The sequence below is a fragment of the Cupressus sempervirens genome, chromosome 10 (genome assembly GCF_028749045.1).
Source record: "Cupressus sempervirens isolate cs-2001-9-10 chromosome 10, ASM2874904v1, whole genome shotgun sequence".
NCBI lineage: Eukaryota > Viridiplantae > Streptophyta > Pinopsida > Cupressales > Cupressaceae > Cupressus > Cupressus sempervirens.
In genome coordinates, this window is record NC_143127.1 from 915,000,426 (window position 1) to 915,072,514 (window position 72,089).

At 34.5% G+C, this 72,089-nt stretch overlaps 1 pseudogene; it reads right to left on the reverse strand.

The window, feature by feature from the left end:
- Positions 1-28,418: 28,418 nt before the first annotated feature.
- Positions 28,419-37,541, reverse strand: LOC149536974 (cold-responsive protein kinase 1-like; annotated as a pseudogene).
- Positions 37,542-72,089: the final 34,548 nt, after the last annotated feature.

A 72,089-nucleotide genomic window follows, 5' to 3' on the forward strand; every position in this document is an offset into this window, starting at 1 on the left:
AAGGCACTGATTAGTTATAGGATCACTGGTTCTTATTGTTGCATATTTGGTGTTGTGCTGATATAGTCAACATTATTAATCAAATTATTTTCTCTTTCATGTTGAAGATCTGAAAAAGATGCTTGCACTCAACTTATGAATTTCATTATCTTGCATTTATCTACCATAGATCTATGCTATTTCATGAGCTAATAGGAGAAATAAAGGCTAAATCTGCATATTAGATTCAAGAATATGTTTTGTACTGGTACCATATAATTGAATCTGAGGTCCACCTGCCTAGGTTTTGTAGAGTCTAAAGTAGAGGAAGGTTCTAGCCTTATAATTGGCCTGGTGTCTAAAATGCCATGTTGAAGATGGGAGTTAGCTACCCCTAGATGTGTCTTTTTCTCATTAGCGTACTTTGAAGCCTGTAGCATTTCAAAAGACACAAAAAAATGGTGACTCTATTGGGGAATCTATGAAGAAATTCATTGTTAGAAGTATGGGAATCATTGGTATAAATAGCATTTTTAGAATCTGTATGATTGAAAAACCTTCAAAATTTGATAAGATTCAATACAGTAAGAAGAATTTACTACAACAACAATTTCATGAAGTGTTTTCCATTTCTTTGTTGAAGATTCATGTTCCCCAGTTAAGTTTAATCCATTTGCAACAGTATCTTTCAAGGTTGAATGTAAATTGTGTTGCTACTAAGCTTTACTTTTTTTATCAATTTAGCCAGTTTGGTTTTCAAACTACTGCTATAATTTCAGAGTCAAAATTGTGTAAAGGTGGTTTCCCTCTTTTAAGTGTTTAAAGATTTGTAAGTTCTATCAGTTGAAAGTTTAGTACAAATCTATCATAATTTGAATTATGATTTAAATCTTTCTCACAATTGTGAGTGGCATCTGTCTAAAGGATCTCTTAACAATGTTGATTGGTTAGATATAATTGTTTCTAGGACATTCTAGTTGAATTGTGCAAATCTAGAAGTTATGTTAAATTTTAAGCAAGAAGAGAGAATATATGGATTCTTGACTAATGAGTTTTAAAGTGTTTATTGATCTATTGTCATCAGAAATTTGAATGTATGAATGAATCACAACAGTAATTTCATTTGGTTCTCCTCAAGGAGGTGGCGGCTCGATAGGGATTTGATCAGTCATGTGAAGAATTGAAATCAGTACATATGCTAGTCAACAGATCAATGTTTTTATGCAGTAACACTAAAGGTATTTTCCACTTTCATGTCATTTCATTTCCATGAAAGTAAGTTCCACAAAAGTTTTTCCATCAAGTAGTTTTTCCAACACTAAATAGGAGATTGGCTTGGTACATTTCAACATAGTTTGTGAGAGATAGATTCAGCAAAAGTATTTTTACATTCTAAAGTATGTTTGAATATCTGAATTGGTAGAAAGAAATTTTGATCTGCTACAAGTAATGAATTCTGAAAGTAACTATGGTGAATGAGTTTTAAACTTGTTAGAAATGTCAAATTTCCCTTCACTTGATACGCAACCAGTAAGTGAGAATTATAGATCTATTTCTACCAAATGATATATGCCATTAAATTTCAATGGCATTCATGCTTTCCCAAACTGTATGCCATATAACCTCAAAACCTAAATTTAGAGGGAACCATGAAAATTCAGCCAGTCATCATGTTCAAATGTCTCGTGACTTGGTTGGTGATTTTGAAATTGCTCATGAAGAAATTCATTTGAAGTTGTTTGTGCAAACTTTAGAAGATGATGCTAGGGATTGGTTTTCATTTTTACCAACATGTTCTATTTCATCTTCGGATGAATTACTTTCAGCCTTCATAAGTAGTGCAGGGAAAGAGTAAGCATCTCTGATTATTTTTGATAAGTTCTTGAAAATCCAAATCAGGAATGGTGAGTTTGTTCCTGAATTTAATATTAGATTTGCAAAGATTCTAAATGAGATTCCTAAAAGTTATAAGCCAGATGATCAAGTGTGTCTAGTTGTTTATCTTGATGCATTTGATAAAATGATGACCTAACTATTAAGAGATAAAGAACCTAAGACTTTTCAACAAGCATTCCTAACAACAATGGAGATTGAAAACAACATAAAGTATGGAATAACTACAAGTCACTTCTTTAAAATGTTTGCTCGCAAGATGAGGTGCAAAGGAAAAATCTATGTCAAAAGGAGTGTTTAATTTTAGATCAAAAAATAGGTACCCCTGTTGTTGTAAGTAATCTCATTGAAAATTCAAAAGTAAGAACATGTGAACAGGAAGTCTCTTTGTTGCAAAAAGGAGCTGAGTTTGTTCTTGTTGAATATAAGACACATGCTTCTGATATTACAATAGTAGATGATAGAGTTGATTCCTTTCACAAAGTATACGTGCAAGATATAAATCTAGTTATTCATTCTTCTATTGATGATTTGCATTATGATGAAAACATAACTAGTCATGAAGAGGAAAGATATTCACCTCAGTATGAGGATGAAGAAGTTTAGAGTCATGTTTCAAGTGATGAAGATGAAGTTGATTCGATGTATTTGTATTATGAAGAAGCATCATGTGAAGACAATGATGAGACTAGTTGCTCAAGTCAAGAAAAGGATAGCGATAGCACATATTCGTCTTCATATAAATCAAATGCAAACTAGGAAGAAAAAAGAAATGGTTTAAGTGATTACTCTTATGTGAGTAAAGGTATAAGTTCTTTTCTTAAATCTAAAAGTGAATTTCTAGTTCAGAGTTATGTAACTCAGCTTGAGGTTGAAAGTGGTGAAAAGGAGTTGTCTACACAATGTGAAGAGAAAGAGACTATCTATAAGGATTGATTACCTAATTGTGTAGATGAATGTCTTGAAGATATATGTAGTAGTAATCAGAAATACATAATTGATTATGAGATTAATGCATCAACACCTATTGATAAGATTAAAGATAATTGGTTTGCAAGACATTTGAATCACCTTCATGAAGACAATGCAACCAATATTGATCTATTTTCTACATGCTTCATTGATGGAGTAGAAAGTGAGTCTTTATATAGTTCTGATTTTTCTTCACATGCTAAAAGTTTCGATGAAGATGAAATGGGTAATGGTTTCAAGGTTTTCACTAATGATTTATATGATGAAGATCCTGATGACGATCAACCTATATTTTGTCAAGATGTTCAAAGAGGATCATTACATGGAATTATCAACTCGTTGTTTGAAGAAGACATGAAAGTTTCAGAATTAGTTAAGAATGAGGTTAATGGAGATACATTATCCTACTATTTTAAGAGGTCAAATTGTTCTTCTTCCAAGTGTGATGGTGAAGATGATGATGTTGCATCTCATAATATGGATAACGAGGTGTTTGACAAAGTTGTTGAAAATCAGCAAGCACCTTGTAATGAGTTTTATGATGGATATTCTAATATGATGTCTAATACTTTTGTTGATATAAAAAACCGTTTGAGGATTCTAGATTAGCTATAAATTATGACATTGATGACATGTGTGAGTACAACTCTGATTGCTCATTTGAGTACCATCTGGTTATGCACAAGGATATACAATTTGAAGGTATGTATGATCCTTTTCCCCAAGTTGAGTATGATGCCTTCATATTGAGAACCAATAGCATGCATGATTCATTTAATGAAGAGGAGTTTCAGTTTGAGTTTGATATGTGTGAGCATGCTGATCAGAACTTTCATAATGAGCAAATGGTTGAAGATGAATCTAGCTTTTATATGCATTGTGAAAGCCAAGGTTTGGGTTCAATTTTTCTATGTGGTGTGTTTCAAGATGTTAATCTGATTGGCAAGATTGATATGAATAATTTCAATTTACCTCATGTACATTTAGATGAAATTAGATTTATGACAGAGTTAAAAGTTTTTGTTGAAGTTCAGTGGCCCAGGGTCATTGTGTATACATAGTTCAATCCTTGCCATGCCTACAAGGGACATGCACCCCCAAACAAAGCCGTTGTTGGGACTCAAAATGGAAGCCCCGATTTTGAGTACCATTGAATTTTTAGGCCCTACAAACATTTTTGATGCATATGTACCTGGCTATCCATTTGAAGCCTAAGAGGTGTTTAATGTTTCTAACACCTTACATTTAGTGCATCTATGTGTTCCATGATGATAAATTGACATTCCAAGCCATTTTGTGAAGTCCCATTTTGAGCAATTGTTAATTCTACATTTTTGTTGAAGTGTCAAACAATGATAGGAGATTGTGTTTGCAATTGAATATCTCACAACCAGTAACGTTTCATGATTCATCACTTTGGGAATATCTAGTGTCCATACCAAAGATCCTATGTTTTAGATTTTGAGTTGTTTCAAATCCATTTGACTAGGTTTTGAATCCCTCAAAGTTAGTCATTTATTATTGTCATGCTGATGTGAATTGTATTGAATTCTGGGAAGCCCTGTTTGACTTGCTATAATTTTGACCCAGTTGACCAAAATGATTAAATTCTTTTTGTGTTGAATTCTAGAGGTCAAAGACTTGCTATGTTTCAATTTTGAGCTCATGAAAAACCTATTTGATTAGTTTTCAAACACGATTCCAAATGTAATTTCTAACTTTTTACTAGTGTCAAGAAGTGTGGATTTTTCAGAACCCCTATTCGTGATGTTATATCTCTAAATCTATGATAGGTGAGATGAAAAAATTTTTAATATTGTGTTGTACTCTAAAAATACTTCAAGTGTATCAATTTTCAAATCTTGACGAATCTGTTTGCACACTTTCCCAAGTCCATTCCATTCGCAAAAATTGCTCATCTGTCAAGTGGTTCTAGTCTGCAAATTTGAGTAGCCTACTTTGACCATTCACAAAATGTGTCCTATTATTCATAATGAACCTAAATTTCAGATTCATACTCTCCCCATGATAGTAAACCAACTCCCCAATTTTTGTTCCCCCAAGTGTCTGTTTAGCCAATTTTCAAAGCCAAGTCCAAACACAATTTATTTTTTCTAACATGTTTTCTTGTAGGAAGTTCTGGGAGGGAAACTTTGATAGTCAATATCTTTTGACTAACAATTTTTCATGAGATGAGATTTGACAAGGTAAGAGATTATGGAACAAAGAATTAGTGTGTTAGTTCCTAGAGCCAGGTTATCTATTTGGATCAAGTTTTAAGGCCAGTCAAAGGACCTTCTAGCACTAAAATGATAGTTGGAAATAAAGGGCAAAATTGAGTTTTTAAGGATATTTCAATGCTTGATTTTGATTTGAGTTAGTCTGAAGATATTGGTGGATCAATTCTGAGAATTCAATTCTTTGCAAATGAAAAAAAAATTAGCTGAGCCTGTTTTGCGGGCCCAACTAAATTCATTAGATTGCCAAGACTATGTTTGAGATTGATATGTTGCAAATTTTGGGTCAGGAGATTTCTGAACTCCTCAAGAAATGCATAAAGGGAATTTTGTGTACAACTCATTGATGTGTGCCTGTTGCAATGCAAAAAATTGGCAAAAGGCACTATAGTTATATGAAGAAATCAAGAAAGAAAGATTTGTTCTGATAGTTTCTACATATAATTTACTTATTACATCTATGTGTGATGCTAGTAAATTGCACAAATGTGTTGAAATTCTTGAGAAAATGAAACAAGCTCAAGTCATACCTAATTCCATCAACTACACCATCCTTTTAGTTGCATCTCATAAGGAGGCTGAACTAGAATCAAATACATAATTAATGGTATTCTTTAGTGCTTTGATAGATATTGTTGGACATGTTGGTGGTATAAATTTTGGTTTTAAAATTTTGATTGATGCAAAAAAAAAAAAGGAATGCCATGGGAATGGTCAAATGTGCCAAACGAGAAGCCATAGAGTTAGAAGTTTAAAATTTGTAAGAACTTCTTCAATAGAAAAAGACCATGTGAGAGTAGGAAGCATGTAAAAGGGAAGGTAGTGGCACATGAGCAGGAAGGAGATCAAGGTGTGGCATGTAAAAAGAAGAGGATGACACATAAAAATAGAGCACTCTCTCATGCAAAGGAGAAGATTTGAAGTAGAGGCACCATTTTTCAATGTAGGGGATCCATTTAGAATAAAGCCACATGCTTAAGGAGCAATCCACTAGTGATAGAGAAAACAGAGCACAAGTCTTGGGTGGCATAGGATTTCTTGCTGCAAGACGCTTTAATTTGGTTAATAAGATGGCTGAGTCAAGAAGTGGCTTAAAGAGTGGATTATAATGAATGAGTTCAGTGGATATGGGTATGCTCTAGAAGGCCCCATGTGAGAAAGCTTTTGATGAAAATAAAATATTTAAATCAACATTTCAAAATAAAACTAGAAAGGAAGCTAATGAAGAAAAAGAAGAGCAACTTATGACATATGAGGGCAAGCAGCGAGTGGTCAAAGTCAAAAGATTGAGCATCAACGACGAAAGCACATAGTCAAAGGATGGAAGCCCATGGTATGGGCAGAAAAGGGAAAAGTGGTAGGGAGATTAAGGATTGGGAAGAGTAGCTGCATCCAAAGGGCATTTTACATGCTAGGGTCTATAGCAATGTAGAGGATGATCTCTAAAAGACAACCACAATGATTCTATGAAGTTATGACAAGAGCTTGTGTGCTGCACAGAAGCTATTTAGACATCTCTTTGTCTACATAAGCCACCAAAAGTAGAGGTCACTCACACATCAGGGTAGATATATGGAGAAAACAGTTAAAGATTTTTATCCCACATTACATATGTTGGGATCTTTTAAATGTATAAATGATAAAGCACACAATAACCAAGTGTCTTAAAGATACAAGGCTTTTGAAGCCTTAGCCATGTGCAGGGGTCCCAACTGGAGGAAAGAACCAATAAATTTTGACGAAGTGCAATGATGTGGAAGTCACTAAAAAAGTTGAAATATGGCAAGGCGCTATGCCACCACCAAAAAACAAAGAGGTTTCTGGTCGTGACATAGCGACTTGCTGAAAATACTTGAAATCTAGCAAGAAGGTTATGGGTCCTGTCAAGTGATGTGTCGGTGTCAACAAGTAACAAAAGGACAAGTAGTAGCCAGAGAAAAAATTAGAGGAATACACATGGTAGCCAGGCAATCCATGTAGTGGTGAGATGATGATGTTAGTGATGATTGGACCAACCACAAGGTGCCACGTGGTATAGATTTTGAGGAAGGTTGTGACATGGTGAATTGAGATTGAAACTCATAGGATGGTGACATTTGGCACATCCAACGATGGTTTCCATGTCTCCAAGACAAAGATGCATGACAGTTAACATAACGACATGGCAACCCATTAAAAAGTTGACATATGATAGTGGGTTGGCAGTGAGACAGATGAGTTAGGAGCTAACATGTGGTACCCAGTTGGAGGGGTTCAATGACTATGCATGAAACAAGCCAATCTAGTGCTAACACATGGTGAGGGTGGTAAAACCAAGTTTGACCCAGATGGAATATGAGAGGCAAATTTTCAAAAAATTTCAAGGATTAATTTTTAAATATTTTTCCAAACAAGTACATAGGTCAAATTTTAAAATCAAATTTGAATTATTACATAGTTCAAACCTTTGTAAAGGTTAAATATTTGAGTTGCAATCTTGAAATATATAAGTGGAAGCCTATTTTTTAAAGGGGCATAACTAGGGAAATTTTTATCGAAAATATGGACTTCAATATGCTGTTGAAATCAAGAGGAAATGAATTTTTTGAATATGAAGTCAGATTTTGCATAGATATCTATCGGTTTGCTCTATAAGTAGAGTTGTAATTTTTGGGGAATTCTCAACAGAATAGGTGGTTCTCACCATTAAGCATCAAAATTGATTAGGAGGTAGATATAAAAGCTTGTTGAAGCCTTAATGTGGAATTTTTTTTTTTGAAAAGATTATATTGCATTCTAGAGGCCATTTAACTAATATTTGTCATTGTCTTGATTTGAGATCTAGCATCAAAAGTAATTATTTTTCCATCAAGTTTTTGAATCACTTTATGATTTTGGGAGGAAAAATCATCAAGGATTTGATATCCAGTCACAGAGAGATATTAGAGAGATTCTTTTCACTTCTTGAATTAGTTTTTCAAGTGGACATATGTCAAATGCAGAATAGATTCAAGAATTCTTTCCTCTATATCAGTCTCTTTCTCATTGTAACGGTTCTATTTTTTTCACTCTGAGACCATTGTTGGTTGGAAATATTCATTCTTTCTGTAAGACAAGTTTGTTGGATCTAGAACTGTGTTTCCACCCACATTCTTTAGCATATTTTCTATTGTATGAATAGTAGTAGAAAGATAATACAACTAGTTTTGATATGTTAGGTGTTTTTATGTTTTGATTTCATGCATTTGCATATATTGTTTCAAGGAAATGAATACATATGAGCAAGCATTTCTTTAGTTTTAGTCTGATTCTTAACTCCTATCTCAGTAATTTATAGTCTTATGTGATCTAAGGACAAGGAACTGAGACCCATTTGCATCCCCTTAAGGTTGTATGTCTGATATATTTTTCTATTGGAACAAAGGACCAAGTAAACACTTTGATGTGTTTGACAAGGTTGATAGTTACTTGAGAAGGATATTTCATGGGAATAAGGTCTTGATGAACACCGATGCCTGATTCACAAAGTTATAGGATATATTTGATGTTTGGGTGTATGAAATATGTCCTCGATATCACAAATGTATGTATCATATTCATGAAATCACCTAATAGATAAGGCATTGATTAGTTACAAGATCAGTAGTTCATATTGCTGCATATTTGGAGTTGTATTGATATAATCAACATTATTAATCAAATGCTTTTCCCTTTCATGTTGAAGATCTAAAAAGGATGCCCTCACTTAGCTTATGAATTTCATTATCTTGCATTTAGCTGCCACAGATCTATGTCATTTTATAAGCTAATAGGATCTAAATAAGGGCTAAATCTTCTTATTATATTCAATAATATGTTTTGTACTGGTACCATATAATTAAATTTGAGCTCCACCTGCCTAGATTTTGTAGAGCCTAAAGTAGAAGAAGGGTCTAGCCTTATAGTTGGCCTGGTGTCTAAAATGACATGTTGAAGATGGGAGTTAGCTACCCCTTGACGTGTCTTGTTCTCATTAGGGTAATTTGAAACCTTTAGCATTTAAAAACACCAGCACCAAGGAAATCTAAAATTGGATAAGAGAATGATAGAGGCAATCTTGTGTTGGCCCCCACCTAGATTTAGTACTAAGGTCAAAAGTATTCATGGCCTAGCACAATTTTGTAGGAAATTTCTATGGAAGTTCAATGAGATTTTTGCACCTATGAATGATACTATAAAGGAGGCATTAAGAACAAATTCAAATGGACCAAAGTTGTAGATCATAGATTTGAAAGGTTTAATAAGGAGGTGGCAACCCAACCAATATTGGTCTTGCCATGTTTTGAGAAACCATTTGTGGTAGAGTGTGATGCTAGTAACATATTAGTAGGAATAGGATTAAGCCAAGAGAGTAGGTCTATGGCATTTTTCAATGAGATTCTTAATGAATCCAATACAAGGTATTCAATATATGATTTAGAATTCTATGTACTTGTCCAAGCCCTTAAGAAATGGAGGCATTACCTCTTTCCTAAGGAGTTTATTGTCTTCATTGAAAACCAGCTAGTAAGATTTATCAATTCACAAGAGAATCTTATCTTAAGACACATAAAATGGATGGAGTTCTTGTAATCCTACACCTTTACTATCAAACACAAGAAGGGAAATACCAACAAGGTGGTAGATGCTTTGAGCAGAAGGTTACTAACTTTTCAAGAGATCAAGGTGTAGAGTGTTGGGCTTGAAGGATTCGTGGACATGTATGATGAGGATACTAATTTCTTAGATGCATACAATGTATGTACAAAACTTGAAAATCATTTTCATAGTTAGTTTTCTAAATATACTTCTCAAAAGGGCTTGTTGTTTAAGGGTCAGAAATTGTGCAACCAAGGGGATCCATGAGAGAAAATCTCATTTAGGAATATAACAATGGAATCATGAGTGGGCATTTTGGCCTCAACAAGACTCTAGACCTATTGGAAAGGTTTTGCTACTGGCCCAAGATGCAAATAGATGTGAGGAGGCATATAGAACAATGCAGTACATGTTAGAAGGAAAAGGGTACCTTAGGAAATGAAGAAATTTACCAGCCACTACCCATCCCTAATACACCTAGGGAATATATTAGCATGGATTTCATAGTGGATTTACCTAGGAAAAAGATAGGATTAGATAGTGTGTTTGTGGTAGTTGATAGGTTTAGCAAGATGAGCCATTTCATCCCATGTGAAACAAAACACCATGCTAGCCATATAGCTAATCTATTCTTCAAAGAGGTGGTTAGAATTCATGGGTTACCAATGAGCATTGTGGTTAATAGAGATGTCAAGTTTATGGGGCATTTTTGGAAGACCCTATGGAGAAAATTGGGTAAACACTTGGCTCATGGTTCTTCATACCTTCCCCAAATTGATAAGAAGAAAAAAGGTCACTAATAGGGTCCTAGGTAACCTCTTAATGTGTATTACCAAAGAGTATGGTTAGAGTTGGGAACAAGTAATACCTCAGTCATAGTTTTCCTATAATGATAGCAAGAACTGAACAAATGGATTGAGTCCTTTCCAAATAATATATGGGTCACACCCAAGAGACGTAATATCATTGAGACACATACAAACATATGCCACCATCAATGGGAATGCTGATGATTTTGTTAAGTCTATGAAGAAGATACATGATTAGGTTAAGAGGACCTTGACAGAAGCAAACTAGAAGTTGAAGGAAAAGAAGGATAAAGACAAGAGAGACTTATGATTTCAAATAGGAAATTTATTCATGGTCTACTTGAAAAATTCTAGGATACACAAGGGCATCTAAAGAAAGCTAAAAATAAAGAGAATTAGGCCATTCAAAGTGCTAGAGAAATATGGGTCCAATGCTTACAAAGTTGACCTACCAAGAGGCATGTCCATCTCTTTTGTTTTCAATGTTAAAGACTTGATACCTTACAAGGGTCAAGATATTGATGAAGAGAAGTATCAAACAAATCTAAGAAAGGATATATTAGACTTGCAGGTACTTGAGAAGAAGCAACCACAACTGGAGAAGATATTGGATTCTAGGGTGAAGAAGAGCACAAGGAACAAAGTCCACAAAGAACATTTGGTGAAATGGAAGGATACCACTAAAGCTTAGGCAACTTGGATTGCTAAGAGTTATTTCAATAAGTATGTCATCACCAAAGAGTTCCTCTTGTTGGAAATAATTAAGACTAGCTATGTTACTGAGAGGGGAGGGGTGAATCAGTAACCTCAAAAACTTTAAATCAATTCAATACTTGATCCATACATCATTCATTCATCTACTCTACTGTATGCATGAGAAAGATAAACATTTACAACACATGAACATAGAATTTTGGTGACCCAAAAACCTTCCAAATAGAAAGTAAAACTAGGGTGGGGATGATACCCACAAAACTTTGTTACTACAATATGAAGTTAGCCTGTTAGGGCATAAATTGATCACTTATGATGATCTGCCCTGTTAAGAGCAATTTGGATTGCTAGATCCACCTTGTTAGATGATTTACAAACATAGAATGAAGTATGCACTCTATTAGGAGATTTATACTAATACTATTAAGTCTACCTTGTTAAAGGATTTACAAAACTGATTCAACTATTAGGATAAAACAATGGATCTACTTACAACTTGATTGTTGATTAGATCCTTGAAGTATAGATCACCTCTTGTGATTGATGAATCTTTACTGCTACTTGTAGACCTTTCTGAATACTCTACTCTGCTACTAGTTCACTTTTATTACATGTCCATTCCTTAAAAACATATTCATTATTTTTTGCAAATGATATAATACATTACATATATACCATTCCAATAATTATAATTTCAAGGTCGGCCAAAATACAAGTGAACAAAATATTACTGAGTCAGCCAAATAGTAGAAAACTTGGGTTCTTCAAGCTGACTTGGTGACCTTCTGATACTCGGCATCCACTACATTAATCGGCATTGTCATGCACTCAATATAAGTAGAAGCTCAATCCATACTAACCACACAATGTAGCTTGTAACTCGTTAACCATTGGAGACTCGGTAGATATAGTGTCACTTAGTAAAAACTAAATCCTTCATTTACCTCAATAAACACTAGCTTCTATCATACAAACTGATGACTCGGTAGACACTATGAAGCTTGATGAACATTGTAGACTTGGTAGATACTACTAGATTGCACATTCATTTGGTAGCTTTAGGAATGCTCGGTGTGAACTACTTAAGTAATGAACCTACAAGGTAACCATTGAATGCTCGGTATACACTGTAGACTAAGTGATGAACTTGATAATCATTCATAGTTGAATAAGTGTTGTCACTAATGACAAATAAAATATAATACCAACAATCTCCCCCTTAAGCATTAGTGACAAAAGAAAAACTTATGAGCCAAACATTGTGTACGCTAACAAACTGGATTTGATTTTTCAAAATTGATCTTTGTAAACCTATTGTATATAAGTTTCTTACATGTCTTAACATATCTCCACCATACATATCGCATGGTATACACATAGCTTATCACTATACATATATCAATATATTCTCTCTTATTTTCTCCATTGTTTCTTACTCACAATAATCTCCCCCTTTTTGACAATAATGCCAAAGGTAACCATACTTATACAGAGAGACAAAAATGTGAGAAAAAATTAGAATGTACCTTAAGAATATGAACCAATGTCTTATCCTAGTTCTCTTGCAAAATTTTGCATGTGGAGAGAGCCACTTGAACTTCTGCAAAAAGTTCAATCATATGATCTTTTATAGAAAAATTGTTATCATGGATCAATGTTTTTGAATAAGCAATGTGCTTCAACATTATGTCCATGATAGGAAGGATCATGTTCTGGATGTCTAATAGTCTCTCAATATTTCTACCTACATGTCTGACAGAAATATGATCTTTATGTGATGTGTGGAGCTTGAACTGGGGTCAAGATGCAACTTTTGAGCACCGACCTTCAGATCTTTATCAATTTTATTCAATTTTTTCTTTATTTCTTTTGTGTACTCAGTAACATCACATAGCTCGACAAACAAGGATGTTACATTTGTAAAAGAATTTTCAAGATTTCTCAAAATTGAAGATAGTTCAACCTACTTTATTGCAATGTGCTCAAGCACTTTATTATTAAATTTCTTCTCTACCTTTTCTATAAGCTTCTCTTGACCAAAAGTGTCCTCATTGAACTTTTGTACGACCTCTTCTAATTGTAAAAAAATGTGTTCAGATGAATCCACATCAACACCTATTGCATCAATAATTATATTTTTAGCACTTATAATTATAGTGAATTCTTTATCTCTCTCATCTCTAAGTTGTTTCTTCCTTGCTCTTTGCTCCAAACGTTGACTGACCAGTCTCATTTCATCAATGGTGGCAATATCCAAATCTATCTTAGGTATAATAATTTCCTTGTCCAAGTCTATATCCTCATCAATTGCCTTGCCAATAACCATAAGTTTTAGTGGAGTTTTTGGTTTTACTTCAGTGCTTACAATAGTTGATGAAGTTGGACTAGTAGAAAAAACTTGAATTGAGCTAACTGGAGGAAAACTAAGAGAGGTGCTAAGTGTATCCAAAATTGATGTGCTTCTCAAAAATGAAGTATCAATAGGTAATGTACCAACTAGAATATTTACAATCGATGTACTAACTAGAACAAAACAATATGCAATTGAAGCTATGGATGAAAAAAGTGTAGAATAGACTAGCAAACTTATTGTACAAGCTATAATAAATGACATAGGAGCTGATAAAGAGGGTTGTAGCTCGGTAGATGAAGTGCTTGAAGAGACTTGTAGCTAGGAGATGACATGTGATGATTGAGCTATTGATGTGGCAATTGTGCTCATAGTCTCACTTGCATCAGCTATCTCCATAGTAGATGTAACAGTCTTTGGTGGAGAGTGAGGAAGGGATGCAATAACTTTTGCTATAATTTTTACTGGATCTTCTTCATCTTTTTCTTCCTCAAGTGCTTCTTCCTCCTTGTCTTCTTCCTCTTTTTCTTCCATTAGTGCATGCAGCTCTCCTGGTGTAACTATGATAGATGGAGTGTTATCAAAATCATCATTTTCACTGCTATCATCATCCTTCATTTCAACAGGATCATTACTGGGCTTTTGCAGATGATAGCTGTTCTTCCACATGTTTGTTTCATCTCCTACAACATGCTCAATGCCCTTAATTAAAATCAAACATGTGTGAAATCTAATCATCATTTTACCTTCATTGTTCTTCATTGCTACCTTTATTCCTACTTCAGTAAGACTCGATAGAAGATTTTTCAAGGATTGCTCATATAAGTCCTTGGCCGTTTGGGTGGCTGACTCCCACCTTGGTTGCAATCTCACCAACAGCTCTTTCGAGATTTGAGGGGAAAGCTGGTCTAGGGAGTATTTCCATTTTCCCATCTTGTTAAGTACCAATTCCTCAATCTACATTTTCTCTACATCAATCCTTGTTTCAAATTTCAATGCCTTGAAATTTGTTATGTCAACTCCCTCTTCCAATTTTTTCAATCTTTCTTGGAAGGTTAGTTGGGGCTTGCTGAATACTACTTCACCTTTATTCTTACCTTTTTCTCACCTTGTGAAAATAGTTGTGGAGGCTTTGGGTGGCTTGGTAATGATTACCTTGCCCTTCTTTTTGACTGGCTCTACCTCCTTCTCTGATTCTTCCTCTATATCTTCTGGTTCATGCTCCTCTTCTTCATCCTCACCTTTTCCTTCAGTAATCATTAGGGGCTCAGTAGCAGTCTTTATCTATGCAACCTTTCTCTTGCCTTTACTAATTGCTCGAGGAAGTTTGATTTCAAGCTCAATTTTGGCTCTTGCCTCATCATATGTTCCAAAAATTGGTTGCTTTGGATCTACTAGCTCATTGACTAGTGCTTCAACAATATCCCTGGTTTCATCAATATTCACCTCATAAGGAAGAGGTTTCACCCATGCAACTCAGGGCCTAACTGCCTGAATGTATACTTTATCACAATCAACCATAAAGCATACATCATCTTTGTAGTCTTCAACCAATTTTGGTGGAATTCAAAACCTATTATTCATCCTTTCCTTGAAATCTTCAAAATAATTATGCATGATGCTATCAAATTTTATACCCATTTCTACTACAAACTCATTTATCTAATATAGAATAGGAATATCTTTTCTGCACACAACAGTTCCTTTGGATGGAAAGACTTTTTGTACATAGAAGAAAAGACATGTCAAAAAAGAACCAAATTTTAAAGGGTTGTTCTTTGAAGTCCTAATGCTGTCTATATTCTTGTTCAGTTGTATTAACAATAATTTTGACAAATCAAATCCCATATTTTTCTTTACAACCTTGAATGCCAAATCCATAGCCTCACAAGGCACACAGTTCAAATGACTAGAGCTATAAATATTGTGAGCAATGATGTGAATGCCAAACCTTAATTAAACATTAGAAACAGTGCTAACCTTCAAACCTCTATCATCCCATTTAGCTAGGGTTTTCTTCTGAAGTTCGTCTCGACCTAGGGTTTTTGTAGTTTTTGCTTTACTTAGCATGGGGAGACCAATAATCCTATGAATCATTTTCTTGGTGATTAATATTGGCTTCTCTAACCATAGTTGACCATTGTGCACACAATTGAGGATGTACCTAATCCACTAAATCTGAAAACTTCTTGGCATATGCGAGATATGGGTTAATCCTTTGGTCTCTAGATGCTTATGCTCGAGTTTTAAAGAGCCATCAACACTCATTTCTCCTAGGGCATTGTCCATTTCCAGGTTTCTAATCTCTTGAATAGAACATATGAAATGAATACAAATATCATTGATAAGAAGTACCTTTGGTGGAGTTTGTGATTGAGCTCCATTGGGGTCGAGTGATTCTGCAATTGCTGGAACTAGCTTGAAATTTGGTGCCTTCCACTCCACACCTTTAATTAGCATTTATGAACCTCTTTTTTACCTTGGTGTTGCTACTAATCCTGGATGCCATTGATGCTTGGTAAAAGATAGAAAAATAAATAAAAATCTCCGAACAAGTCCTTTACTAGAATGTTGCCTAAAATCTCCTGGAATTTGCTTGAGTGCACCTGAAAAATTCTTAGCTCTAAAATTGTAGTGAAGAATGAAATCAAATTTTGCCTTTTTGACAAATTTTTTCATTAATGCTTGGTACGAAGGTAGCTGAGATGACATAGTCCTTGACAAGCTGTCATTCATTCACTTGCTCGGTAGAAGCTTGCAACTCGGTGATTGAACAAAAATTTAGTTACTGCCGACCTAGCTTAGTTGAGTCTGAGACTAACTTTACTCAGTATGACCCAATTTCTTGTGACCCTTTGTTTTTGAAATACTGATTAGATCTTTTGCTTTCTTTCATTTGGAACTACTCTAGATATAGTTTGATGATACAGTTCTAGATCCTCCTTTATGAATCTAATTGGAAATGGTGGAGTCACCCACTTCTTGAGTGACTTAGCCATCATTTGAACTGTCTGCTCAGTAGATTTAGGAATCCACTATTGTCTCATCCATTTTTGAATGTTATCAACTTTAGCTTTCTTTCCATCTTTAATTCTTCCTATATTCATGCAATTCTTGGCTATATAACTAAGTTTAGTACATGTGTACCATCTTATTGTTGTATCTCTTTTTCTCAAGTGATACCTTGAGCAGTCTTTGCCAATGTGTCCATATTCTCCACAATAATGACATCTACACCAGGTATTTTAATCCCATCCAAAGATTGCCTTAACAAGTTATTAAACTTGACTGAATGATTTTGATCTACATTGGAATGCCTTGTGACCATGCTTCTTGCATTTGTGACATTTGCCTTCAAATTTTGGTTTTTCCTTGCATTCATTTGCTTTGTGACCATGTTGATTGCAGTTGTAGCATTTTCCATTGAATTTTGCTTTTTCATTGCTCCAACATTTTTTTGATGTATGAACTAACTTACCATAGTGATTGCAAGTAGGTTTTTGATTCCTTTGAGCACCTTGTTTGGAATATTCACCTTCTTCATTATATCCAAGTCTTGCTTTACCCTTTTGTCTATGAAGATTATGCTCATTTTGTTGTTTTAATTGATTCATATCTTCTCGCGACTTCATCATTCTCTCATTGATTTGTTTTTCAGCATTTAGGTCATTTCCCAAACTTTCACTGATTTGTTTTTGAGTGTTTAAATCAATCCTTAGGCTTTCATTTTTAGATCTCAGATTCATGATTTGTTCATTTACATTGGATAGTTGACTAATAAGACTTTGATTTTCATTGATCCTTTCATTTATCTCATTTTCAAATTTGTTTCTTTGTTCCAAGATTTCACATAGCTTGATTGATTGGATTTCTTGTTCTCTTTTAAGTTTTCTTACTTCTTCCTATAGAGAGCCATTCTTTGTTAGGAGTTCCTTGATTGCCTTATTTACTTCATTTGAGTTGCTTGATGGTAAAAGGTCTTCAATCTTTTCTTCAACATACTGATGGTCATTCATTTGTCTTGTAAGTTCCTTCAGGGATTTAGAAAGATACTCCTTTTCTTCTTTGAGTTGAGCCATGGCCATTTTCAGATCTAGCTTTTCATTTTCAATTACTTTATCAAGTCTAAATATCTCTATTTTTCCTTTAGATCTTTACTCAAGCTATCAAACTTTGTCCTGAGAACCAGAATTCTCTAATACCAATTGTTGGAAATAATAAAGGCTAGCTATGTTACTAAGAGGGGAGGGGTGAATCACTAACATCAAAAACTTTAAATCAATTCAATACTTGATACATACATCATTCATTCATCTACTCTACTATATGCATGAGAAAGATAAACATTTACAACACATGAACACAGAATTTTGGTGACCTAGAAACCTTCCAAATAGAAAGTAAAACTGGGGTGGGGATGATACCCACAAAACTTCATTATTGCAATATTAAGTTAGCCTATTAGGGCTTACATTGATCACTAATGATGATCTTCCCTATTAAGAGCAATTTGGATTACTAGATCCACCTTGTTAGAGGATTTATAAACATACAATGAAGTATGCACTATGTTAAGAGATTTATACTAAGACTGTTAAGTCTACCTTGTTAAAGGATTTACAAAACTAATTTGCGTATTAGGATGAAACAGTGGATCTACTTACAACTTGATTGCTGATTAGATCCTTGAAGTATAGATCACCTCTTGTGACTGATGAATCTTTACTGCTCCTTGTAGACCTTGTTGAATACTTTGCTCTATTGCTGATTTGCTTTTATTACATGTCCATTCCTTAAAAACATATTCATTATTTTTTACAAATGATATAATACATTACATATATACCATTCCAATAATTACAATTGCAAGGTCAGCCAAAACACAAGTGACCAAAATATTACTAAGTCGGCCAAACAGTAGAAAACTTGGGTTCTTCAAGCTGACTTGGTGACCTTCTGATACACGGTATCCACTACATTACTCGGCATCATCATGCACTTCGTAGAAGTAGAAGCTCAGTCCATACTAACCACACAAAGTAGCTTGGAACTTGGTAACCATTGGAGACTTGGTAGATATAGTGTCACTCAGTAAAAATTGAATCCTTCGTTTACCTTGATTTCACTCGGTAAACACTACACTCCCATCACTCAGTAAACACTGGCTTCCATCATACAAACTGATGACTTGGTAGAAACTATGAATCTTGGTGAAAAATATAGACTTAGTAGATATTGTCGGATTTCACATTCATTTGGTAGCTTCAGGAATGCTTGGTGTGAACTGCTTAAGTGATGAACCTACAAGGTAACCACTGAATGCTCGGTATGCATTGTAGACTGAGTGATGAACTCGGCAATCTTTCATAGTTAAATAAGTGTTGTTACTAGTGACAAATACAATATAATGCCAATACCTCTCACCACAGATACCTTAGTTTCTTCTTGTAGAGGGAGTATAGTGCAGGAGCACCTTGGAGTAAGGAAAAACCCTTACACAACTTGGAATGCTTGGTGTGAACTGCTTAAGTGATAAACCTACAAGGTAACCACTGAATGCTCGGTATGCATTGTAGACCAAGTGATGAACTTGGTAATATTTCATAGTCGAATAAGTGTTGTTACTAGTGACAAATACAATATAATGCCAATACCTCTCACCACAGATACCTTAGTTTCTTCTTGTAGGGGGAGTATAGTGCAGGAGCACCTTGTGGTAAGGAAAAACCCTTACACAACTTTGGCTTGTGAATAGTCTAGCCAACCATTTAGAGAATAATAATAAGTATAAATTCCCAAGGTATGTTAAGGAGGTATGATTAAGTAGAAGTGAGAGTTAAACCATGTTTCTAGAAATTAGGTCTTGCTAAGCCTAAAAATGCTCTAAAGGGAAAAATATGGAAAAATGCCTAAAATAGGGCTAGAATTTTTTAAGAAGGGTCCTTAGATGTTTTAAGATCATATCATAGTGGTTGAAAGCAAACTAGGCCTAGAATGCAAAATTGACAAAAGTTGTCATAATTGCTCATTGAAAACTTTACAATTTTTGCACTTTTCTAGGAAAAGGCAAGATGGGTGCTTGTAACTCAACCTAAGATTCTGAGTAGTTAGAGGGAGTCTATACAAGAATCTTCCAACTCATTCCAAGGGTTGGTTGTGTGGATGTATGGACAATTGAAGAGATAATAAGAAGTTGCTGATGGGAAACACAATTTTGGAGTCAAAGGTTGATTTATTGGATTAATTTTCTTGCTATTTTGAATGAAATATTTTATTGGTTGTGTGTAGGAACTCTGTAGCATTTTCTGTGAGCATTTTGAATCCATTTTAACAAGTTTGGAAAACTATTAGTTTTGGGCTTCCCACTGATTGGTTTTGAATAGACAATGTGAAAATGACCAAAGCTTGAGTCCCCATGGTTAAAATCCTATGGCCTTTGGGAATCAAGTAATGGTATGAATATACTATGTAAATAACCATTTTGGAGTTTTTGGGGGTCATTTGGCCATTTTTGTAAGCGATCCCTAGGCAAGGAAATTAAAGCTTGGTAAGGTGCAGGAATGCTCACAAGAGAGTTTTAGATGGAATAGAAGATTGGCACATGCCAATCTTGGTTGGGAAATGGTAGTCTAATGTGTCTAGTATTAAAGAACTAGAGGACGAGAGTATGGAGTGAATATTTTCTTGTGTTAGAAGCATAATTGCTATCATTACCCTTGAAACCCTTACAAGTAGGGTTTTCTTAAAATGTACTATATGGAGACCATGGAGACCTAAGACCTAGAAACTCCTTAAGCCTAGGTCAATTGGAAAAAAAGTCTAGAAGGCATCAATAGGCCTTGTTAAGATATTTTTCTAGATATTGAAGGTTCCTTGTTTCTAGGAGGGCTAATAGGGGCCCTTAGGGCAACAAAGGAAAACATAGCAATATTGGATTGTGCATGTGTTAGACATATAAAAATGATGCAGAATGGCTTGGAATGAACCAAGAACCTCGTAACAGAGTTTCAAACTTTTTTTTACTTTTCTCATAGAAATTGGTGGACTTTTGGCTTGGTAGGCCAAGAAGTCCATAGTTTGGATTTTTGGGGTTAGGGAGTGAAACTTGTGAGTTTCTTGGAGAAAGAGGATTAGGAGAGTGTATACTATGTAAGAGTTAGAGAAGAGACCCTAAGAAGGATACAAAGTAGCCCTAGTAGAGAAAAAAGGCTATAAGTGAAGAAGCTCCCATCATTTTCATTGTTGTTGGTTTGTCTTGTTCCCATACAACATTTCCTATGCCATGAAAATTCTTCTAAATATAAAAGAATGTATAAAAGATTAGGTGACCAAACTTATACATTTAATTCTTCTCCTTTCTTATTGATGATAGGTTTTATGCTAGTTGTATCATTTGTAGCTTGAAAAGATCAGACTCATGATCATTCATCACAATCTTCCATGCTTGGTCCACAACCATACTCATCACATTATTTAGTATGCTAGATTGATAGAATTTGTGAGCAATGAATATCACTAAAAATTCTGTTAAGTGGATTAGAAATTATTGTAATGCAAAAACCATGTCCATTCCACTCAACTCCTATATTAGCCTACTCTTCTCCTTGGCTCAAGCATCGCATGGTTCTCTTCCTATCTAGGGTTGGATAGCTAGTAACCATATGCATCATTATCTTTGTAATTGCTACAAGTCCATCCTATAGCAAGTAATTCATATCATCAATTCTTCTCAATATAAATTTGATCCATTCTATTATGAAATTTCTTGGAAATTCTAGGGCTTGAGTTAACCCTTTCCTTTCAAAAAATTTAAACTCATCCTTCAAGGTTCCTTCATCACACAACTTCTCATAATATTCTCTAATTTCATAGTCTCCTACTACAATTTTGCACATGTAGAAACTTATTACATCATGAATCTTGATGACTTTAGGAGGTCTCGAGGATAGAATACCTTCTAATTCTCATTTAAAATAAATTTTTGGAACAACCCAAAATTTAGGTTGAGGACAAGCATCACTCATCACTAATTGAACTTTACTAACCTTTTGATTTATTCCAATAATTGATGAAGCTACCATAATAATAACTAGAGTTTGATGTATTTCCTTCTTTGGATGCTTGACACTTGATCACACTATTGTTCAATCCTTTTTATCAATACACTTTTTGAAATCTTTGATAGTTGTTTGAATTCACTTTACTACTTGATCGCTTAATCACTCTTAGCTCTTCAAAAATTTGTATGCAAGGTATAAAATAATATATTTATAATCTATTATATACCTCATCTTTTGATCGATAGATTTTCCATAAATACTTGTGTAATTCATTGAGTGGAATCCAGCTAGCATAACAAATTAGTCTCTTCCATAGCCTTTGGTCTCTATTAGAATGCTTGGTCTATGTTGCAATTCTCATTCAACAAAGATAGTAAATTGATACTTGAATACCTTTTACAAAATTTTTCTCTTACATCTTATACATGTATATGTGAACTTTTGGCATATATTTATGTAAGGAACTAATGTATGATGTATCATTTAGGTATTCAGGTCCATAGATACCTCTTTTTCTCAGTTAGAGATGACATGATCACCTTTTGCAATGGATTGAGTCATCTTTGCTCCATTAACTCCACTATTTCCATCAGTTGATTTCCTTTTCCATTTTTGGTTTATTTCATTCCTCACTTTCTCAATATCCACTTTTCCTTTATCTTTTTCCTTTGTCTAATTGTCTAAATGTACTTGAGTTATGAAATTCTTTCTTTGATGTCCAAACTTGTGACATTTGGAGCATGCATTGTTAGGTGGATAATTATTCTTTATCTGACTTAGCTAGTAGGGTTTTGTCTATGATCTACATTCAAATTCCCTATGCCCATATTTATGATAGTTGTAGAAGTATCCTTCAAATCTAGGTGTAGTAGTTGTATTCCTCAATTTTGACCTACATTCATGTACTTGATGTTCTTATTTCTTGCATTAAAAATAATAACTAATAAACTTAGGGTTAGAATTTTGCATACCATATTTTCTTTGAAAGATATTTATAGTATGACTAATTTTTCCATAGTGATAGAAAGTTGGTTTTTCTTTTGAGATTACATTCCTCATTTCTCCATTCTTGAATGAATTTTCTTTTTTAGTGCATGAATGTCTTCACGCATTAGAACACCTTGATGACTACATAAGTTTTTTAAAATATTTCATTTCTTTCTTTGGTTCATTGAATTTCTACATAGATTCCTTCTCATTATGATACTTTAGGTTTGTAATATTCATATCTTTGTGATTTAGTATCTAAATTGCAGCCAATAGTTGATTCATTAGACCTATTTGTGTATTTTTGATCTTATGTAGATCTAATGTACTTTCTTCTACTCTAGTTTCTGTTATTCTCTTGTAATCTATTTCCATAGTTCTACCTTCTTCAACTTTCTTTCTTTTTTCACTCACTTCACATAGTCTCACTAATTGGATTTCATGTTCTCTTTTTAGTAACCTTATCTCTTCATTAAAGAATTTTTTCTTTTCAAGTAGTCCAACAAATGCTTTTTCATTATGATTTATTGGTTCAAATAGTCCTTCAATTTAAACTTCTTCGTAAGAGAATTTCTTTATCTAAGTGGAAATTTCTTTTCTCCTTTTTAGGGAACCCTTCAAATATTTTCTTGTCAATGCTAGTTTTTGCAGTGTGAAATGGATGTTGATCACTTGATTGTCAATAGTCTTGTCAAGTTTGAAAGCTTCTAACTTCCAAGACCATGGATGTTGATCACCTGATTGTGAATAGTCTTGTCCAGTTTGAAAGCCTTCATCTTCCAAGACCTAATCTCCAAACCTTTAAGCTTCCTTCAAAGAACTAGTCGTCTGATACCAATTGTTGATTTATGGAGGAGTAAAGTAGATACTAAGAGGAGGGAGGGGGCAAATCAGAATCTATAACACTTTATACCTTTTCACTGATTCATCCACATCCAATAATAACTTATGCATGTAATACAATAAATGTAAGCTTGCTATAAGATGTAAATAAATTTAATCACATGCATGAAAGTAATAATACATAACATAATATTTGTTACCCGAAAACCCTCCAAGGTGAAGGTAAAATTCAGGTGGGGGTGACACCCAAAAATTGTTACTACTGCAGTAATGAAGCTAACCAGTTAAGGTTATAATGTTTAACCATAATATATGATCTACTTTGTGAGGAGTCTATCTTGTTAAAGACTTAAGAAACTATTAGGTTTCACTTGGTTAGAGGATTTTTCACTTACAACTAAGTAAGGAATCTATTAGGATATTTACAAAGATCTATTAAGACTGCTCTATTAATAGATTTACCTTAATCCAAGTTTGTTAAAACTATCTCAATCCCTTACTCTCAATTTTTTCTGCAAGCTGATCTCAAGTCTTGTCCTTACTAACTAATTCACTTTCACTTCTTATGAATAAGTTATTTGTTCTATTAGATAATAACAAAACTTTTGAATGACTTTTGATATTCTTCTCTACTCTTCACACACACATGATCACTTTCTTCCACACTGTCTATCTCCCTTTATCACATTGATCCAAGTTAATATCGCCACTATATAAAGATTCCATGAGGAATCTTCTAGATGGTTCTATGTTTTGCCTCTTCATCCTAAACATTCAACATACACATGGGGATATGTGATCCACACCATGTAAATGTTCTATAAAAACTTCAACAACTATTAAATGTTCTATAATAACCTCTTAAAAACTTAAATATACCTTCCAAGTCAACCTAATAATCATTTTTCCTTAAACTATGTTCCATTCCTATCTTTTATGTAAATTATACATTTTCTTAGTGTCTACTATTACTAGTGCTCAACATTTTTCTTTCTTGACCTTTATTAACTTCCTAATGCTCAGTATATATTGTGCTCAGAACATACTATATTACTCAATACTTATATACTTGGAAGTGCACTCAGCCATTGATGACTTGCTCATTTACTAAATGAGCTCAATCTGTATAGAAAGTTTCTCTATGATCACACTTTACTCGACTTCTATACAATTACCCATTACATAATATCTTATGTACATGACTTAGCCTATGTAGAGTAGCTTAGTAATAGTGATGACCATCTGACTCTATCTTGTAAATGGCTAAGTGATTGACACTAATAGACAATAGAGGTTAGAGATACCAACACTCACATCTTCTGTGTGTTATGTTCTCCATTCACCTTATTACTCCCTTTTGATTAGAAAAATATTTCCTTTATGCTTCTCTCCATCATCATGTTCTCTCTCCCTTTTTCTTTATACTTCATCTCTATGCTTCATTGCTTCACTCCCCCTTTGATAATAGACTATATATTTCATTTTTATCTTCTTCATTTTTCTACTCATTTCCTCCTTTTCTACACTAATTCTTCCCCTTGGATAAAAATCTAGATGGTATCTATAAACCTTATTTTCTTTGTATTTGTATCTTTCTCCTTGCTTGCACTAAATACATATGTTCATATCTTTCACCTTCTTTACAATGTTAGGAAGATCCTAAAGAGAACAAATACATCAATTCACCAATATATATCGTGATAAACATGAATTTATGCAACATGTATCTTCCTCTAATGAAAATTAGATAGGGGAATAACACCTAACTTATATCTTTATCCTTTCTTGTACCAAATACTACGACTAGTTTTTGCAACCTTGATAGGATCAAGTTTAGGAACAAATTAATTAAATTTAGGAGTAGAATCATTAGCCTCAGCTAAAACATGAATTTTCTTATAAATAGTGTAATTTTGAATAGAGGTACCCTTCAACCAAGAAGAAGACTTCTTAGTCATAACTTTCTGTAGATTACATTGAGCTCCAAGGTAGCCTATTTTAAAGCATTTTCTACACCTAAAAGGAATACCTTCATAGTCCAAAGTTTGAATCCAAGACCCTCTTGAGTGTTCTAATATAATCATTTTTGGTAAACCCTTGGGAGTATCCATCTCTAGTAGAATATGAGCATAAGTAGAGTGGAACATATCACCGCATAGCTCATCTATCATCAAAAACTATCCAAGCACATCTCCCATAGATTCAAAAAGAGTATCAACTAAAAGATGAAGAGGAAGATATGGAAGCCTCATCCAAATTGGAATCTTCTTAAAGTTTATGAAGATAGGAAAAATTAGGGATCTAAGGTTTCACAACAATCATTAAATGATTGACCCATGTGAAAGAATTATTACATAGAATCAACTCCCTATCTTTTTTAATATCAAATTTAGTAACCAAAAAACCCCAAGCCATAGGGAAAATGTGAAGAGTACCTAAGATAACAGGTTCCCGATGAACATAGATCCACCTATTTAAATAAGATAGACCAGGCCACAAACCAATATAGCAACAAATAATCCCATGAGAGGAAAAATCAGAAGAAGCCTCCTCAATTTCTATCAAAAATTTCTTATCCAAAGAAATCCAAATAATAGGGAAAGGCCACATGGCTTTCAAACTTGAGCTTCCACCATTTGATTTTCATGCAACATGTTGAATCCATAATATTTGAAAGTTGATGAGGTTTCCTATAACTATTTATTTGATGTTAACAACATTTTACAAGCCTTTTTCCATATATTGAATAAGTTATATAAGGGCCTATATTGCTAAAATTTATATATATATTAAAGAATATGTGGGCCTATTAATATTTTATAGGATAATATATTTTTTAAATACTCATAACTTGAAACAACATTTTATTATCCATCATCATTCTCCAATATCTCACATTTTTTTCTCAAATATTTCTCTTTAAAATATATATTGTATATTTTAATATTATTTCATTAAGCATGATAAATAGAATCTTCTCTCAAATAAACTCCATATTAACTATCATTGTGAGTGCATATAATTTTATATTTTAGGTAAATTATTAAAACTAATTTTTTTCCATCTATATTGCTATCTTACATGCATGAGTATCTACCACATACTTATTATATAATTTACTCAATTCAACCATTACCTATCTTTTTCTTTTCATTCAAGTTGGCACTTAAAAAATAAGTTGAACACATAACTAAATATTAATCTTCAACTAGTTACAATATGTATTCTTTTATGAGCTTTGACCTTTATTTTTATGATTTCCCCCTCCACACACACACACACACACAGATCTTGAAACCTTATTTACATTATTCTAGTATTATTTATCTTCTTTGTACATGTGCCTTCTTATAAGTATAACTTCATTTGTAATGTACTTGTCTAGCCCAAAATATTATAGATTTGATTATACTAATTATTCTAAAATAAGAAAACTCACACGTTTTTAAAATTTTTATAATAAATCAATTAGGAAAAGGGGTCTTGATCACAAGTTTGGAACATCAAAATAAACCCTAAAAAGACTAATGACCCACCAAGCACCAACAAAGATAACAATTGGGTACCTATTTTATTAAGGTAGTGAGGGACTTTATAGGAAAGATCTAGACATTTTGGGACCCATATCAAAACACATTGTGAATGATTAGGGATCCTTTCAAAACCCATAGTTCCTCTTCATTTTTTGAGATTCAAACTTTTCTAGTTAGTATAATTTATTTTATCCTTTTTCTTATAGATGTTAATGCTATGGGAGTCTTGTTAAAAGTCATTTATTATCTTAATGGAACCTATAAAAACACTTGTACCACATTTGTGGGTGAGGTATCATATACCAATCCTATGAATTCAACTAAGATGATTTAGTATCTTTTTTATGAATCTCAATCTTTAGATATTGTTTTCGTTTTAGGTTCTTTTTTTTAGATGTGTATGAGTTGATTTTAGGATCTTGACTCCTTCTCATAGCTATCTTATTTTATGCAAGTTTCAAATCCTAGTCATTTTTTTTAAAAAGGGTTTCAAGGCACCTTTGAAATGTATTTTATTAGTAATAAAATTAAAGCACCAAAATGACACATACCTAGAGAAAAATATCTAATTATGGAGTATCTTAGAGTAATGTAGACCATAATTTTCAAAATTGACATGCATGCCAAAGCTAACATAGATGGAGATATCATGTAACTCAAAAGAAATGAAAAGAGAACAACTACACAAGTTGCAAACAAGGAAGCCATTTATTAGGTTCTAATGATCAAATAGAGATTTTAGGTGTTCCTCCCAAACATCCCTAAAATTATCATTTTTAAATTTTCCTACTATTCCGTTTTGGGTCTAATGTTCATGTGTTGCTTCTTGAAATGTTTTTTTTTCTTTTAACTCATTCAAACATTTCCCTATCTTTGAACTACTTGAAACTATACATGGAAAAACTTTATGGATACAAATTATTGCAATTATTCATTCAATTTATGTTGAATCATTTTAATTTTTTCCATATTTTTCCTTGTCAATATTTTTCTCAAATTCTTATAATTCAACTATATAATTTTTAGTGGTATTTATATCCTTTACAGTCTTTCTCGTTTCCATTTATAGATACTCATTATTAAATTAGTTTATTTCATCCTACCATTCTATTACCATTCTCCTCTTTGCTCATCCATTCTCCATGCTCTTTTCATATTTCTCATCCATTTCATCATGATGTTTTTCAAAACTCCTCAAATTTATCTTTTAATACAATTACAAGTTATATTGCGCAATCAATTTTAGCTTGTATGAGATCTTTCAATTTATTACACAACTCTTTGTAAAAATCTCATGATTATATAGAGAACGAGAATAATATTATTGCAATATCATAAAGTCCTATTTGAAAATAGGAAGGAGGGAGTGTATAATCAATTGAAATTAATAATACATCCTTCCTTGCTAAATTCCATGTGTCCATCAACAAGAGAAATAGTCACTTTTAACGAGAATAAAGGGTTACTAAAATCGTTGCATTTGATTGAGAGGCAGGTGTGCCAGAATTGGAACTTCCTCCACGTTCATTGTGCCCCACATCTACGAATGATGGTTGCAAAGTGATGAATTAAAAACAGCAGCACAAAGAATAAAAAAAATAGAGCTTAAAAACAGAGCAGCAAAACTCAAACATATCAAAGAGCTATAAAGTTTCTTCATGTTATTACAGCTGAGAGGAATGCTCTATTTATAGAGCTCATACATATTTCTAGAGGGTTCTTGAGAAGCTTCACGAAAGGAAGCACTCTAGAGATTTCTACATAATTTTAAATTCAAATTTTGCACAAAGAGAGAGGCTCCAAGAAGCAAGTAGAAAGTTTTGGACTGTTCATTAAATGCCCAGCTACTATAATAAACATTATTTTTAACACCCCCCCATAATGTTTATTTGGAGAGAGTAGGAACATCTTTGAGCTGCAATAGATCTCTAAATTTCGTAGATTTTACGATAGACAATGCTTTTGTAAATATATCAGCAAGTTGATCTTCTGTTCCACAAAATTGAAGCTCCACCTCTTGTCTTTCAATTAGATCTCGAACAAAATGATGATGCACTTCTATATGCTTGGACCTTGCATGATATACCGGATTTTTTGCTAGCTTGATAGTACTTTGATTATCACAAAATATTGTTGTTGGAGAGTCTTGTGGATGATGCAATTCTTCAAGTAACCTCCTAAGCCATAATGCTTCTTGAGACGCCTTTGATAAACCAATATATTCAGCTTCTGTAGATGAGAGTGACACTGTTGATTGCTTCTTGCTACTCCACGAAATCAGTCCCGATCCAAGATGGAAGATATATCCTGAAGTTGACTTTCTATCATCAATGTCACCTGCATAATCAGAATCTGTATATCCAACTAAAGTAGGTTCTCCTCCATATTTGTATTCAATGCCAAGCTGGTAAGTACCCTTAATATATCTTAATATTCTTTTAGCCGCTTTCCAGTGTTCAATGTGTGGATCTGCCATGTATCTCGATACAATACCAACTGCATATGCAATATCTGGTCTAGTTATAGTAAGATACAAAAGATTTCCAACAAGCTGCCTATATAATTTTCCATCCACTTTCTTTTGAGTAGAGTTAGCACCTAACTTTACTCCTATTTCACATGGTGTATTACATGGTTTACAATCACTCATATTGAATTTTTTAAGTACATCAAGAGCATATTTAGTTTGAGAGAGCATGACTCTTCCTTCTTCTTGCCATACTTGCATACCCAAAAAATAGTGCATTAGTCCTAAATCAGTTATTTCGAAAGCTTGTTTGAGTTGATTTTTAGTTATCTCAATATCATGTGCGTGATTTCCTGTAATAATCAAGTCATCCACATACAATACAATGATAACAACCTTATTATCACAATATTTTACATACACATCTGGATCAGCATTACTTCTTTTAAATCCAACTTCCAGGAAGTACTTATTAATTTTTGAGTACCATTCCCTTGGTGCTTGTTTGAGACCATAGAGTGATTTTCTTAATCTACACACCAAATTCTCTTCTCCATACTTAATAAATCCTGGTGGTTGTTGCATATAAATTTCTTCTTTTAAGTCACCATGCAAAAATGCACTTTTTACATCCATTTGAAAAATTTTCCAACCAAAATTTGCAGCTAAAGCAACTATTGTACAAATGGAAGTCATCTTAGCTACTGGAGCAAAGGTTTCAGTATAGTCTATACCTTCTTCTTGTGAGAAACCTTTAGCCACTAACCTTGCTTTGTATTTTTCAATAGCTCCATCTGATGTGAATTTGGTTCTATAGGTCCACTTGCAACCAACCACATTTTTGCCTTCTGGAAGTGTTGTTAGTTCCCATGTTCCATTCTTCATCAAAGAATTGTATTCTTCTTGCATAGCTGCTTCCCATTCTTCTTTTCCTTTTGCTTCTTCATATGTGTTTGGAGTGTCAACCTGCATCACCTTAGTCATAAGAGCATAGTTAGCAAATATATATCTAGGACCTTCTTGATAAATTTCTTTGATGCTTCTAAATTTCTTTGGATTTTCATTATCACTTTCTTGAGTCTCATCCCATGTAGTGGTTTGCACACCTTGACTTTGACTATTGGTAGAAGTAGAATTTTCTTCATCAATCAAAATTGGAAAGAAAGATAATGTTGGAGAATTATCATTCTTAACATCTTCATCAAACCATACATTTCTTTTAATATAGATTTCATTAGTTCTAGGATTGTATAACCTATATCCTTTCGATTCCTCACTATATCCAACCATTGTGCACTTCTCGCTTTTCCTTTCAAGTTTGCTCCTCCTTTCATCAGGAATGTGAGCATATGCTTTACAACCAAAAATTCTAAAATGAGATAGTGTAGGCTTTCTTCCACTCCATGCCTCTTCTGGTGTTATGTTCAAAACTACCTTAGTAGGTGTTCTATTCAAGATATATACGGCAATATGAACTGCTTCAGCCCAAAATTTAGCTTCTAGATTTCTAGAATGAAGCATGCACCTAGCCATTTCTATTATAGTTCTATTTTTCCTTTCAGCAACACCATTTTGTTGGGGTGAATAAGAGACAGTTGATTCCTTTTTAATGCCATGTTCTTTACAAAAATCTAAAAGAGCTTTATTCATGTATTCAGTCCCTCTATCAGTTCTTAGTATCTTTAAGTACTTTCCACTTTGTTTTTCAGTCAAAGCTTTAAACTCTTTAAACTTTTGAAACACTTCATCTTTCTTTTGTAGAAAATAAACCCAAATTCTTCTACTATAATCATCTATAAAAGTGAGGGCATACCTTGATCCTCCAATTGATGATGTTTTGAAAGGACCCATTACATCACTATGGACTAAATGTAGAGGAGTTTTTGCTCTCCATGATTTACCTGGAGGGAAACTTTCCACATGTTGTTTTCCCATTGCACATCCTTCACACACCTTAGGGCTTAATGATATCTTTGGCAGCCCATGCACCATTTGTAATTTCTCCATAAGCTTGAGACTTTGAAAATTGATGTGCCCCAAACGCTCATGCCATAACCTGCTCATATCATCATATTGAGCAATAGCACACATATGTTTATCTCCACATTTAGAAGTAAATTCTTGAAATTTATATAATCCATTCTCCATTTTACCAATTGCAATGACTCTATAATTATCATTGACATCCTTGATTAAGCACTTATCATTGTAGAATTCTATTTTATGTCCTTGACTTGCAATTTGAGATACTGAAAGCAGATTTGTTTTTAATTCAGGGACTAATTTCACATTTTTGAACAAACTATTATCAATTTTGACATTACCAGTCCCTTTAACTTCTAAAGCACTATTATCCCCCAAATATATTTTCTCTATATTATTTTCACTTATTGATTCAAATTGATTCTCATTATGAGACATGTGTTGTGTAGTACCAGAATCAATAACCCAATCTTCTTTGAAAGTATTATTTTCTTTAAGTGCAACACAAAATGCATTTCTTTTAGAATCTCCTAATTTTGGATAATTATTTACTTTCTTTTCTACATCTCTTTTCTTCTTGAAACATTCATTTGCCTTATGACCCATTTTACCACAATAATGACATTTCCATTTACTTCTATTATGATTTATATATGAAATACTCTTATTTTCATTCTTCCAATTTCTTTCTTTAGATTCATTTTCTTGTGACTTCTTATAATATTGTTTTCCTTTCATTACAAATGCTTGAGATTCACCATCAAATGATTCTTTTTCTTTAACTTGTCTTTTCTCTTCTTGAACCAACTTAGCACACAATTCTTCTGATTTAATACTTTTTAATTTATCTGCAGTATCTAAACCCCTTATAAATGATTGATAAGATCCTGGAAGACTTTGTAATATAATTTGCACAAAATCTTTATCATCTATATCTTTTCCAAGAGAAGCAAGCTCATTTTTCTTTTCCTTTAACTTACTTAAATGTGGGACTATCTCTTGTGAGCTTGATAATTTCAAATTGTATAATTCAGTTGTGAGAGATAAGATCCATACATCACCTGAATTTTGATATAAATTTTTCAAAATCTCCCAAACTTTGACTCCACTTCTCTCATTACGAACTTTTAGAAAAACTTCTTCTGAAAGTGTAAGCTTGATTAGTGCTGCTGCCCTCTTGTCCCTTTTATCCCAATTATCTTGATCATTTCCTGGATTCGTAGGCCTTTGTTCACTACCAGTCACAATATCATAACAATTTTGAAGGGTTATAGTGATTTCAATATGAGATACCCAATCATAATAATTTTTTCCATTTAATTTAACTGTAGGCAAAGTCACACCAAGTGATTCCATTGTTAAATTCTCTCCCTTTTTTTTTTTTTTTGGATGAGAATGAAAGATATTTAAGAACTTGAACACCCAAGCTTGAAACTGAAAAAATCTCACCAATTTGTTGAAGAAAAAAAACTTTTCTTTTGCTGCAATATCCTTCCTTTGATGTAGTTTTTTGTCCCAAACCAAACTGCTGTTCACTCCTTAGTTACAGCCAGCAAATGTAAAGATTCACACAAGAAAAACACATATATTCATTCCAAAAAGCATCATATATTCACAGCCCAAAGAACTAAAAATGCTCTGATACCATGATGAATTAAAAACAACAGCACAAAGAATAAAAAAAACAGAGCTTAAAAACAAAGCAGCAAAACTCAAACATATCAAAGAGCTATAAAGTTTCTTCATGTTATTACAGCTGAGAGGAATGCTCTATTTATAGAGCTCATACATATTTCTAGAGGGTTCTTGAGAAGCTTCAAGAAAGGAAGCACTCTAGAGATTTCTACATAATTTTAAATTCAAATTTTGCACAAAGAGAGAGGCTCCAAGAAGCAAGTAGAAAGTTCTGGACTGTGCATTAAATGCCCAGCTACTATAATAAACATTATTTTTAACCCAAAGGTTTTTGAAAATGAATCTCATCCTTACTTAATAGTATTGTCACAACCTAAGACATTGATGGTCTTTGTCTGGGAGAAGCTCGTTTGCATACAAGCACAAGATTTATCACCCTCAAAACCTCTTTTTCGCTATACCCTTCCATCTCCTTCTTACCTTCCACCAACTCTAAAACCTTGTTATCCTCATATAGGCTCCAAGCTTCTCATTATTGTTTTAAGAAAAATGATTATGATTTTTAGGGAGGAGAATGATGGGATTATAGGATTCAAAGACTATTGTTAAAATTAAAATATCCATTGAAGAAGATATTGCATATCCGGTGGTTGCTTCAAGTCTATGCTTTTTCGACCATTGAGAATTTCGGGAACCACTACACCAAAGCTGTAGGTGTCTGCTTTCTCCGTTAATTGCCCACGGTGAGCGTATTCAGGAGCTGTGTATCCTCTGCAAAATACAAAAAAATAATGGTGTTAGCAGCTCTGTTGAAAACTTCAGGATTAGACAAGACAACTAGATAAGTCAGTAGTTTTCTCACGGTGTTCCTGCAAATTTTGTGCTGACGTGAGTTTTATCATTTGGAAGAAATCTTGCCAGCCCAGAATCTGCTAGTTTTGCCTGAATGTCGTCGTCAAGAAATAGATTACTTGATTTAATGTCATGATGGATGATACAGACATGGAATTCCTAATGGAGATAGGCCAGACCACGAGCAGTGCCCACGATAATCTCGAACCTTTCCTTTCAACTCAAAAGTCTTTTTTTTTTCTACATAAAGGGCAATTCACAACAATTTCACAACCCATATTGATCATATTTGTAAAGGATGAAGGAATCAAAAAGAGGAACGATAGGGAATAACAAACCGAATAATAATCTGTCAAGGCTGCTGTTGGGCATGTACTCATAAATCAGGATTCTTTCTTGACCTTGTCTGCAACATCCAAGTAAACGGACAAGATTTCTGTGATGGACATTCGAAATGAGTTTCACTTCGCTTTCAAATTCTGAAATTGCACGGGGAGAATGACCTAATGTCAGCTTCTTTACTGCGACAACTTTGCCGCTTGTCAACGTGCCCGGCAAATGTCATGCAACAGCAGATGAGTTTGAATGCATCAAAAGAGAAGGCCAAAGTGAACAGAAAATAAATTACAATATACCTTAAATACTTCGCCAAACCCTCCTTGTCCAAGTTTGTTTGCTTGACCAAAATTGTTGGTCACCTTTTTAAGTATCTTGAAGTCGAAATCTTCTGGCCCACGGAGTTCCGTGGCTCCTTCAATATCTGTTGTTCCATATCTTTGTTATATTAGTAATAGCCAGGATCGAAATGAGTCGCAAGAGTTGCTTCAAAGTCTAAATTACTATAACATATTAGGTGTAGCTTATATGGATTTACCTTTCTTCTGGCTTGACCACATTTATCTCCTTCCCAAAGGAAAGGAGACAAGTTGTGAGGCTAAATACGAATACCCCTCCCACAGCACCAATTATTATCCCCACTCTTGAACTCGCTTTCTTCTCCTTGCCTGAAAAATCAAACAAAGAGAAGAAAATAATCGTAATTAGGCTAAATGTCTGACAGAAACTCTAAACAAGAGCGATTCAGGTAGTTTTATGAAATTTAATTTCTAAACTTGAAAGTTGCTTACTTTAAGGAAACTTCGACCAGTTTCCGCAACTGAATTGGAGGAGGGCTTGGTGGTGCCACCGCATACCTATTTATTTCCTTTATCAGTGTACTGATTATAAAAGTTAAGGTACTCGAAACATAGATAACAACCGTCGTAGGTGATGAAAATTACAGCACAATGCAACAAAGAAATATATGAGAAACTTAAAATGGGTTCTACTGATTATAGGCCCAACTTATTCTATTTATAAGAAAATGCATATTAATTGTTGTAGCAAAGAGTTGGCAATACAATTAATGTTGGACAGTGAGGCTGGTGTGTTGGCCGGTGCTTGGACGGCTGCACATGGAAAACGTGTGGTCTATTTCTTTGCAGCTGTTGACGGCATGTAGGTAGAGAAATTACTCCACTCACACTCCCCCTTAATTTCTTCCACTAATGCTACTGCGTTTATATTGTTTTCCCTTATCATAATCAGTTCAGGTTTTACGGCTTACCCCTAACCAATATAATACAAATGGTTTCTAGCTCACCAAAAACTTTACATTTGAATGGTTTTGGCTAACCATGAAGCTCACAAAATAGTGGTTACAATAGACCACCAAACATTACAAATGGTTTTAGATTACCAAAAACTCACATGATGTGGAAACATTGCAAATGGTTTTAGATTACCAAAAACTCACATGACAGGAAAACTATCATCACTTTGGCTTTTCTCCTTCTTCACCTACATCAAACTGATTATTGAGTCCATATAAAAAGAAATCCATCTACCGAGATACATGGATGCCTAACTGTTGCACTCGCCAGTTCTATAGGAATCTTTTTCATATACATGGTTCACCAATATATTTAGTCAAACTCTAGGGTCTCGGGTACAACCAATAATGCACCCCATACATTCACATAGCCTATTAACAATCATCACTAATTCAATTTTCATCACTTGGTTGAGGGATATCAATGCAACCAACTTCTATTACATGACCACTATCAAGAACATTATATCCTTCACAATTAGACAAACAAATTCTCACATATGATCCTAGTAGTTTTATCCAATCAGCACACATGCAGACCTTTGCATCATCATAAACCTTAGAATTCCTTTGAATCATGACAACCAACTCACCACCAATTCAACCTACTTGCACTAACTATTCTATAACATCAAACACACATACCTCAAATACAAAGATATAATAAACATTTTCATGATCAATATCTTCTATGCTACTTGTATGCATTCTCTGGCACTCCCGCTTATAGAGAGATGCTCCACATGCTTCTAATTTATGAATAACAGTGTCACACAATGCTAACTCAAACACACTTCAACTTTGACTTCCTTCTTTTCATGGCTTCTCTTATTTTTATAGCAGGCCTTCAATCTCTCATTTTATTCTTTTTACTCAACTCAAAGTGGACATTTCAAAGACCACATTGCTTAGATTCCTTGATAGCTCATGGTGAATGAAGAACACAATATTAATCAAATACACAATATGATGTACTGCGCCATAAATAATTGCTAATCACTCAACAATTTGTAGCTCTTTCAGCTCACTTAACAAATTAACATTCACAAAACTTCAATCCAGCTCCATAATGGGCAGCCTTCTCACAACAGCAGCCTTCTTCACAAGACATTAGCAACCGTATCACAATCTTTCACTCCACATCTTTCAATCACAATATTTCACTCATTGCTCTCTCAAGACTTTTGGATCATTTACCATAAGCTCTAAGCTCTTCTCTTTTTTCTTGCAGAAGATAACTTCAAATGCCATTGCATGTTGGGCTATGATGCCACAACATCCTTCGGCAATTCTCAAACTCATCAACCTCTCTAGGATCTTCAAGATCATCTCCCATTAGCTCTAATACCATGATGAAAATTACAGCACAACACAACAAAGAAAACAAACAAGAAACCATAAAAGATATGAGAAACCCAAAATAGGGTCTAAAGATCACGTGCCCAACTTATTCTATTTATAAGAAAATGCATATTAATTGTTGTGGCAAAGAGTTGGCAATACAATTAATGCTGGACAGTGAGACTGGTATGTTGGCCGGTGCTTGGACGACTACACATGGAAAATGTATAGTATTTCTCTACAGTTGTTGACGGCGGGTAGGTGGAGAAATTACTCCGCCAAAACTTTGATTGAAACAGCTGAGAACTTGATTTTGAGCTACTTTATGCAGGTAACGTAGTGAAAAGAAGACTTATCTATTCTGCACTGCGCGAGAACATATACAGAATCTGCAAGATCTGTTCCGTCCACCTCACTTATTGTTGAAAACCCTTTTCGAATACCATCTTTTACCACGTCTGCGAGAGCCTAGTTCAGATTTTTCTGAAAGACACTAACGTTGTTGTAGGGAGCTGTGGCGCATCCAAAAGCTATAAGCCTGGTCTCTGAATCTGCTCTAACAGGGTATATTATTAGTTATATGGGATATAAAATAATCAGCCTTGCTGTATTCTCCAATAACCAGACTCTTCCACTCATGGCTCTAGATTTTCCCTTTGACATTGCAGAGATGCTCTCAAGTGGTATACTTCTTGCATTGTTAATACTATAAAAACTGGATCTCATTTTGTAGACTTTCAAATTGCACGTGAGTTAAGTAGTTTCCACGGCTTAATACATTCGAAGTCAAAGAAAGACTTCTTAGTCAATAAGCCAAGTAAATTGTCAGAGTCAAATTATTTTAAAAGCTAATTCATAAGCGGCATATTTATCTTTTTCCACGTCCTGTTCACTAGGATCCCGGTCTGGAATTTGACGCTCACCCTTACCCCTACGTATTGCGTGTTATGTTTATTTTATGATGGTTTGGTCTCATTAATACCTTTTAAAATAAATATCGATTGCCATTTTCTTTCTCAATATTTTTATTCTTTTTTTAACATTTAATATTTAAACAATATAATGTAAATATGAATTAGTAATATTTACAGTTATATAATTACCAATATATGTCAATTTAAGAAACTCTTTAAGTTTATATTTTGCATACTCATATTTTAAATCATTAGGTCAGTTTTATAAAAATTTAAATCAATACGATCGAACAAAATTTCAGCCGCAAGAGTTTTAATTTTAGATTGCTTTTGTTTGCACAATTTAAAAATACCTCATTATCCAACGAGGCATCATTTCATCCTATAAGAAAGTCCTTATCATGAACACATACATTCTATTTGTATAATATATAATAATATAAAAATAATGTATATAACAATATTAATATGATTGCAATGTTTATATATTTTGTTGAAATATTATTATTAATTATGGTAACATTCTATTTTAACTATAAATTGTATTATATCATTGAATAAAATAATCTTTCATGAAATTATCACATTTTTATAATTATAAGCATAATGCTTGATATAACACATTATTAATATTACATATCAAGTGTATTATGATATTTATATTTTATATTGTATGAATTATTATGAATATACATGATGTTATATTAATATATATATTGTTAAATAATAAATTATTATTCAAAAAATATAATAAATTAGCAATATTTTTCAAACATATATTTTATTTTAAATAAAAAAGTTACAAAAATTATACTTATAATATTATAAATTTTTTATACTTATCATTATGACAATGAAACAATGATTGAAAATATAATTTTTTAAATTTTAATTAGGATAATAATTATAATTAATTAAGATTTATTCATTTAATTGATAGTAAGATTTAAATTATTTGAAAGGATTTGGATCCCTCAAATGAACAATTACTACATATAGAACATAAACTAACACCTACTCCATATTTGAGAAAAAATTAACTAAACTATTTTAACAAGACAAAGCATAAGTTACAATATTATCAAGCCAAAACACCTAGTAACAATAGGCAAGAATTTGTATGACTCCCTTAACCTTGAATAAAAACTAGCAACTTTAGTAGTCTCTCTTAATCTTGTCTCTAGGTTTTCCAAAAGCTCGCATAACCTTACTAAAAAGAGCAATATACTAACTCTTTTACCCTTACATCCTCCACCATTATAGGAGAAGCGTTCATCTCAAATGAATAAACAAGAGATAGAAACTATTGGTGCCTTCATATGAGACATCTCTACCTCTAAAAGAGGCATGGGCAAAAAATGTCCAAAAAGAACATAGAAGGATTTGAATATAATACTAGCTACATAAAGAATTAGAGTCATCCAAAACATTGATGTAAAAAAACTTTGATAGAATTGAATCAAGAAACACTCTAAAAAGAACTAAAGTCATCCAAAGATTTTTTAACAAAAACACTAATTCCCAAACAAAAGAAGAGATACCTAGAACCAAAGACTAAATCCTAAATCTAACCTAGATATCTAGGTAATCCAATTGATGGAAAATACAAAACTAAAAATTGAAATGGCTATAAAGAAGGAAATGACAAAAATACCCAGAACAAAAAACTCTAGCAAAAGAAAACATGAATGAAATGAAAGAAGCTAAAACAAATTCATACCCTACTAAGGACTACCGAGAGAGAAAAACACCACCACTACCACTCTACCTATTAAAGCATCAAAACCAACAAAACACAAGAGAGTGGAGCCCAAGAAACAAAGAAAGACAATCCTGCTCTTCTTATCAACCACAATAATAACTAGCAATAGACAATAAAAGGCCCAAAAATTGGCTTCTCCAAATAATATATTCACAAACATAAAACCTAAACAAAAGAGCTTCAATGATGAACCTACACCTAATAAAAACAACTTACAAGGAGTAGGGTAGTCCAATTGGGAAGACCAAATTGTTCCTAGCCAAGCCCATAGTCCAATGAACACTATTAGAGGACAACCCAAATGATGAATTAAAACATCTTTGACCAAAGAATGTAATAATTTTAAAAGGGGACCTATATGTGAGAAACTTGAACATGGGAAACAACCCAATATAAATAACCAAAACAATTTGAAGGCATGAAGAAGGGAAGAAAAACCCCATGACACCCCTCTTAGGCTGGATAAGAAACAAACTCAAGAATATAGATACGTCACAATACTAATCCCAACAAGAAGGGAATAAGAAGCTTTCTCCTCAACAACAACTAGAAAACTTCCTCCTAGCACAACACATCCGAGTTTAACAACTTCACCAATAATGATATACCTCCATAGCCCATCATATGGCACCTTAGTAAGAAAAACACTTTCCTTAGAAATTGATAGCTCTCCCCTAAACTCAACGCTCAATGCTAAGAAAAGAAAAAAACCAAAAAATCCCTCCCAAATAGGGGCACCATTGGCTTCCTAGGCCTAAGACAAGCGACTTACACCAAGCCAAAAACTACGAATAAATATGACCAATAAAAATCTAGACTGGTCATCATTTGAACCTTCTTTGTCCTCTATGATGCTTCAAATGCTAGTGATTATTGCTGCATTTCTCACCCTCACACCCATCGTGTATTACCCATTTTTGAAAATCCACTTAGAACGTTATCCACAACTATATTCTAATTTTATTTTATATGTGAATAAATTCTCTGTTGCTCAAAGACTACCAATTCAACATGTACTTAACTCAAGAAATGGCATCTCACAAGCTTAACTTTACTTATTCTAATTTCAATAATATTTGATAAATCTCTTAAATAAATAAAAAGTACCTACCTATATTAATATTTGGTTAATAGTTGAAAAATCGATTTCCAAGGATTGTACTCACCCCTAGACTTCATTGGTACTTGTATCTCTTAACCTATATTTGTAATCTCACTAATTATATATTATATAATCAATCTCAATATTATTTATCTTTCATAATTATATATTATTTCTCTTTGTTCATAGAAGTTTCAACTATTATTTATCCTGCCGTAAAAGATTGTAAACACTAACAACTATTTCTTCAATTTCGTCTCAAATTAATTTTTTTACTATTAACCTTGTCGATCATCCAATTACATCCATAAATCCATAGGCAACTATCACGACATGGCTATCCTCCCTACAAATTGCACCATTGACTAAATTTCAAAAAAATGAAAACACAATGAAGTTTTTTGAAATTTTCAACATTTGATCTTCATGATTTGTATATTTTGTGATCGAAAACAACAAATTTTTTGAGAAAATTCATGTTTGACTTTTTTTTTTCTTTAGTGCATTTTGTCTAGAGATTAGCCAACACCCAACTGTCTATCGCCTACCTAAAGATTATAGAGTATGTGGAAGTAAGCTTTATCGGCCTGCATAAAGACCATGACTCCATTATTGGAAGGGAGGAAAGTGACCAACGATGACTAACGACTAGTGACCATATGTGAAGGAAAAAAAATGATGTGTGAAATTCTATGTACCTAATGAACATCAAAATAATTTTAGTGCATTTTTGTTTTGGCGTAACTCCATTTCTACACAGCTAGACTTTCTTGGTCCAGTTAAATATAGAAATATCTGAGGTAATGGGACCCTCTATTTCACAGCCATGGTAGATGTAGGGCCTTTAATATTACAACCAGTTAAAATTCATCAATGGCATCTTTTAACTTCATGAAAATCAATGAGAGGATAGACCATTGTGTGGCTAAAAGAAAACGTTGACCATGACTCATGAAGTTGCATCCACACCTGTCTAAATCAACATCAATGTTCAAAAAATGATCTTTCTCTTACCATGGCATCATGAACATGATTATCACAGTCTAACACAAGACCTTTGCGAAGACTTTGACTCTTCATCCACCACATGATCCACTCATGATGTTCCATGTAGGCCTGATTTTTTGTCTCAAAATACTGACTAGCAAATTACCCAACAACATTGAATGTGATTCCCAATTATCTTTTCTTGTTGCAAGAGGATGGAATAAGAAAAGATCATTGACTCCATGTGGATAATAAGTGGATGAGAATGAAGCAACGCTTAGAAAGTTAAGAAATAAAATACAATTTCCTCGATAAAAACTTAGATAGGGTAAAAAATTTAATTTCCAATTTTTTTGTGACGAATTTAGATTTTATATAGGAAGGATAGAGAAAGTAGGATCTATAAATTCATTAAATCAATATATTATTCAAATCGAATTCTGTTTTAATTATTCAAATAGAATTCTACTTTGATCTAAGCATTTTCTAAACTACTTTCAAAGTTTTGTATTTATTATGTGATTTGGAGTATCTCACTAATATGTGGGTGAGGTGATTTGAAGAGATTGTTCAATTTTTTATCCTATTTGTCATGTAGAACATTTTTCCATTCCATTACTATGAACAAGGGTGAGGGTAATATCTACAAGTATGAGCTAATGATATTAGAAAGAAGACCCTTTAAATACTAATAAGAATTTCATAGATTGAAAATTCAAAATATTAAAAAAATATGTGTGGCACTATGAGGAAATGTGGATGTTCTTGAAAAAAATCATGTTTCGTGACAAAGTCAAATCAATCAATTTAAGTTTCACAAAGAAGTATACTAAATGGAGAAAAAATGGGTTCTTTTGTTGACATTGAGGGAACACGAGTGAATGCTTTGATAATTACTCAATGGATTTTTTTCATTTTATACAAATGGTATATGCAATTTGATAATTGCATCAATATAACTAATATGAACTACTTTGTAAAGGATCGATAGTTATGGTATCAATGTTACTATGACAACATTCCTCCCTTATGACATTAACCCTAAAGACACAAAAACCACCTTGGCTTGGGGAGCCCCCTTAAGTTTTATATAACAAAACATGTTGATTACATTTATTGTTGAGAAAGATTATTGAAAAGGAGATTGTTGAAGAAGACTATATATTTCAATCATTGTTTTGTCACTGATGTCAAACTTGCTATTTGCTGGTAAGACAATTGCTTATAAGATTCAAGTACTATCACTTAGTTGATTGATGAAGAGGATATGATCAATAAGAGGTAACAATAGCACCTAGAGGAAAGGTTGAGTTATGATTATGTAATGAAGTACAAGGATCAGTTAAGACAGTGATGACATGATGTATTGATAATCTACTTAAGGTTATAATGGCTGGTTATACTTAGAAAGTTTAGAAGAACAAGTTACACAAAGTTTTTCTGCCAAGCTTGACCAAGTGGATAGTAGGTGCTGAAAAAAGTTAGTGCAAGTTCAGTAGAAAATTAGTTGGAGCTAAGTAAAATATTCATTCTAGTGTATGCTGAGAAAAATAGTTGATGCTGAGTAAAGTTTAGTTGATGTTGAGCACCAGTAAACTTGAATAGGTGCCAAGAAATTTCATAGTGGATGTCGAGCAATGTAGTATGTTTCAAGCATCAAAAGGTTGATAATGTCAAGTTGTTGCATTATTTAAAAGATCAAAGATTCAATGAATCTGAGCTAACAAGTTTTTATTCTTGTATTTTGTGACCCAAGTGGAAAATAAGGTTGATGAGCTAGCGGCATAGAATTTGAGGTAAATTGTTTTTAGATGAATTCAAATGGATTCTAGGAGAATTTTCTAGAAGAGATATGAGATATGAGGTAGATACATTGTATTCTACCTAATCTATTCAAACCCTAAATTTGGAGAATGGAAAATGAGCAGGAAAATATCTTAATTTCCTATTTATAGGAATGTCTAGTCATGAAGCAAATTTGTCATGTTCGAGAACCTAAGGGAGACAAGGAGTCAAGGGTTTTGCTTCATCATGTGACCTAAGAGAAGAGTCTACGATGGCATGTTAAGAAAGAAGGCGTAAGGAGATGAATGCTTGAAGGGTGAACAAGTTATTAGAGCTACAAAGTATGTTGGCCAAGAAGAATTGAGGGCTGAATAAAGATCTATAATCTGCAAAAGAAGTTGTAAGTTGTATCAGATCAAAGCTCTACTATTACTCTCTAACAATTATATCAGTCTAGAGTAAATCCTTTAGATTAAGGTTGAATTAACAGTCACTTGTAAATCCTTTAACTAGATGGCATTCCAAGTGAATGTCTTAAAGTCCTCTAACAAGGCTCACTCCTAATAGAGTGATTAAAATCATTTAACAAGGCCACATTTAACAGTGTGTATTGTAACCTTTAATAGGGTTGGCCTTTCACAAGGCATTACTTAAGAAGAGCGAAAAGGAGTAGCATGTTACTGGTGGTATTTTCCAAATTAGATTTCCATGTAAATAATTGTGTGAAGTCTGTTGATGAATCTATTATGTTTCATGCTTTACATTTCTACAAGTTGATTTGATAGTAACCTACAAGTTTTTAGTTATTGGATAATCTTATGGATGCATGTATGAGTATAAATATTTTATGGGTTCACTAAGATATGAAAAGTTTTATTTATACATTTGGACCTTAGATAACTAATTCACCCCTCCAGTTCTTCTAAACTATTTCAATAATTGGTATTAGAGCCATTTGCTTAAGAGAACTAGTTTAAAGGTACTAGATGGACAAAGATCGAGATATCTAAAAGAGAAGTACCCAAGCTCAATAGAGATAACTTTCTTGCATCACAAAGTTTGATGAAGCTACACCTTAGAGGACTTGGAGATCATGCACAATCTACCAATTCTATGGAATATGTTGATCCTCTTGGTGGGTAAAAGCACAAACCTGTGTCACCTTTTTGTAAAAGAAAAGGCTAACAAAAGTATAATTGTTCACCTTCAATGAAATAGAATTGGTATTATTATTTAGACTTTGAAAATAAAGTAAACTAATCAAATGTGTAGAAATGGATGAAGTTTAGGATTATAATTTTTAATAACTATTTGGAATAAGAATTGATATATTTCTCCAAATTTTTAAGACAATTTTTTAGTTGTTGAAAAATGTTGAAAATTAGGGGTTTAGTTCCCACAATAAAACAATATAGAAATAAACTTATTTCCATTTGAACTCTGACTATGTTAAAGATAACATATGTAGCTAGAACAATCAAAAATAAAAATTGATTTTATACCTATATTTTCTTTTCTTATAATGACTGAAATTTCAACTCTTTTGAAATCAATATTTTTAATCTCCCAACACATTTTTCAAACCAAATCTATTCTAACCATAAGAAAAATCATATATTTAGGAAAATGACTCTCTCCTCTAGAATGTCATATAATTTTTAATTTTTTTGATATAATTTAATTTTTTTTCTTGCTCAAAATCTACATATTTTTTAGTTTTAAAATACATTCTTGTACAATTTTTTAATTACAACATAATATATCTAATTAAAACACTATAAAATTTATATGAGAATATTCTTAACTTTGAACTCTATAAAATGGTGTTTATATGTTACAAAAAAATATTATAAAAACTAGTAAGAGTTATTGAAACGTAAGTTTTCTGAAATAATTTTATTTCTTTAGTAATTGGATACAAACTAGTATAAAACATGCATTTAATAGACATTTCCAATTGGAAAATTGTGAGACCCCATATAAATTAGCTAAAATGAATTCATCTAGATCATATATTTGAACAAAATTGATTTTAGGATAGAAATACTCAAATTTAGTCGTTCTGATAAGTCAGCCTGAAAGGTGACACAACTTTGTACTTTTACCCTGGTGCCCCAACTACTAGAGATATGAGGAAGAAGAAAGAAAACAATCAAGGAATGTTGGAGATTGCCTCTACCTTAAGTTATGTGGAATTCGATGATATCAAAGGTCTTGATATTATAAAGAAAATGTTGGATGCCTTAGTTATCACCTATGGAGGAGACACCAATATTCTTAGAGCCAAAGCTGAAAGCCTCAGAGGTAAGTTTGATGAAATGGAAATGGAAGAAGGTGAGAATATTGCTCAATATGTTGAAAGGATAAAAGAAGTGGTTAATACAATAAGGGGAGAAAATCATAAACTGGATGAAGAAATTGTTTTAAGAAAGGTTTTAAGAACACTACTACCTATATATGCTATTAGAGTTTCTGCAATTCAAGAACTGAGATGTATTCCAAGGAATAAGCTATCACTTGAAGGTTTGGTAGGTAAACTCACTACTTTTGAGCTATCTAACATTGATAATTACAAATCTCAAAAGATTAAATCTGCTTTCAAAGCTAAGGTGTTATTAAAGGAACCTGATGAGATGAAGAAGAAGAAGAAAAATAAGAAGTATGTGTCTACTGGTTTAGTGACACTGATATAGATGAGGAGGATGTTGAACAACTTGAAGAACTACTAGTAAGAAGATTCCATAAAGGTAAAGGAAAGTTCAAAGGTGAGTTACCCATCATTTTTTTTCAATTGTAATGAGGTTGGTCATATTGCTGCTAGATGTGACAAATACAAGAATATAAGAGATGAATACACCATAGATTACAAACACAAAGGCAAGAAGTCTTGCTACATTGCTGAAAAGAATGATTATGATGAACATCCTTCTTATCTGTATCACTATTACTTGAAACATATTTGACCTTTTTCTTCTTCTCCTTAGGTACTTTTAATGATAGTTTATCTTTGAAAGTAGATTAAACATTCTCATATTTGAAATTATCAAAATTAGAGAGATCAAAATTAGTGAGTCTGCCTATCAATCCTTCAAGGGTTAGATCATTACCAAGTGTGCACCTTAGTTCTTATATGGAAGAAACTCTAATAGCATAGATAGGCAACAAGGCTCTCAATACTTTGCTAATCATAGTGTCATCTTCAATCTTACTAGTTTCTCCTCTAATAGCATTAACTACTTCTTCTAATTTGGCACAATATTGAGCTATATTCTCACCATCTTGTATTCTCATATCATCAAAATTACCTCTTAGACTTTTTGATTTGGCTCGTAGAATATTTTTTGTCTTCTCTGTAAATTCTTTTAATATCATCCCACATTTTCTTAGTAGTATCGCATTCCTTAATGCCATCAAAGTTAGTGTAGCTTAGGGTAGATGCAGTCTCTAACATTGCCTAATTGTGTTCTTTCTTCTTCTTGAGAACCTCAATAGTTAGGGCGCTTATAGTGTCAACATGCTCAGTGGTGATGGAAGATTGTGCATGCTCTCCAAGACATCCTGGTTGTAGTGTCATTAGAATTTTCCATGTAGGGAAGTTCTCCTTGTTAAGCTTTGGCACCTCTCTTTTAGACATCTTGATCTTTTTCTTCTAGTAGCTTCAAACTAGTCCTCTTAAGCACTATGGCTTTGATACCAATTGTGGGAATTCTTTAGAATAACTAAGAAGGGGGGTGTGAATCAATTATACAAGGTCTAGATGTACAATAGTACAAATAAAACTTTTCAATTCTTTGTAGATCCATATCCATAAAACCTTATCATGCATGCATCCATTAGATCATACCATACTAAGACATTTTAGGTTACTATCCTAGGTCAAAACCACTTTGTAAAATTGTAAACATGAAACAACATAAGAACATTCATACAAATCCAATTTGGGAAAAACTACCAGTAACAAGCTATTAATTCTCATTCTTCTAAATTGATGCCTTGTGTTAAGCCAAGCCTATTAAAGGTTACAATACACACTATTAAATATGACCTAGTTAAAGGATTTCAATCACCTAGTTAGGAGTGACCCTTGTTAGAGGACTTTAGACCATTCCATTAGAATGCCACCCAATTAAAGGATTTACAAATCATTGTTAGGTCAACCTTAATCCAATGGATTTACCAAAGACTAATATAATGATTAGAAAGTAACAGTAATGCTTGATCTGATAAAAAATTAAAACATAGATTAAAGATCTTTTTTGTAATCCTCTATTCTGCTTGGCATTCACCCACTTTAGCTCGTTCACTCTTCAAGTATTCATACTCTTAAGCCTACTTTCTTTGCATGTCAACTGCAATCATTTCTGTTTGGTCACTGAATGAAAAAATTCCCTAGACTCCTTGTCTTCCTTAGGTTCTCACACATCACAACCTTTGCTTCTAACTAGCTATCTCTATAAATAGATAATTTAGATATTTTTCTTCTTAACCACAATCATCTATTTTAGGGTAGGTAGGATTAGGTAGGATGTAATGAATCTACCCACTTTTCCATTTTGTTCCTCTAGAAACTTCTTCTAAAATCTTCTTTGAATTTGCCTCAAAATGGTTTACCTTGAATTCTGCACCACCATCTTATCATAGTTATCTTTCACATGCTTCACACAATTGAAGAAAACAAAATAGTCAGCTTAGATTCATCAAATCTTTAATTTGACACATTTACTAGCACTTGACATCAATATGTCATCACTCAACATCTTTACTATTCTGTCACTTGGCCAACACTAGTTCACTAGGAAAACACTAAAGTTTGTTGATGCTTAGCACCAACTAAACTTTACTCTGCATACACTAACAATCACTCATCTTGTAGTGTTCTTCATCTTTGCTCGACACCTCTTGTTTATCTTTTGGCTTCTATTAATTTCTACTTGGCCTGCATTGACTACTCAGCAAGGCTTTGCAGACACTTTTCTTACTTGATCTTCTTCTAGTCTTAACTTGAGTAATCTTTCATTCTAGGCTTTAAGTAGATAAAAAATACACTATAACTAGTATCAATGTCTTACTTGGTCTTAGTACTTCTTTTGCATACCAAATAGCTCAACCTTTCTCTAGGTGCTATTGTTATCTTCTCTTTTCAAATCCTCTTCATCAATCAACTTAATGATAGCTTTTAGACCAAAAAGTAATTATCTCAACAATAGGTAGCATGTTTGACATCATTGAGAAAATAATGATTGTTCCACTATAGGTTCTTTTCTTCAAAACAATATTATAACAACATTACACATATAACAACTCCTTATATCATGGATCATGATAACTTTGGGTGGTATAGAGGATAATGCACCAATTGAATCTCCTTTCATTGTAATTTATGGAATAACACAAAATTTTGGTAGAGGACGAGTCTCACTATTCACCAATTGAATTTTTCTAACCCCTTGTCTCATTCTAGTGGTAGATGAAGCTGCCCATTTTTTTAAAGGTTCAAAAACTTTTCTTTCTTTTGAATTACTAGGCAAAACTTAGATCTTCTCTCGATCAATCTTCTCATCTCAAATTTGATCCAAATCACCTTAAGATCTTTTTCCAGTCACTCAAAAAGCCTAATTTCTCTATGCTCTTGCAATTTGTATGCAAGGTGTAAAACAATGTAATCAAATTTAGATATATACCTTCTTTTGGTCAATTTAGGGTCTTCATTAATGTTGTGTACTCAAGTAGGTGAAAACCAACTATCTCAATCGACATCGGTTCCTTTGAACTAGGGCTTTACTATACAACTCAGTCTCTTCCATCTAACTGAACCTATACACCAATTTACTTCTAAAGTATTTGGTCCATGTTGCAATGCTTGGTCAACATAGATAATTTTATTGATGTTCAACATCCTATCACAAATCTATTCTTATGCATCTTTACATATGTAAATATGAACTTTGGCACATTTCATTTTAGGAACTAATGCATGATATATAATTTAAGTATGCAGTTCCATACGTACCTCTCTTGCTTAGTTTGAGATGACATTATCACCTTCTCCATTTTCTCTACTATTTCCATATTCTACTTTCTTTCTCCATATTTGATTCATCTCTTTCTTTACTTGTTCAATGTCCACTTTACATGTACCTTTCTCTTTGATGTGATTTTCTATTGGTACTTGAGTCTTGTAATTTTGGCTTGAATGTCAAAACTTGTACACATGTAACATGTATTGTTAGGTGCATAATTTTTCTACTGATTTGTCAAATAGGATATTGTTTGCAATTTGCATTCATATTCTCTATGCCCACACTTCTGATAGTTATAGAAATATCCTTCAAATCTAGGTGTGGTAGGTGTTTTTCTCATTCTTTACCTACACTCTTGGATTTGATGTCCTTGTTTCTTGTAGTAAAAATAATGACTAGTAAATATAAGTTTAGGATTTTGCATAAGATGTTTTCTTCAATAAATGATTAAAATATGACTGAGATTTCCATAGTGATAGCATGTTGGTTTTCCCTTTGACTTTACATTCCTTAGTTCTCCATTCGTGGATGCTTCTCCTTGTTTAGTGCATGAATTTCATAAGGCATAAGTACTACCATATGACTTCATAAGTTTTTCAAAGTATTTCATTGCTTCATTTGGTTTGTTGAATCTTTCTATAAATTCTTTCTCAGTTTTAGTCCATTCTTCAGTATGGCCTTCTGTGATATGAGATTTTCAATTTCTACATCCTTTTGGTTTAATTCTTGATTTGCAAGCATCAGTTGATTCATCATGTACAATTTAGTGTTTGTGAGCTTTTGTACATCTGATAGCCTTTCTTCAAGTCTAGTAGACATTACACTTCTTTCTTCCTTAGCCATGGCCTTGTCTTCTCCATTCTTTTTCTTTTTCTTGACCACTTTACATAGTCTTACTAATTTGATTTCATGTTCCCTTTTAAATCCTCTTGATTCTTCAATTAAGAGTTCATTATTTTCAAGTAGATCTACAAATGTTTTATCATTTGGATTTATTGGTTCAAAAAGTCCCCTAGTCTCGACTTCTTCCTAGGAAATTTTTTTATCCATGATAGCCAATTCCTTTCTTCCTTTTGGGGATTTCTTTAGATCTTGTCTTTCTTTCTCAAGTTTCTATAGTATAAGTTTCATGTCAATCATCTGATTGTAAATAACCTTGTCCAATTTATAATCTTTTTCCTCTAAGATCTAATCTCCAAGCGATTAAGCTTCTCTAAGAGACCCAAAGCTCTGATACCAATTTTTGATTGATGGAATTATAAATTGGATAAAAAAATAATAAGGGGGGAGGTGAATTAGAATCTTAAATAATTTCACTTTTCAAAATTTCATTCACACATTCACCAATTGTCTTATGCATGTAAAACTTGTAATAGTAAACTTTCTATAATATATAGATCTAATCTATCACATGTGTGAAAATAAACACAATACAACATTTGATTACCCAGAAACCCTCCAAGGTGAAGGTAAAACTAGGGTGCGGATGATAGCCACAAATTTTCACTAATGTAGTTATAATGTTTGATGATAATATATGATCTACCCTATGAGGGGCCTACCTTGTTAAAAGTTGGAGTCTGTTAGGTCTCCCCTTGTTAGAGGATTTAATGCTTATAATAAAGTAAGGACTTTGTTAGGATATTTACATAGATCTATTAAGAGCACTCTGTTACGAGATTTAACTTGATTCAATTTGACTAGAACTAATTCAATACCTGACTCTCAATTTTCTCTAAAAGCTAATTTTGAATCTTTTCTTTGCAAATTGATCGTCTCTTTTCATCTGATAAAGCTTTTATTTCCCTTCATTGCACTAATTAGGTCACTTGTTCTACTAGGAGACGACAAAACACTTCTACTTGACTTCTAATCTGATCTTGACATTTCACTTCACCATTCATATATTACTCCTCTTACGAAAATTTAAGTTAACATCTTCTCTATTTAAAGAGTTTCATAAATATTTTTCTAGATGCTTCCATATTTTGCCTCTTCATCTATGTTGTTGACCATAGAATACAGGGATCTGTGATCCACATCACAAAACACATAATCTCTACTATAACAACCTTTAGAAATATTTAATGTTCCTTCCATGCTAGCTTGAAAGTGATTTATCTCAAAGTTTGTATCATTTCTAAATTTGGTGTAAACTTTGCATTGCTCAACACTTACTATATAACTCAACACCCATATGCCTAAGCTACTTAGTAGGTGTTGAACTTAGCTTGTATAGAAATGTAATGTCCCCATTTTTTGGAGGAGTTAAATTATTTATAAAGTTATCAATAAAAATATATTACAATATAACTTTATATTTAATTAACTCAATAAAGTGATATTTTATAAAATCATTAAATAAAACAATCTTCTAGAGGTTGCTGGAAGAACCGATGAATAAATAAAAAGGAGGCTAACCTATCAAGAAAAAAATAAATAAATAGGCATTGAGGGCTCATTTCCTATCATTGAGATTTATTATTGAATTTTTTTTATGTGCGTTGTGGAGCCTAGGGTTTCTGCAAGTAGTCACAATAGGCCATTGAGCATGAAAACTCTCAATTGGTATGCAATTTTGAGGGTGTGAGAGATCACCTGAATTATTGCAGTTATGGGAAGGATATTTCAGTCCTTTCACTTGTGCTTAATTGCTGATTTGGAGTTTCAAGTGGAGTTGCACTTTCACCCTATCATCTTCAGTAGTTAGTCTCCAGTATCTGATCAATCCAGGTTCTCATTTCAGTTTGTAGTTGTAATAAGTTCTCAATCGTATACAGCCAGTTAGGGTTGTCTGTAATGTGCCAGGTCATAATGTTTCAGTATTGAAAATTGACATATCATTTGTAAAAATATTTGTTTTTCATTGAATGAATACATTGGCACTATTATTTCCTTATGTCAGCAATATACTTTAGGCGTGCATTAAATTTAGGGTTTCGTTTAGTGGCCTATTGGAAAGGGTCATTACAAGAAAATACTCCATGACCACATACTTTCTTCACTCCTATAGATCTTGGTTTATACAAGTTTATATACATGACTCAACCTATATAGAATAGCCCAGTCATAGTGATGATTGTCTGACTTTGCCTAGTAAATGATTAAGTGTTTGAAACTAATACATAACAATAACTGGAGATACCAATAATATGAAGACAAGACTAGTAGAGATTAAAAGAATATTATAAAATAGAACAAATAAATTGATTTTTCATTTAATTCAATTTGATTTCTTTGCAATTAACATTCCTAGATTTATAAACCTTTATTCCCTTAAATAAACATTTACATGAATATAACTTCCCAAAAATGAATTTCAAGTTAATTATTTATTTATTAATCTAAACTAAATTAACACTGTTTAATGTAGTATTCGAATATTTTTTTCAAATTCATTTTCATTTGACCACAAAAAAGAATTAGTGAGTCTTGATCTATGACTACCCACCATAATCTAGGTATTTTAATTTCTATGATCATTGTAAGAAACCCTTCTATTTTGCATTGAATAATTCTTTATAGAGCCATGGTCATTAGGAAAAGATTTAGATGCTTTTTTATTAGCCAAAATACTAGGGCCTGAGAAGAATGACACCATATGGACCTCATTTATGAGCTCTTCAAGAAGACTAACATAGTTTCTTTAAAACAAACCTCATTTCCTTCATAAAAATTTTCCTAGAAACTCTTATTTCCCAATAAGATAGTTGCTCCATACTTTTTTTTATGTTAAACTTTTTATGGTTTTAAAAATTTTCATTCAGATTTGGAGCCATTATTTTTATTTTGTTATAATATATTACATTTTATTATATGTTTTCTTATTAAGAAGGAAGGGATTGGCAGGTCCTTGAAACCTAGTACAACTACAAGATCCTTAGAACAACACTTATAATAAACAAAAAACTTAGCTGAGGAGGTAGGCCTCGAAGGCTAAGTCTAATGGGTTTTTGAAAGGAATCCAAAACTTTGTAGGGTTTTCAAAAGGAACCAAAACCTTCAAGGATTTTCTAAGAATCCTAAACCTTCCAACTCTACCAAAACCATCATGTCCTCCCAACAAAAACCCACATCTATCTAGGAAATACCCTTTAAAACTAACAACAGATACTTTACTAACACTAGAAAGAAACCAAAGAAAATTATAGTTTGCCCATACAATGAAAACATGATTCATTATAATTGTAGCCAAAAAGGAAACAAGACCGATGGAGAGAAAAAATCCCTAAACAAAATATCTCATAGAGAGCAATGACAAAAAATAACTTTAAAGCTCCAAAACTAGGAGCCAACAATCTTATTACCATAAGGAAATAATAGCAAGATTCAACTCCTCCAAACACATCCCCAAATAGGAGCTCCACCATTATCCAAAAATAAAGGCCCATTCAAATAAACCTAACAACTAGCACCCTTTAGAGGCGAGATCTCCAACATGCAAGTGGAGCCACCAAAATCAACCATAAGAGAACCAGTCTTCTTGGAAGGATGACAAATAGATCCAAAAGAGAAGAAATGGAGAGCCCTCTTAAAGAGTCCCAAATAGAATCTCCACAACTAGGTTGATGAGAAACACAAGCAGGAGAAAGCCACATACTTCCACTCCAAACTCTACCAAGTTGTATCTCAATTGGCACAAAACTAACTCAATAAAAGAGAAAATCTTATAGCACAAAGGGGCTAAAAAAACCCAAGCCAAGACAAAGAGAGAGAAGGCCAAAGCAAACTTCCACAATAGGGATCTCCCATAAATAGCCTAAACAACACTCTTCCATGCCAACACAACACTCTACCATAGGAAAGAAAGTGGAATAGTCACAAGTAAGGGAGAATAAATCCTTTTGCAAGAGAAGAAGTAAAAGATCCAACATAGACCATTACACTGGGAAACACCAAACCTAGCTTGAGCACTCCAAAAAGAAGAAGCCCTCCAAGCTAAAAACTAAAAGACCACACATAAAAAAACTTTTCTTATATAGGTCATGACCACAATAACCTAAGCACCAATGATGCACAATATGGCAAAGATGACAACATCTAGGATAAAATGCACATTCTGGCTCCTCATGCCCACAAAACCAAAGGGGGGTGGGGAGGAGAAGATGGGGAAGACCCTAGCACTAGAGAATAGTGAAAAATGAACCAAAAAATTCTAGTCATCACCTCCATAATCCTCACTATAATCCTTACCAATAGGGCTTCCCTTGCTGCTCGAAACCCTACTCTTGCTCTTCATTTTCTTCTCTTCTATAGAATCAAATACAAATTTGCACTTGTTCCCATAAACCATAACCCCCAAGACAATCATTGAGGGCAGAAGCAAAAAGCTCCTACAACTTACAATAGCAATCTCACCCACATTTTCATCACTATGTAGAGATTGCCTCATACTATGAACTTTTTGTAAGCCACTAATGCCTTGAAGAGGGAATTCCCATGGAATCAAAACCATAGATGCTCAAGGGAGCCCAAAGGGTTTCTCCCTACAAAATAATACTACCCAAAACAATAAATTACTCAAACATTAGATTTCTACCAAGGAAAGTGATGACCCCAAAAAGAAGATCAAGAAAAATTACTAACAACCTCTTGCTTGAAGCATTGAAGGCCCAGATTATTCCAATCTATAATAGGGCCTCCATAGAAACTAAAAAAATAACCCAGATCATTAGGGTCATTGTCTAAAGCATAATCATTGGCTAGCTCCCAATTTAAAACACTACCCACTCTTCCACTCATTGGAACTTGTTTCTCATTACTTAATACATTCTTTTATCATATTAACATTTTTATTATATATAGGTTTACAATAGAAGGAAAATCTATAAATATGTTAGATTATTAAATAATAGAATTTATTGCATCTGAATTGAAGCTACCACCATGCAAGTAAATTCTATGTAAATGAAATTAAGACACAACCTAATCTACATATTAATTATACCATAAAATTTATGCTGGTTGAAATGAATTTTAAATTTTCAACATTGCTAAATTTCCATTATTTATATTACACGTTTCTCTATTTTCTAGAGTCAATTAATGGATTTCTAAAATCCACATTGTAACTCCTTTCATGTCTTGCATTGTGATGATGAATAATGTAGTGTAATCCAAAACATTCGTACAAAGAATCTTATCACATAGTCAAATCTAGATGAAAGGAAAATATTATATTTTGCAACTCTTTTTATGGAAATGAGGTTCATAGTAATTCTTTACAGGTTAAGGAAGTTTAGGAAACCATATTTATTATTTAATCTATTAAATATTGATAGTGTAGATGTTTAAAACCAATAGTAGATGGAAGGGTGTTTTATTATTCCTAGAAACTATAAATAGATAGTGGCTTCCATTTATTTTTTCAAATTTTAAGGGCCAATATATGAATAATTTAATGGGGTCTCATTCCATTCCATATGAAGTTGAATGTAGTTGTTCCCTTGGTTGGAGAAGGTTTATTTGTATGTTAGGTGGTAGTGATTTTACTTAAACTAGACAACATTTTTTGATGTTTTTTGGTACTTAACTTTGATTATCAGACAAATTCTTTAGTTCCTAAAAGGCTATTTCTTTTAAACACTTTCTTATGGAGTAGAATGAGGCTAGAAATTATTTTGCCAAATGGGATTCAAATGAAATGAAGGCTTGGAATGTAGTATAAGTAATAATTACCTCTTGATTGGCCTTACATGTAGTTCCTAGAGTCTATTACTTTTAAACGCATTCCTAGGGAGTGGAATGAGTTTGCAAATTATTTGGTCAGATGGGCTTCAAGCCAAATGAAAGCTTGGAACATAGTGAATAGGTAATAATTAGCTCCTAATTTTTCTCACATACTGTATGAGTTAATGAAAATTGATAGGGTTTTCTAAAATTCTTTATATTCAGAACCTTGATGTTGTTTTCTATATATTTGTTATGTTTGAATAAATCTTTATCCCTCTTTTAATGTAAAGTTCATGTGTAAGTCTATAATTACTTTAGGCAAATCAAATAACTAATAGTTAGTTTTCCTACTTTAGAAAATCAAGAATTTTCCATGTACACTATAGAGCTTCAAAATATAAGATAAGTTAAATTTTAACTAGTCTATATAATTTTTTTAATCAATCTATATAATTTTTTTAATCATTGGCTTCAGTTTACTTATAAATAAGTGCAATATTACTATCCTTATCACAAGCAAAAATAAGATAGATTAAATATTAAATTGTAATTGGTCTATATATATTTTTCAATCATTAGCCAACAATAAATAATAATAATTGCAAAAGTACTATACTTATGATAAGTAATATTTGACTTGCTATGGAAAAAATCTCCTACTTATCAAGATTTTTTAAATAAATAAAAAGTTGAAGAAAAATATCTCCTACTTATCTTGTAAAGAGATTAGGTAAGTTTTAATTGGTTTATAAAACTTGTTATAATTATTAGTAAAAACAAGTAATTATAAGCTCATTTGAATATTGTAGACACCTAAAAGTCCTTTAGAAAATAAAGTATTTTTATTTTCTGAAAAAGTCCTTGATGACATCATCATTTATTAATTAATTAATTATTTATTTATTTTTATGCCATTAAATTCCTTTATCTTAATTAAAAATATTTAATTAAGGAATCCCTCCCAAAAATGTTGAAATCTAATTTAAACATTATTTCCTTATTTATTAATTATTTAATTAATAAATTGACAAAAAATTTCAAAATAAATAATTTATTAATTTTTTGCCCAAAACTTGGCCAATTTCTTTAAGACCACTACCCTCTTCCAAAATCTTCTAATCCTTCTTTAATTTTGATTAAAGGCTAATCCCATCATTTCCTACCCCTAATCCCAACTCAAAATATTTAATTAAGATTAAATATTAATCCTCATGTTTATTAAAAATATTTTAATAAATATCTCCTCAACCAAAACCCTTGAAATAAATAAAACTTTATTTATTTCGTAAAAACCTTATTTATCCTCATCCTAGGAAGTTCTAGACTCTTCTAGAAAGTCTTCATCCTCATCCAAAGCCTAGACTCTTTTAGAAGATGTCAATCCTTATCTTTGACCCTAATCCTAATCCCCCCCCCCCCTAACCTTGTCACATTCCCTAAACATGGGTTAAGAGTTGCTAACCCAAGCCAAAGCCAACAAATATCTCCTCCTTCACCCACCCTCATTAAATTCCATCCACTTGCCCATCTATAACAAGCCTAATCCAATCTTAACCCAAGCCTAATCCAAGCCTTAATCATTTGCACATTCCTAAGATAAGCTTAAGACTTTCTTAATCCAACCCAAGTCAAAATATCCAAACTCTCTCACAAATATCCCAACCATAAAACTGTATGAAGCCCACAAAGTCATAAATGACTCTTACAAGCTCATTCATTACTCTTACAAGCCATTATGAGGGTCTTTATGAGCTTTGAGCCTCCTTTTTTGACCCCTCAACTTCTCTTGCTCTAACCAATGACCCTGTGACAATTGTCACTCCCTAATTGGCCATAAAGAAGCACAATCCATGTGCTCTCCTCTCATTCAATCTAAACCTTCCATAAGCTTTCTCCCATCCTTGCATCCTAGCCCTTGATCCCTCAAGCCCTTTGCCTATTTAAGGAATCCTCTTCCAAGCCATTTTAACACAAACTAGAAAGTAAAGCCATAATTCCATTTTGAGAAGCTATCTTTACATCAAATCCATTCACCAAAATCTATCAAAAATTCTCCATTGAAGCCCATTTGAGCATTTGAGCATACATACATAGTTAAGCCATCTTAGCTATTAGACACACCTCTACATCAAGTGATCATCCTCATTGAGAGGGCCTATCCATGGCTCATATTCTCATTTGAGGACTTCACTTTGTCTCTCATGAAGTTATGTTAAATTAGTATGTAAATGCTTTTGATTGTTTTAATTTAGTGTTTCTAAAATACCAAAGTAGCATATACATTTTGGCACGCCCGGTGGGATCCCGCATGGGTCATTTTCATTAGCTTTTTTAGTCAAGTTGTGTATGTCATCTGCTGATTTTGGCTAATTTTGCTTGTTTTTGTGATTGGTAGGATTGTGTAAATTGGTTTTGTAGGTCCACATGAGTATGAAGAAGACAAAGGAACTCATAGTCTATCTCATAGTGTTTGTAGATTTTTCAAGCTTATAGGTGGATGGAGCACTTGGAATTCTTCTTCCTCTTCTTGTCTATATTCTTCTTCTATTCCATCTACTTCTTCTTCTTCTTCTTCTTGAGGGATCTTGGCTTTTTCTTCAAGGAAGCAAAATCATAGACACTTTTTTTTTTAAGTGCTTAAAATGAACCCCCAAATCATACTCAAATCCATTAAAAACTAAAAATTTGCAAAAAAAAAAAAAAAAAAAATCTTTTAACAAGTGAAACTTAACCAATCCAATCATTTGCATCCTTGCAACATCAAGGTTTTAGATGCATTCATGCAAAGTTAGGAACACTTCATTTTTGGGAATTTAAAAAGAACTTCAAGTTTCCATTTCAAAAGGTTCAAAATCAACACTAAGTGCACCCTAAAATCTAAATCAAACTCAAAGCATCCATCAAGGATAAAATGAACCTCATTTGCAAATATTTTAAAGTTCTTTTAAAAATCTTGTGAAAACTAAGAGTCCTAAATAGTTGCCAAAATTTTCTTAAAAGCTTTGTTATTTGTTCCAAACAAATGTCTTGTTGCAAAATCTTGAATGTTTCCTAGGGTTTTCATGCATCAAAACAATCTAAGAATATCATTTTTTTAGGATTAAAACATGCAAACTAGAACACAAAATCTTGAATGAAAACCAAAGTCCAAAGAGTCATTTTCACTTTTGAGTCCAAAACAATCTTGAATGGTATAAGGTTAAAAAAAAGCAGTTCAAAGTTCTTAAAACAACACACAAAATCTCAATCTTGAATGCTCAAAGGAAAAAATTTGAATGTTTAATCACTTGTCTTTGAATGCATGTTGCTAAAATCACTCTTGAGGGCCATGGATTAAAATCAAGTTTGTTTTTTTTATGAATGCATGATTAAAACAACAAATCCAATCTTGAATGCAAAAGGTCAATTAATCATTACAATATCTCACACTTCATCTTTTGGGGCATAAAAATAATCTACATTTTAGAAACTTTCTAAGTTATAAAAACAAATAAAGACACTTTGAGTGAATTTTTTGTTGGACTCACCCTCTTTAATCACCCACCATTCTAACCATTGGTTGCAATATCAGGGCCATATATGGGGATGGGTCTACCTAAGAAGGTGTTAAGTGCTCCACAAAATCAAATTCCACTCACTTGAGTTTTTTTTAATTTTTCTAAGATAGAAATTTTTTTGAATGCACATTAGTCTTGCTAATATTTCATTTGGGCATAAAAATTGAACAAATCTTGATGTGGAGGGCCTTCGGGCATGCACTTGAAATTGAGCTTTACACACATCTTTGTTTTGGGCTTAAAAAAAACTCACACTCTTGAATGCCTTAAACAAAATCAATCAATACTTGATGTGGAGGGCCTCTGAGCACGCGAGTTTACTTTTTGTTGACCCTAAATCTTCTTGGTGTATTCATTCTTCAATCACTTCTCTTTTGTTGGTGCATTTCAAATTGGAATTGAACCTTTGCATCTTAAATTACATGTGTTTTCAAAAGGTCTAGATAAGAAAACTTAAAGCATCAGTTGGAAAAGAACTCTGTCTTTTAGCCCAAGATCATCCAAGTCTTCTCTCCCCTTGTCATCTTTTGAGGCCATCTTGGGTGCATAAGATTAGGATCTAAAATCTTGTCTTAGCTTTTAAGAGGCCTGCTTGGGGATTTTATCACCCCTTGGGACGACCTCAACTCCAGCGCTCCAATGGAGTATAAAGATTAGGACGTGAATCCAAAGACACCTCTCTTGGGATCAAAATTCTGTCACTCAGGCTAAGCCTCAAGGAACTTTATACCCTTGAGAAGTGAAAGAGGAGAAGTGGGTTACTGCTCCTCTTGGCTGTGTGACATTGTTTTAGTTTCATCTATGGATTTGGGCCTCACGTACCTTGGGTATATCGAAGACTCCCTAGCTAAACCAACTGTTAGCCTTGTAGACAACCATCTAGGATGTTAATGTGTTTGAAGTGACTGATCAAAACATTTGTAGAATATACACACTCCTTGGCACACCTATCACATTCTGAGAATCAAAAACTTCTATCTTGTTGTTCCTATCTATTGCTTGATCTTTTACTTGTTGAATATTGTTCACCAAACTTGGTCAATCCTAGCTTAGGGCACACTTAGCATAGTCATTGCCTATTTCAGAAGTTGAACAAGTTGAAGAAAAACAACCACAATCTCTCTAAGCCAAACAGATTCAAGAATTTATGTTAAAACAACCCAAACCCAAAAAGAAGTTTCACAAATCCAAATTAAAGCCCTCTCAGGCATATGAAGAAATTTTAGCCAAGAGAAAGGAAATAACACCAAGCCCTCAAATTGCCAAACTCCACAAAGTAGAAGACAAAGCGGTCGATGAAACTTATCAGGATGCCTGGTTAGAGCACAGTATCAGATTTAGCAAGCATCTAGGAGTTAACCCTCCTTATGTCTTACAAACTAGGCATGATTTCTATGATTAGGCCCCCTTGTTTTTTCACATCTTCTTGCATAAGTTTCTCTTTATAGTCATCTTTGTAGGAAAGCCAGCCATTCTAGGTTATCCTTTTAAATCATTTTAGCTCATTCATCTCATCTAGGTCTTTGCCTTAGAATCAAACCAATCCCCTCAAACCTCGCTAGCATCACAAAAAGCCTAATTTTCACATCCAAGCCTTCAAAATTTTTGTCACCTTGCCAAAGGTTTTCCATTCCTACCATCTTGCAAATCCACCAGCCTCATCGAGGTTATCCCTTTGACAGAGCTTTCTCTAAGGTAACTGTTGTCACTTAGGTTTGCACCCTTGTCCAAGGCCTATGAGCGAGGACAACCTAGTAAAACATGGAAACAACCTCCAAGTTGTGGGACTTGAACTACGATGTTGAGTCTCCAGAGAAGGGTGGCTTCCTCTTACTATCAGGGCGCACCTATCTATTCTCAGAAGGGAAAGGCAGAAAGAGAGCATTAAAGCAAATCTACCTAGTCTAATCTAAGGCAGTGATGCACCAAAACAGAGTATTCAGACTCATTTCTGCCCATATATGCGCTACGAAACTAGGGTAACATTCAAGGTCATACATTCATTCAGACTTATATCGACCAACAGCCACATACAGATTAGGAGACCAATTGAATAACACCAGGAATAGAAGATTTCACTTGTATGTTATTCAATAGGCCAAAGATAGATACTGTATGCAGACCACTGATCTCAACAATACATCAATGAGAGGTAAAACGCTACACATACACATTGACAGCTAAAAGAGATGATACAGGATGTTTTATCTAGCTTAGAGACAAAGGGATTTTACACTGCAAGTCTGCAAGCAGCAGCAGAGAAAATCAGGAAGAGTCAACCCTTACAAAATGTACAAAATCTGCCTTTATAGTTCAGGCATAACTGAGATCTTTTGCTACTGAAATGACCCTGCAACTACCTGTCATTAAGTCCTGTGGAAGACAATCATGGAAAAAATCTCAAGAAAATTTGATCTCTTTCGCCAATAATGTCCTGAGAAGACTGAAAACGGTGCCATAACTGTGCTCTGACCTAGTAGATGGATCAACGGATGGATGGAGTGTCTTTCTGTGTTTTACATTTACTCTGGTATGTCAAGATTGATCACGGAGATCAGATCGCACAACAAAATTGATTATCTTCACTTCCTAGTTCATGAATCCGTCAAAGTCAAAAGGTCAACTGGGCTCCTTATGCATCAACTAGGCCGCACGGGCCAATTGCATTTCTTTATTTTGACCACCTGGAGGTCCTCCCATGATTGACCACCCTTCATTGGACTAACCGCACCACCTTGAATACTATCATGACTATGACGGTTACACTAACCACCAACCGCCATCCTCGACTGCGCCGACAGGACACGTGTCGACAAGGCGCAGTGTCGCTAACATAAACCTTGCACATCTTTGCCATAGTGCAATGGCGCCTACCGTCGATCGGCCTCGATCCAACGATCATGGAGACTCGTAATTCTGCAACCCCCTTCCCTTGTAAATCACTGGGCCCATGGCACATGTGGCACTTCCCTATTGGTCTGACGATTGCTTAATCCTTACTGTGCCAGCTGCATGAAACATGGTTCCACTAGGACACATGGCACCTGGGCGCTATGTTGCCAATGTTATTTCCTAAGCGGTTCTTGATGGCGAGATAGCGCCAGCCATAGATCCCTCAGGATCTGATGATCGTGGGGACTCGCCCTTTGATTATGTTGGTCAAACTAAGATATGGTGCCACCTCATGGCTGCATTCTAATCCAGCACACGTGGCTATTCCTGATTTACCGCAAAGCTAACCGCCATCGGTACACCTTTTCAACGACATAGTCTACCCATCGTGAAACTTCTGACCTACTGCAAACTTTTCAATCTACGATTGGGCCCATCCTTTTTGGCACCACCTTGGCAACCGCACTGCACTCTGGATGACACCTAGCAATCCTTGGTGAGACTTGGTCCTATCGATCCACGTGGCGGATGGTCACTATGTCGCCATAATAAAATCCGTGCATCTCCGCCATAGCGAGATGGCGCCATCCATTGATGCGACCCAATTCGATGATCCTATGAACTCGTCGTACCTCGTGCTTCTGCCCTCCATGTTGATACACCTGGCATCGCCTTGAGACACGGCCCCACCTGACATGTCACCAGGGCGCGATGTCGCTGTCATAACCCTCGCGCAACTCCTCCACAGCATGATGGAACTTACCAATTATCTGAGCTGATCTGACGGTGGTGAACATAAACCCCAACTATGTTAGTCGTGCCAACAAGAACTTTGACCTGGCACACGTGGTTCCTTCTGATTTGTCGCCACAACACCTGATCCTGCCGATCGTTGAAACTTGCCACCGTGAATATTTCCACCGGGTGCTATGTCGCTATGGAGATTTTTCGACCGATATGCGATAGCGACATAGCGCCAAGAGCATCAAGGACCTTTTCCGACCCGCGGAATGCCGAACCTACCCCTTCAACGTGTCGTCAGGGCATCATCGCTCTATAATAAATATTGTGCATTTCATCTATAGCGCGATGGCACCAACCGTCGGTACCGCTTAGATCTGATGGCCAGAAACTTGCAGGTTGTAACATTAAAATACTTATTCGAGACTAACCGCTGCAAGAACCACACTTTCAAATTTAAATTCTTGGCGGTAAAACAAGAGGTAACACTTCTGGAAACTCGTAGGGGACATGACCCTGCTCAATGCATGACCAGTGCCTGAGAATGATCCATTGGTCCATGGAGTCGAAAAGAGGGCCTGGAAGGTACAGAACCAAGAGTTGCAAGAAACCCTAACCCTTAATGAGGAAATCAAAACATTAAAAACCCTTAAACTTTGGCTCTGTCTCTGCAACTTGGAAACAAAAACAGGACCTCCTCAGCAACTTAAGACTTGTCAAAAATTTAGGAACTGGCAACTCAAGAAGTGAGCCATGTGCATGTGCACTTATTGTAAAACAAGAACAACATGAAGCAACTAAACTAACTATGTACATGGATTCACAACCTTTTCAGAAATAGGGTTTCAGATGGATCCCATTGACTAGAATGGGCAGAATTTCACCATTTGTCCTGCTTAGCTAGAATGCATTGGCCTATTTGCAACTAGAGATCAGATAAGGGCCACTCCATAGTGGATCAAATTTGGAGTGCCTTCTTGGTTTTGCTCTGTCTGAGTCCCACTTGAGAACTAAATCTCCCTCTCTGAAGATTCTGGCCCTTGCCTTCTTATCAAAACTCTTCTTCATCTGCTGCTGGTGTATCTCCTAGGTTTGCATAGCTTTGTTTCTCTTTTCTTCCAGTTCAATCAACTCTGCCATTCTTACTGACATGGAACTATTTTCAACCAATTCCAGCTGATGAGCCAACTCCAAGGATGGGAATTCCAACGAGATTGGAATTCTGGCCTCCCTACCATATATCATCATAAAGGGTGAATTCCCAATAGATCTCTTGGGTGTTATCCTATCAGCCCACAGAGCAGTCCTTAATTTTTTATGCCAGACCCTTTGATTGTCTTCTATCGTTCTCCTTATGATTCTAATCAGATTTTTGTTGGAAGATTCAGCTAAACCATTACCCTGGGGGTAGTAATTTGATGATGTGCTCAGATAGATATTGTGACTCATTGCCATTGCACAAATCTGGGTTCCAACAAAAGATTTGGCATTATCTGAGATGATAGTAGAAGAGGCTTCAAACCTAGATACAATTCCATCAAGGAATTCAACAACTGATGGCTCTGTAGCATCCTTCAAGGCAACTACCTCTATCCACCTAGTGAAATAATCGGTAGTAGCCAAGATCCATTTATGACCTGCACTACATGGAGGATTAAAAGGGCCTATAAAATCCAACCCCCACTAGGTGAAGGGTTGATCCACCTGAATAGGATGAAGAGGAAGAGCTGCAAGTCTCTGTTTGCCTGAGAAAAAGACACATTTCTCACATTTTCTCACATACCTATAACAATCATGGAACAGAGATGGCCAGTGATATCCAGCCCTCATGATCTTCATGGCATTTGTTCTTGCAGAGAAGTGGCCACCATCAGGGTCATCATGAAGTTCTTTAATCATCCTCTCAACCTGATCCTCTTCAATACATCTCAACAGGGTCCAATTAAAATCCCTCCTAAATAGGATATCATCAATCACAACATAGGGAATGGACTGCAGTCTATATTGTCTTCTTTTACCTCTGTCCAATCCCTGAGGGTATCCATTCCCTGATAAAAAGTTATGTCATCCATTCAGCTCCTTGGGGCATTAACATTTCTTTCCTCCTACTGCTCTGCAATTACCATAGTAGTCCCTTCATCTGAATCCTGACCTGATAACATTTCTTTGCATAATCCTCTCCCTCTTACCAATTTGGTAATCTGAATATCAACATCATATTCCATTACCCTAGTGATCCATCCAGCTCTCTTTTCACTGATGTCCTTGCTTAACAGGAAGTCTTTTACACTCGCATGGGGCACCAACAAATGGATCCTATTGTGGGATAAGAGGTGTCTAAATTTCTTCAAGGCTCTAATGACTACAAGGGCTTGCTTCTCAACAAAGCTATACTTATCTTCATATTCCTTGAGTCCTTCACTAAAGAAGGCTATCGGCTGCCCCTCATTCTTGTCATTTTTTTGAGTCAAGACAGCAGAAACACTTGACTCACCACTTAAAGTGTAGAGGATGAAATCTTTCTCAAAATTTGGGTTCATGAGAGTGGGGGCTGAGGCTATGGCTTCCTTGATTTCTTCAAAACTCTCCTTCCCCTCCTTGGTCCACGAGAAGACCATATCTTTCTTAAGTATGGTTGTGAGGGGTTTCACCATGATGGCAAGATTAGGAATAAACCTTCTTACAAAATTTATCCTACCAAGGAAACTTTGCAGCCCTTTCTTGTGTTTAGGGAGAGGAAGGGCAAGTATTGCTTTTGTTCTTTTTGGATCAATGGTCAACCCATCCTTAGATACAATGTGTCCCAGTAATTTTCCTTGGCTTGTAGCAAAGACACACTTGGTTGGGTTGAGGGAAACCCCAAACTCTCTACATCTTAGAAATACCTGTCTCAAATGATCAAGATGATCTTTTACATTCTGGGAATATACAGTTATATCATCAAGGTATACTAAGACAAACTTGTCAATTAATCTTTTGAAAGCCACCTCCATTGCCTTTTGGAACGTGGCACCTGCATTTGTTAGTCCAAATGGCATCTTGCAATAAGCATAGGTGACCCATTTAATAGTAAATGTTGTCTTTAATCTGTCAGATTCTTTAACCAACACTTGGTTATAACCAGAAAATCCATCAAGAAAAGAGAACCTCCTTGACCCACTGACCTTGGACAGAATTTGCTCCATAGAAGGGAGAGGATAGTGATCCTTAAGGGAAGCCTGATTAAGATCCCTAAAGTCCACACACAATCTGATTTCTCCATTCTTCTTTCTTACAGGGACAAGGTTAGCCACCCATGATGAGTGTTTGATAGGAAAAATTATGTTAGCTTCAATCAACTTGGATAGTTCCTTCCTCATTAAGGGTTCAATCTTGGGATTCAATGGCCTCTGTTTTTGCCTTACTGGTTTGACCCTATCAACTAAATCTATGGTATGCTGAAAAAAACTATGGTCAAACCCCTTTAAGTCATCATATGTCCAAGAAAACACATCATTAAATTCTTGACATAGATGAATGAAATTTTCTTGCTCCACTTCAGAACATACCTTCCTCATGTTAAGAGATTTTCCATCCGCAATAGTAACTGGGGCATGATCATCCTTTTCTGCAGTTAGATTGATTCCTTTGCCTCTTGTCTGATCATCGGGATTAAGGACACTCTCCAAGGTAATGAGACCCTTGGGCAACTTGTTGGAACTAAGGTGAATGATCTGATCACCATATTGATCTTGTAGTCTTGACTGATTTCTTTCTGAAAATTCTACTTCATTCTGCAAGAAACTCACAATCTTCTCATCAGACTCAAACACCTGCCAATGAGTATTATTATCAAGAACAATAGGCCTTACTACCACCCTTATTTGTTTCTTCTTCTCTTCCTCAAGATTCCCTGGCACATCATAAGATGCACCCACTGCTGCAAGTCTATCAACATATTGTTTTTCTTTCCTAGGAATGCTCTGGATATTAAATGCTTGGAAACCCTCAAGCAAATCCCAGACTCTGTGTTTGTAAGACTTGAGCAGGCCATTTTTGGTGATATTCTAATTTCTCACTTGGTTCACTACCAAATCACTGTCTCCATATACTTTCAAGGCTTGAATTCCCCTATTTTGGGCAAGTAGGAGACCTTGGATCAAAGATTCATACTCGGCCACATTATTGGTACAACTGAATTGGAGCCTAAAAGAGAATTAGTATCTTATTTGTGCAGAAGAGATCAACATAACACCAGCGCTTGCTCCATTTCTATTTCTTGAGTCATCAAAGTACATACTCCATATTCCACTTATGTCATCATTAGCTCCAACAAGATCAGGAACTTGAGCCTCCTTCTCTATTATGCAATATGTACTAAGGCCTGTCTCAAGAGTTTCTGACATAGGCTCAAACTGACATGTATTTGCCCACTCATATAAGAAGAAATCAGGAATCTCTACTATGGAGGTGGCAGGCTCATTTACTATGTCATTTTCATCCATCTCCAAAATAGGGCAATTCATATTTATGAAGTTGGGAGTGTAGGGTTCAGTGTGATGAAGGGCTTGAGGTTCTGCTCTAATTGAAGTGTTGGCCCAATATCTGGTCTTAAATGACATATAAGACCAATCAGCAGATATGAATCCACCTATTTGGGTAGTGAAGTCTCTTGAAAGATAGATGGCAAAATAGGGCTTGACTTCAGCAATAGATATGTCTTGAATAACAGTACCACCAGGGCATGCATGTAGGGCCATTTCCACATTCCTAAGGATGCCTACGGTTTTGACAGTACTCCCATCTAGTTGTAACACATTCCTAATAATGGGCTCATATTTCATTCCTAAAGCATCAACAACACACCTAGGCATTACTGAGCTACTAGCCCCCGAATCTATCATGCAATTATGGACTAACTTGCCCCCTATAATCATAGAAACATAGAATGGAGGAGGTCTAACCTTTTTATTTGTCTCCACGTCACCTGATGGTTATAATAAACTAGTGTCACTCTCCATGGTAGATGACTGATCTTTGGGTTCAATGTTTTCCAATTCTTGCTGCAACATCCTTTTCTGCATGGGTATGGTGGCAACTACATCCCACATGGAAATGCTTACATTGGTTTTCTTCATTTTCTCTACCACACTCAAGGGTGCATTAGGAATTTTGGCAAAAACTTTGGGAGCTCTACCCATGAGAGGCTGAGATGGAGCAACATAGGGATCACTTGAATCCTCCTTTCTTGGACCTCGCCTTTGGTGTTGTAAAGTGTTTGTCTGCTCATTTGCTTTTTTTGTATGAGGTATAACACTTGAAGTTGAGGCCTGCTCAGGAGAAAGGGGGGCAATATGTTCCATAGCTCTCTTCTTGCTTCTTGTGTTATGAGCAACGAAATCTTGGTTTACCTTACAATGCTCCTCCATCTGGTGATTCATAAAAGAGCAATCACCCTGCCTCTGAACATATGAGGCATCCTTGGGATGATCTTCCTTGTATTATTGCTTTACTGTGGACTCTTGGACAGTTAGGGCCAAATAAGATTTTTCCTTCTGACATAGGCAGTAGGCATAAGAATAGTTACATGAAGGACAGAAGTCTTGATCTTGGGCTAAGTTATTTTGAGGAACTAAAGCTCTATTCTGATTTGAGCTTGAAGCAGCAGCCTGACTATTTTGCCTATTCTGATCATAAGAGCTATTCCAATGATTAGGAGGCCTACCACCACTCGGAGCCTGATGCTGTAATTGGGGGGGTTTGCCACTTTGGGCTTGCTGCCTTTCTAAGGCCACCACCTTGTTACTCATTTTTTGTATTAGAGAAAAACTATCCTCTAATATCTTCCCTTGGTCCTTTAACTCCTTTCCCTGCTCTTGCAATTTTTTATCCAGAGTCCTCTCTCTTTTATCTGTATTCAGCACTAGACCTTGGAGCATTTCCTTGAGTTCATCTATTTCATTTGAGGATGTGGAAGCTTGGGGAACTGGAGTAAGGGCTTGTGATGTAGAAATTGAAGGAAGGGGGGCTATCGCTGGTTGGTGGTTGGGAACATCGGGAAAGAAAGGCATAGGAGGCCTTGGAGCCAACTTTCCTCCTTGTATTAGGATGTTCTCAGCTTTTATAGTTGTCTCATAAGCATTCGGTAATGTATCCCCTCCAATAGTTTGGATTGTAGTGGAAATGTCACTGTTGAAAGCTCTAAGGTAATGCAAGAAGGCATTTCCAGGGGTAGGTTTCACTATAGCAGGTATTCTATCCCATGTCTTTTGGAATCTGTAATTAAAATCAGTCATACATTCATGGGGGGCTCTTTTTATTGTAGTCAGCTGCTCTGGTAGTGACAAATGGTCACTCTTATCCTCAAAATGTTTGCATAATCCTGCTCCTAGCCCATCCCAATCAGTTATGGAACCATGAGCTAAGCCTCTATACCATTGTAATGCTTTTCCTTTTAAGGATGAGGCTAGAAGTCTGACGGCAACATCATCTTCTGTGATACCAAGAATATTGCAAACATTCGCTACCTCTTGGATATGCTCTAAAGGGGAAATAAAAGTTTCACCAGTAAAATCAGGTATACTTTTTAGTGTAGATACTGGTATATCATGTCTTTGGGCTAACAACAGAGGACTTCCACCATTAAAGGTGGAAAAAGCATGAACTCTTGGCTGTGCCATATAAACAAGTGTTCTATTGATGAGTGTTGATGGAAATCTAGGTTGAGTTTGAACAGTAGGGGGCGTAGAGATAGATCTTATAGATATATCAATTGTTATTCTACCCCTAACTGGTGATAATGAAGTTCTAGTCCTTCTTCTCCTAGGATTTGAAAGGGAAAGCTCTTGATATTGAAATTTACCTCTAGAAGATGCCCTAGTTGTAGTCTTGGGCATGAATTACTTCAAACTTGGTCTGGAACCAGACTTTTTTGATGTTCAGAGTCACCAAGTACTTGAAGAATCAGCCTCTTAAAGGCTCAAAAACTGAAGCCAGCACTACTTCTTCAGCATTTATCTCTAGAATTCTTTCTTCTTGACACAAGTAGACCTGAAATCTTCTGATATGAGTCCCACTGGGCATGCCAAAAACTGTTGTCACTTAGGTTTGCACCCTTGTCCAAGGCCTATGCACGAGGACAACCTAGTGAAACATGGAAACAACCTCCAAGCTGTGGGACTTGAACTGCGAGGTTGAGTCTCCAAATAAGCCGGCTTCCTCTTACTGTCAGGGTGCACCTATCTATTCTCAGAAGGGAAAGGGAGAAAGAGAGCATTAAAGCAAATCTACCTAGTCTAATCTAAGGCAGTGATGCACCAAAACAGAGTGTTCAGACTCATTTTTGCCCATATATGCACTATGGAACTAGGGTAACATTCAAGGTCATACATTCATTCAGACTTATATCAATCAACAACCACATACAGATCAGGAGACCAATTGAATAACACCAGGAACAGAAGATTTCACTTGTATGTTATTCAATAGGCCAAAGATAGATACAGTATGCTGACCACTGATCTCAACAATACATCAATGAGAGGTAAAACGCTACACATACATGTTTACGACTGAAAGAGATGATACACGATATTTTATCTAGCTCAGAGACAAAGGGATTTTACACTGCAAGTTTGCAAGCAGCAGCAGAGAAAATCAGGAAGAGTCGACCCTTACAAAATGTACAAAATGTGCCTTTATAGTTCAGGTGTAACTGAGATCTTTTGCTGCTGAAATGACCCCGCAACTACTTTCCATTAAGTCATGTGGAAGACAATCATGGAAAAAATCTCAAGAAAATTTGATCTCTTTCGCCAATAATGTCCTGAGAAGACTGAAAATGGTGCCATAACTGTGCTCTGACCTGGTAGATGGATCAACGGATGGATGGAGTGTCTTTCTGTGTTTTACATTTACTCTGGTAGGTCAATATTTGATCATGGAGATCAGATCGCACGACAAAATCGATTATCTTCGCTTCCTGGTTCATGAATCCATCGAAGTCAAATGGTCAACAGGGCTCCTTATGCGTCAACTAGGCCACGCGAGCCAATTGCATTTCTTTATTTTGCCACTTGGAGGTCCTCCCACGGTTGACCACCCTTCATTGGACTAATCGCGCCACCTTGAATACTATCATGACTGTGATGGTTACACTAACCGCCAATCGCCATCCTCGACTGTGCTGACAGGACACGTGTCGACAAGGCGCTGTATCGCCAACATAAACCTCGCACATCTTCACCATAGCGTGATGGAGCCTACCGTCGATCGGCCTCGATCCAACGATCATGGAGACTCGTCATTCTGCAACCCCCTTCCCTTGTAAATCACTGGGCCCACGGCACATGTGGCACTTCCCTATTGGTTCGACGATCGCTTAATCCTTACTATGCCAGGTGCATGAAACATGGTTCCAAAAGGACACGTGGCGCTTGGGCGCTATGTCGCCAATGTTATTTCCTGAGCGGTTCTCGATGGCGAGATAGCGCCAGCCGTAGATCCCTGCAGATCTGATGATCGTAGGGACTCGCCCTTTGACTGTGTTGGTCAAACTGAGATCTGGTGCCACCTCATGTCTGCATTTTGATCCAGCACACGTGGCTATTCCTGATTCACCGTAAAGCTAACCACCATCGGTACACCTTTTTGATGACACAGTCTGCCCGTCGTGAGACTTCTGACCTGCCGTGAACTTTTCAATCTGCGACTGGGCCCATCCTTTTTGGTGCCACCTTGGCAACCGCACCACACTCTGGATGACACCTGGCAATCC